At 38.7% G+C, this 54,903-nt stretch overlaps 2 protein-coding genes and 1 non-coding gene across 3 annotated transcripts; 1 reads left to right on the top strand and 2 right to left on the bottom strand.

Moving 5' to 3' along the window:
- The first annotated feature begins 7,259 nt into the window (after positions 1-7,259).
- LOC130959422 (small nucleolar RNA R71) lies at positions 7,260-7,367 on the top strand. Its single transcript, XR_009078502.1, has one exon. It is a non-coding gene; the product is annotated as a small nucleolar RNA R71 (small nucleolar RNA).
- A 27,942-nt stretch (positions 7,368-35,309) lies between these two features.
- Positions 35,310-36,069, bottom strand: LOC130954835 (uncharacterized). Its single transcript, XM_057881609.1, has one exon. The coding sequence runs from the start codon at positions 35,928-35,930 to the stop codon at positions 35,625-35,627; it is 306 nt and encodes a 101-aa protein (XP_057737592.1). The 5' UTR covers positions 35,931-36,069; the 3' UTR covers positions 35,310-35,624.
- Positions 36,070-48,492: 12,423 nt separating this feature from the next.
- LOC130955865 (unknown seed protein USP-like) lies at positions 48,493-51,246 on the bottom strand. Its single transcript, XM_057882850.1, has 3 exons — positions 51,150-51,246; positions 49,968-50,091; positions 48,493-49,282 (listed from the first exon to the last, which is right to left on the bottom strand). Exons 1-3 carry the CDS (start codon positions 51,183-51,185, stop codon positions 48,621-48,623), a joined length of 822 nt encoding a protein of 273 aa, XP_057738833.1. The 5' UTR covers positions 51,186-51,246; the 3' UTR covers positions 48,493-48,620.
- Between the last annotated feature and the right edge of the window lie 3,657 nt (positions 51,247-54,903).

The following is a 54,903-nucleotide window of genomic DNA, read 5'->3' as shown; positions in this document are numbered from 1 at the left end:
TGGTTTCGGTTTCCTATATCTAAAATATAATGTATTGTGAAAACTTAGGTTAGTGACTGATGCGAGAAATCTGTATCGCTACAAATTTCTTTCGGCAAGTATACCGAATTATCATCAAGTAAAAACTCACAGTAGAGTGAGATTGAATCCCATAGGAATTGATTGGTTGAGCAACTTTAATCAGAGAAATGTTCTAGTTGAACTAACCAGAATTGGATTGAGATTTGCAGAAATTTAAATGACGAAAAAGTAAATAGCTGAATGTAAATGGTAGAAAGTAAATTGTAGAAAAGTAAATGGGAATAGGGATAATGAACATCAAAGTAAATAGCAGAATATAGAGAATAGGAAGATAATAATGGGGAAGCTCATTAGGTTCAAGAGATGTTGTGTTCTCCGGATCAAATTCATTCACATCCTTTCCTCAATCCATGCAACTCATTGATCTCTTGGGAATCTTAGGTGATTGAATCCCAATTCCTTGGTAATTCAATCTCTCTAAACTTGAACAATTTCCCAATTCCTTGATCTAACTTCTCATAGGAAGAGATGAAGTACGATCACTGATTATACCACATGCCTTTCTAGAAAAAAAGTATCGAGAGGATTATATGTCACTATATCCACCCAACCCCCAATCTAGTCCAACATGAGAAAGCATTTCTAGCATGATTTCCTCATTCCTCTTCCAAGGTTCCGAGAAAATCCAAGTATGAACAATTTCTCTTCCGAGACAATTGTTCAATTAGATAAAGATCGAAAGCTTTCAAGCAAATCAAAGAGAATGGAAAGAAGAAGAATAAAGAGAACTATGATTGATCCATTGAATTACAACAAAGCTCCTGATGAGCGGATAATTTATACGCTTTTTGGCATTGTTTTTAGGTAGTTTTTAGTATGATCTAGTTACTTTTAGGGATGTTTTCATTAGTTTTTATGTTAAATTCACATTTCTGGACTTTACTAGGAGTTTGTGTGTTTTTCTGTGATTTCAGGTAATTTCTGGCTGAAATTGAGGGACTTGAGCAAAACTCTGAAAAGGGCTGACAAAAGGACTGCTGATGCTGTTGGAATCTGACCTCCCTGCACTCGAAATGGATTTTCTGGAGCTACAGAACTCCAAATGGCGCGCTCTCAACGGCGTTGGAAAGTAGACATCTAGAGCTTTCTAGCAATATATAATAGTCCATACTTTATTCGGAAATTGACGACGTAACTTGGCGTTGAACGCCAAGTACATGCTGCTGTCTAGAGTTAAACGCCAGAAACACGTCATGATCCGGAGTTGAACGCCCAAAACACGTTATAACTTGGAGTTCAACTCCAAGAAAAGCCTCAGCTCGTGGATAGACCAAGCTCAGCCCAAACATACACCAAGTGGGCCCCGGAAGTGGATTTATGCATCAATTACTTACTTCTGTAAACCCTAGTAGCTAGTTTATTATAAATAGAACTCTTTACTATCATATTATCATCTTGGGACGATTAGTTCTCAGATCATGGGAGCTGGCCATTCGGCCATGCCTGAACCTCTCTCACTTATGTATTTTCAACGGTGGAGTTTCTACATGGTGCGCGAAATTGTGAACACTACAACTTCGCACAACTAACCAGCAAGTGCACTGGGTCGTCCAAGTAATACCTTACGTGAGTAAGGGTCGATCCCACGGAGATTGTTGGTATGAAGCAAGCTATGGTCACCTTGTAAATCTCAGTCAGGCAAACTCAAATGGATATGGTGATGAACGCATAAAACATAAAGATAAAGATAGAGATACTTATGTAATTCATTGGTAGGAACTTCAGATAAGCGCATGAAGATGCCTTCCCTTCCGTCTCTCTGCTTTCCTACTGTCTTCATCCAATCCTTCTTACTCCTTTCCATGGCAAGCTTATGCAAGGGTTTCACCGTTGTCAGTGGCTACCTCCCATCCTCTCATTGGAAATGTTCAACGCACCCTGTCACGGCACGGCTATCCATCTGTCGGTTCTCAATCAGGCCGGAATAGAATCCAGTGATTCTTTTGCGTCTGTCACTAACGCCCCGCCTTCAGGAGTTTGAAGCACGTCACAGTCATTCAATCATTGAATCCTACTCAGAATACCACAGACAAGGTTAGACCTTCCGGATTCTCTTGAATGCCGCCATCAGTTCTCGCCTATACCACGAAGACTCTGATCTCACGGAATGGCTGGCTCGTTTGTCAGGCGAGCACTCGGTTGTCAGGCGATCAACTATGCATCGTGTTATCAGGAATCCAAGAGATATTCACTAGAGCTTTGATTGCTTGTAGAACAAGAGTGGTTGTCAGTCACCTTGTTCATGAGTGAGAATGATGATGAGTGTCACGGATCATCACATTCATCAAGTTGAAGAACAAGTGATATCTTGGACAAAGAACAAGCGGAATTGAATAGAAGAACAATAGTAATTGCATTAATACTCGAGGTACAGCAGAGCTCCACACCTTAATCTATGGTGTGTAGAAACTCCACCGTTGAAAATACATAAGAACAAGGTCTAGGCATGGCCGTGAGGCCAGCCTCCCAATGATCTAAGAACTAGATGTCCAAAGATGAAAATACAATAGTGAAAGGTCCTATTTATAAGAAACTAGTAGCCTAAGGTTTACAGAGATGAGTAAATGACATAAAAATCCACTTCCGGGCCCACTTGGTGTGTGCTTGGGCTGAGCAATGAAGCAATTTCGTGTAGAGACTCTTCTTGGAGTTAAACGCCAGCTTTTATGCCAGTTTGGGCGTTTAACTCCCATTTAGGTGCCAGTTCCGGCGTTTAACGCTGGAATTTCTGAGGGTGACTTTGAACGCCGGTTTGGGTCATCAAATCTTGGGCAAAGTATGGACTATCATATATTGCTGGAAAGCCCAGGATGTCTACTTTCCAACGCCGTTGAGAGCGCGCCAATTGGGCTTCTGTAGCTCCAGAAAATCCACTTCGAGTGCAGGGAGGTCAGAATCCAACAGCATCTGCAGTCCTTTTTAGTCTCTGAATCAGATTTTTGCTCAGGTCCCTCAATTTCAGCCAGAAAATACCTGAAATCACAGAAAAACACACAAACTCATAGTAAAGTCCAGAAAAGTGATTTTTAACTAAAAACTAATAAAAATATACTAAAAACTAACTAGATTATACCAAAAACATACTAAAAACAATGCCAAAAAGTGTATAAATTATCCGCTCATCACAACACCAAACTTAAATTGTTGCTTGTCCTCAAGCAACTGAAAATCAAATAAGATAAAAAGAAGAGAATATACTATAGACTCCAAATTATCAATGAAACTTAGCTCCAAATTAGATGAGCGGGACTAGTAGCTTTTTGCCTCCGAACAGTTTTGGCATCTCACTTTATCCTTTGAAATTCAGAATGATTGGCTTCTTTAGGAACTCAGAATCCAGATAGTGTTATTGATTCTCTTAGTTAAGTATGATGATTCTTGAACACAGCTACTTATTGAGTCTTGGCCGTGGCCCAAAGCACTCTGTCTTCCAGTATTACCACCGGATACATACATGCCACAGACACATAATTGGGTGAACCTTTTCAGATTGTGACTCAGCTTTGCTAAAGTCCCCAATTAGAGGTGTCCAGGGTTCTTAAGCACACTCTTTTTGCCTTGGATCACAACTTTATTTCTTTCTTTTTCTTTTCTTTTTCTTTCTCCCCTTTTTTTTTCGTTTTTCTTCTTTTTTTTTTTTTTGTATTCACTGCTTTTTCTTGCTTCAAGAATCATTTTTATGATTTTTCAGATCCTCAGTAACATGTCTCCTTTTTCATCATTCTTTCAAGAGCCAATAATTTTAACATTCATGAACCACAAATTCAAAAGACATATGCACTGTTTAAGCATACATTCAGAAACAAAAGTATTGCCACCACATCAAACTAATTAAGCTAGTTTTAAGGATGAATTCGAAATCCTGTACTTCTTGTTCTTTTGTGATTAAAAAATTTTTCATTTAAGAAAGGTGATGGATTCATAGGACATTCATAACTTTAAGGCATAGACACTAAGACACTAATGATCATAAGACACAAACATGGACAAACATAAGCATAAAAAATTCGAAAAACAGAAGAATAAAGAACAAGGAGATTAAAGAACGGGTCCACCTTAGTGATGGCGGCTTGTTCTTCCTCTTGAAGGTCTTATGGAGTGCTTGAGCTCCTCAATGTTTCTTCCTTGTCTTTGTTGCTCCTCTCTCATGATTCTTTGATCTTCTCTAATTTCATGGAGGAGAATGGAGTGTTCTTGGTGCTCCACCCTTAGTTGTCCCATGTTGGAACTCAATTCTCCTAGGGAGGTGTTAATTTGCTCCCAATAGTCTTGTGGAGGAAAGTGCATCCCTTGAGGCATCTCAGGGATCTCATGATGAGAGGGGTCTCTTGTTTACTCCATCTTTTTCTTAGTGATGGACTTGTGGTCATGCCTTCTCAGTTGAACCGGCTTCCCTCTTGAGTTTCTCTTCTATTGAGCGCCCTCTTCACAAATGTTTATGAGGACTTGGTCCAACCTTTGATCAAAGTTGACCCTTCTTCATGGCCACAACTTCATAGAAGTGGTCTTAATGCACCCTTGAGATGAATCTCTCCATCTCCCATGACTCGGAGGTGAAAGCTTTTGCCTTCCCTTTCCTCTTTCTAGAGGTTTCTCCGGCCTTGGATGCCATAAATGGTTATGGAAAAACAAAAAGCAATGCTTTTACCACACCAAACTTAAAAGGTTTGCTCGTCCTCGAGCAAAAGAAGAAAGAAGAGAGTAGAAGAAGAAGGAATGAGGAAGAAGGGAATGGCTTTGTGTTTCGGCCATTATGGGGGAGAAGTGGTGTTTAGGTTGTGTGAAAATGAAGGGGTGAAGAAGGGTATATATAGGAGAGGGGGAAGGGTAGAGTTCGGTCAAGTGAGGGTGGGTTTGGGTGGGAAAGTGGTTTGAATTTGAATGGTGAGGTAGGTGGGGTTTTATGAAGGATGGATGTGAGTGGTGAAGAGAAAGAATGGATTTGATAGGTGAAGGGTTTTTGGAGAAGAGGTATTGAGGTAATTGGTGAATGAGTGAAGAAGAGAGAGAGTGGTGGGGTTAGTGGGGATCCTGTGGGGTCCACAGATCCTGATGTGTCAAGGAAAAGTCATCCCTGCACCAAATGGCATGCAAAATCACGTTTTGTGCCATTTCTGGCGTTAAACGCCGGGCTGGTGCCCATTTCTGGCGTTTAACGCCAGCTTCTTGCCCCTTTCTGGCGTTTAACGCCAGTCTGGTGCCCCTTTCTGGCGTTAAACGCCCAAAATGGTGCCAGACTGGGCGTTAAACGCCCAACTGCTAGCCTCACTGGCGTTTAAACGCCAGTGGGTTCTTCCTCCAGGGTGTGCTGTTTTTCTTCCTGTTTTTCATTCTGTTTTTGCTTTTTCAATTGATTTTGTGTCTTCTTATGATCATCAACCTACAAAAAAACATAAAATAACAAAAGAAAATAGTCAAAATATAACATTGGGTTGCCTCCCAACAAGCGCTTCTTTAATGTCAGTAGCTTGACAGATGGCTCTCATGGAGCCTCACAAATGATCAGAGCAATGTGGGAACCTCCCAACACCAAACTTAGAGTTTGAATGTGGGGGTTCAACACCAAACTTAGAGTTTGGTTGTGGCCTCCCAACACCAAACTTAGAGTTTGACTGTGGGGGCTCTGTTTGGCTCTGTTTTGAGAGAAGCTCTTCATGCTTCCTCTCCATGATGACAGAGGGATATCCTTGAGCCTTAAACACAAAGGATTCTTCATTCACTTGAATGATCAGTTCGCCTCTATCAACATCAATCACAGCCTTTGCTGTGGCTAGGAAGGGTCTGCCAAGGATGATGGTTTCATCCATGCACTTCCCAGTCTCTAGGACTATGAAATCAGCAGGGATGTAATGGTCTTCAACTTTAACCAGAACGTCCTCTACAAGTCCATAGGCTTGTTTTCTTGAGTTGTCTGCCATCTCTAGTGAGATTTTTGCAGCTTGCACCTCAAAGATCCCTAGCTTCTCCATTACAGAGAGGGGCATGAGGTTTACACTTGACCCTAAGTCACACAAGGCCTTCTTGAAGGTCATGGTGCCTATAGTACAAGGTATTGAAAACTTCCCAGGATCCTGCCTCTTTTGAGGCAGTTTCTGCCTAGACAAGTCATCCAGTTCTTTGGTGAGCAAAGGAGGTTCATTCTCCCAAGTCTCATTTCCAAATAACTTGTCATTTAGCTTCATGATTGCTCCAAGGTATTTAGCAACTTGCTCTTCAGTGACATACTCATCCTCTTCAGAGGAAGAATACTCATCAGAGCTCATAAAAGGCAGAAGTAAGTCCAATGGAATCTCTATGGTCTCATTTTGAGCCTCAGATTCCCATGGTTCCTCATTGGGGAACTCAGTGGAGGCTAGTGCACGCCCATTGAGGTCTTCCTCAGTGGCGTTCACTTCCTCTCCTTCCTCTCCAAATTCGGCCATGTTGATGGCCTTGCACTCTCCTTTTGGATTTTCTTCTGTGTTGCTTGGAAGAGTACTTGGAGGGAGTTCAGTAATTTTCTTGCTCAGCTGTCCCACTTGTGCTTCCAAATTCCTAATGGAAGACCTTGTTTCAGTCATGAAACTTTGAGTGGTTTTGATTAGATTAGAGACCATGGTTGCTAAGTCAGAGGGGTTCTGCCTAGAATTCTCTGTCTGTTACTGAGAAGATGATGGAAAAGGCTTGCCATTGCTAAACCTGTTTCTTCCACCATTATTGTTGAAACCTTGTTGAGGTCTCTCTTGATTCTTCCATGAGAAATTTGGGTGATTTCTCCATGAAGAATTATAGGTGTTTCCATAGGGTTCTCCTAGGTAATTCACCTCTTCCATTGAAGGGTTCTCAGGATCATAAGCTTCTTCTTCAGATGAAGCATCCTTAGTACTGCTTGGTGCATTTTGCATTCCAGACAGACTTTGAGAAATCAAATTGACTTGTTGAGTCAATATTTTATTCTGAGCCAATATGGCATTCAGAGTATCAATCTCAAGAACTCCTTTCTTCTGATTGGTCCCATTGTTCACAGGATTCCTTTCAGAAGTGTACATGAATTGGTTATTTGCAACCATTTCAATTAGCTCTTGAGCTTCTGTAGGCGTCTTCTTCAAATGAAGAGATCCTCCAGCAGAGCTATCCAAAGACATCTTGGATAGTTCAGAGAGACCATCATAGAAAATGCCTATGATGCTCCATTCAGAAAGCATGTCAGAAGGACATTTTTTGATCAATTGTTTGTATCTTTCACAAGCTTCATAGAGGGATTCACCATCCTTCTGTCTGAAGGTTTGGACTTCCACTCTAAGCTTACTTAATTTTTGAGATGGAAAGAACTTTGCCAAGAAGGCATTGACTAGCTTTTCCCAAGAGTCCAGGCTTTCTTTAGGTTGAGAGTCCAACCATATTCTAGCTCTGTCTCTTACAGCAAAAGGGAATAGCATCAGTCTGTAGACCTCAGGGTCAACCCCATTAGTCTTGACTGTGTCACAGATTTGCAAGAATTCAGCTAAGAACTGATGAGGATCTTCCAATGGAAGTCCATGGAACTTGCAATTCTGTTGCATTAGAGAAACTAATTGAGGCTTAAGCTCAAAGTTGTTTGCTCCAATGGCAGGGATAGAGATGCTTCTCCCATAGAAGTCGGGAGTAGGTGCAGTAAAGTCACCCAGCACCTTCCTTGCATTGTTGGCATTGTTGTTATTTTCGACTGCCATGAGTTTTTCTTCTTTGAAGAATTCGGTCAGGTCCTCAACAGAGAGTTGTGCCTTAGCTTCTCTTAGCTTTCGCTTCAAGGTCCTTTCAGGTTCAGGGTCAGCTTCAACAAGAATGCCTTTGTCTTTGTTCCTGCTCATATGAAGAAGAAGAGAACAAGAAAATATGGAATCCTCTATGTCACAGTATAGAGATTCCTTGAGGTGTCAGAGGAAAAGAAAAATGGAAGACAGAGGTAGAAAATTCGAACTTATCAAAGAAGATGGAGTTCGAATTTTGCATTAAGGAATAGTGTTAGTCCATAAATAGAAGGATGTGAGAAGAGGGGAAGTAATTTTCGAAAATTAAGTAAAAGATTTTGAAAACATTTTGAAAAACACTAATTAATTTTCGAAAATAAGAGTGGGAAAGAAATCAAGTGATTTTTGAAAAAGATTTTGAAATTAGAAATCAAAAAGATTTGATTGAAAACTGTTTTGAAAAAGATGAGGTTAAGAAGATATGATTTGTTTTTTTAAAAAAATATGTGATTGAAAAGATATGATTTGAAAACAATTTTAAAAAGATTTGATTTTAAAAATTAATGACTTGCCTAACAAGAAAAGATATGATTCAAACATTAAACCTTTCTCAATAGAAAAGGCAACATACTTGAAATGTTCAATCAAATCATTAATTGTTAGCAAGTATCTTTGAAAAAGGAAAGAAATTGATTTTGAAAACATTTGATTGAAAAGATATGATTTGAAAAAGATTTGATTTTGAAAAACTTTGAAAACTTGAAAAAAAATTGATTTTGAAAACAAAATCCTCCCCCTTGTGCCATCCTGGCGTTAAACGCCCAGAATGGTGCACATTCTGGCGTTTAACGCCCAAACTACTACCCTTTTGGGCGTTAAACGCCCAGCCAGGCACCCTGGCTGGCGTTTAAACGCCAGTCTGTCTTCTTCACTGGGCATTTTTGAATGCCTAGCTTTTTCTGTGTGATTCCTCTGCAGTATGTTCTGAATCTTCAATTCTCTGTATTATTGACTTGAAAAGACACAAATTAAAAATATTTTTGGATTTTTAATAATAAGGAATAATCAAAATGCAACTAAAATCAAATAATAATGCATGCAAGACACCAAACTTAGCAGTTTGTATACCATTGACACTAACAAAATGAGAATGCATATAATAAAACACTCAAGTCAATAGAATTCAAAGATCAAAACAAGGAAATCATCAAGAACAACTTGAAGATCAATGAGGACACATGCATGAATGCAATAAAAACAGAAACATGCAATTGATACTAAACTTAAGATGAGACTCTAGACTCAAACAAGACATATTTTTGGATTTTATGATTTTGTAATTTTTTTTTTTGTGCTTTTTCGAAAATTAAGTGAAAAGGAAAATAAAGGTATCAAAATTCTTAATGAGAATTCCAGGAATCATGCAATGTTAGTCTAAAGCTTTAGTCTAAAGGAATTAGACATGGCCGGCCAAGCTTCAGCAGGACATTGCATTCAAGAGCTAAATTGATGAGAATCAATCAGCTTTGGTGATGATAAGAACATCACCCTGAAACACTAGAATTCATTCTTAAGAACTCTGAAGAAAAATACCTAATCTAAGCAACAAGATGAACCGTCAGTTGTCCATACTCGAACAATCCCCGGCAACGGCGCCAAAAACTTGGTGCGCGAAATTGTGAACACTACAACTTCGCACAACTAACCAGCAAGTGCACTGGGTCGTCCAAGTAATACCTTACGTGAGTAAGGGTCGATCCCACGGAGATTGTTGGTATGAAGCAAGCTATGGTCACCTTGTAAATCTCAGTCAGGCAAACTCAAATGGATATGGTGATGAACGCATAAAACATAAAGATAAAGATAGAGATACTTATGTAATTCATTGGTAGGAACTTCAGATAAGCGCATGAAGATGCCTTCCCTTCCGTCTCTCTACTTTCCTACTGTCTTCATCCAATCCTTCTTACTCCTTTCCATGGCAAGCTTATGCAAGGGTTTCACCGTTGTCAGTGGCTACCTCCCATCCTCTCATTGGAAATGTTCAACGCACCCTGTCACGGCACGGCTATCCATCTGTCGGTTCTCAATCAGGCCGGAATAGAATCCAGTGATTCTTTTGCGTCTGTCACTAACGCCCCGCCTTCAGGAGTTTGAAGCACGTCACAGTCATTCAATCATTAAATCCTACTCAGAATACCACAGACAAGGTTAGACCTTCCGGATTCTCTTGAATGCCGCCATCAGTTCTCGCCTATACCACGAAGACTCTGATATCACGGAATGGCTGGCTCGTTTGTCAGGCGAGCACTCGGTTGTCAGGCGATCAACCATGCATCGTGTTATCAGGAATCCAAGAGATATTCACTAGAGCTTTGATTGCTTGTAGAACAAGAGTGGTTGTCAGTCACCTTGTTCATGAGTGAGAATGATGATGAGTGTCACGGATCATCACATTCATCAAGTTGAAGAACAAGTGATATCTTGGACAAAGAACAAGCGGAATTGAATAGAAGAACAATAGTAATTGCATTAATACTCGAGGTACAGCAGAGCTCCACACCTTAATCTATGGTGTGTAGAAACTCCACCGTTGAAAATACATAAGAACAAGGTCTAGGCATGGCCGTGAGGCCAGCCTCCCAATGATCTAAGAACTAGATGTCTAAAGATGAAAATACAATAGTGAAAGGTCCTATTTATAAGAAACTAGTAGCCTAAGGTTTACAGAGATGAGTAAATGACATAAAAATCCACTTCCGGGCCCACTTGGTGTGTGCTTGGGCTGAGCAATGAAGCAATTTCGTGTAGAGACTCTTCTTGGAGTTAAACGCCAGCTTTTATGCCAGTTTGGGCGTTTAACTCCCATTTAGGTGCCAGTTCCGGCGTTTAACGCTGAAATTTCTGAGGGTGACTTTGAACGCCGGTTTGGGCCATCAAATCTTGGGCAAAGTATGGACTATCATATATTGCTGGAAAGCCCAGGATGTCTACTTTTCAACGCCGTTGAGAGCGCGCCAATTGGGCTTCTGTAGCTCCAGAAAATCCACTTCGAGTGCAGGGAGGTCAGAATCCAACAGCATCTGCAGTCCTTTTTAGTCTCTGAATCAGATTTTTGCTCAGGTCCCTCAATTTCAGCCAGAAAATACCTGAAATCACAGAAAAACACACAAACTCATAGTAAAGTCCAGAAAAGTGATTTTTAACTAAAAACTAATAAAAATATACTAAAAACTAACTAGATTATACCAAAAACATACTAAAAACAATGCCAAAAAGTGTATAAATTATCCGCTCATCACTACACACCATAGATTAAGGGTGTGGAGCTCTGCTGTACCTCAAGTTTCAATGCAATTACTATTATTTTCTATCCAAATCAATTTTATTCTTAATCCAAGATATACGTTGCACTTCAACTTGATGAATGTGATGATCCGTGACACTCATCATCATTCTCACCTATGAACGCGCGTGACTGACAACCACTTCCGTTCTACCTTAGGCCGGGCGCATATCTCTTAGATTCCCCAACAGAATCTTCGTGATATAAGCTAGATAGATGGCGGCATTCATGAGGATCCGGAAAGTCTAAACCTTGTCTATGGTATTCCGAGAAGGATTCTGGGATTGAATGATTGTGACGAGCTTCAAACTCCTGAAGGCTGGGCATGATGACAAACGCAAAAGAATCAAGGGATTCTATTCCAACCTGATTGAGAACCGACAGATGATTAGCCGTGCTGTGACAGAGCATTTGGACCTTTTTCACTGAGAGGATGGGATGTAGCCATTGACAACGGTGATGCCCTACAAATAGCTTGCCATGGAAAGGAGTAAGAAGAATTGGATGAAAGCAGCAGGAAAGCAGAGATTCAAGAGGAGCACAGCATCTTCATACGCCTATCTGAAATTCCCACCATTGAATTACATAAGTATTTCTATCCTACTTTATTTTCTTATTTATCCAATTTTATTACATTTGACCCTATGATTCCACTTAACTGAGATCTACAAGATGACCATAGCTTGCTTCATACCAACAATCTCCGTGGGATCGACCCTTACTTACGTAAGGTATTACTTGGACGACCCAGTGCACTTGCTGGTTAGTTGTAAAGTGGGGTTTAGTTGATCATGGCTCTAGGAATTGAAAATGGAAATGTAAGGTGCATTTCGAACAAACTAAATTATAGAGAAGAGTAAAATGGTGAGTGTTTATAATCTTGGATCCCCCAGGTCCCAATCCCTTTTCTAGTTCAAAACTACTCCTATATATAATACTTCTCTTATCTTCAGTTGAGTCTGCAAGTATCTGAATGTGGGCCCTTGGCCTTAGTTGAAGCAGTTAGCAAACTCATTGGGCTTTGCTCAGCTTGCTGGAGGAGTTTAAGCTAGGCAGTAGTCACGTTAGTTAGGCCGTTAGTGTGAGTAACGTGATGTGCAAATTCCTGGCTCGAAGACGTTAGTGACACCAACGTGGTCACTAACGTCCCATAGTCCCTTAGAATCACGTTAACCCAGCCATTAGTGGCACTGACGTGGCCACTAACGGCACCACTTTTGCCTTAAGCCCATGTTAATGCCCACGTTAGTGGCATTAACGTGGCCTTCCTTGTTCTTCGATCACATTACTGGTGTTAACTTCACCACTAACATCCCAAGCTGCCCCTTCTTCCACGTTAATGGCTCACGTTAGTGGCACTAACGTGGCCATTAATATGGCTCTTTCTTCCTTTCGCTCACATTAATGGTGTTAACTTCACCATTAACGTCCCAAGCTGCCCTCTTCTCCCACGTTAGTGGCATTAGCTCAGCTACTAACGTGGCTCATTCTCCTTTTGCCCATGTTAGTGGCACTAACGTGCGTCTTCTCTACTTCTTCTTACCAAAAATCAATCAAACAATTTGCATCAAATCCTTGCTCTAATCATAAGATAATGCATCATTCATTACATCATTCAATCCTTGCATTATTCTCATGAAAATATTTAGAATTCACAATGTTTGATTGAGTCAAGATATGAACACATACTCAACAAAATACTTGCTTATTGCCTAAGAAAATGCATAAAACTAACCTAAAATATACTCAAAATGGCTTGTAAAACTAGCCAAGATGCCCTGGCATCACAACACCAAACTTAAATCTTGCTTGTCCTAAAGCAAGTAATAGAACATAAGAAGAATGAATGAAAATACAGGATATGAGTCCTTATTAAGAGAATTTAAAACCTTGGTTTATGGAGTTTCATGCATGACAACTTAGGTTCATCTTCTTGCTGGTTTCTAGGCCATAATATGCTCTTAAATACTCACTCTATTTCCTTCTATGAGACTCTTATTCTTGATCCTTAACTTAGCTTTATTTTTGTTTTTGTTTTCTTTTTTTCTTTAGAAGCTTATTACTTTATTTAGCTAAGTGCTCTGTGTTGAGGCAACTCTTTATGATAAGCTTTCAGCCAACACTCTCGAACCAGTTGGTTCAAGGTGTTAAGTGTTGAAACACCCCTGAGGACTTACTTACTCAAGCCTCTCCTCAGTACATACACACCACAGGCACATGGTTTGTTATTCATTCCTGAGACATTGATGCCCAACACCTCTTTGGGTCACTAAATGTGTTGTGACAAGGTTGCTCTTGATAGTGGACTTTCAGTTAATAATCCTTGGTTAGTTAACCCAAGTTATCAAGTGATGAAGCACTCCTCAGAACCTAATCATACAAGCATATCCTTTCACAAAAACACCACATACACATGTCTTATGGCTCAAACTATTGGTGCCTAGCTTTATTGCTTGCTCCTTTCTTTCTTCTTCATTTTCTTTTTCTTTTCAGGATCATTTTATTCATCTAAGTCTCATAGAATGCACATTAAGCTCATATTGCAAGAGATACTTTAGCTTCCTACCTTGTTGATGAACCAACTTAGCTAGCAAATACCACTACGATCACTAGGACTTTATTCTGCAAACTTGGACTTCACTCTTCTTTTTCACAACATTTTCTTACAATTCCTTTTATTAAACTTAAGAACCAAGCATACAACTTAAGATATGATGCAGTGGCCTAAGCATCTAAGCTAGCAAGCTAAAGATAGACTTAAATGAAACTGAATGCAAACAACTGAATTGAAATTCATAAACTAAATATGGAGGCATGTTCTGTTACATACATGCATTTCCTTATTTAAAGCTAGAAAAAGAAACTCTACCACCTTGTTTATCATTTGCCTTGTTCATGTCACTCCACTTATTTGTCCTTTTTCTTTGTTGTTCCTTCTTTTTGACCGCTTGTACCTCCTTGCCCTTGTGCCATTCTTGCCTTCTTCCAATCCTCTAATGCTTTTCTCACTGATTCATGGCTCTGTTATGATCTTTCTTTCTCTAATCGTGCTAACTCATCGTGAACTTCTTCATATCTTCTGATTCCTGGATTCAGCACAAGTAGCTGCCCAACCAAGTAGCCGAGCCTAGCTTGAGTGTTTATATCATACCCAGCTCTACTTAGATAAATTCTTTCTTGAAATGCTCTGTACTCATTAATAAAGCTTTGTGTGACTTGGGATCCAGTATCAATCTGATGCCATTATCTATGATGAGAAAGCTATCTATAGAGGATGTAAAGCCCACAAGAATGTCATTGCAACTAGCTGACAAATCACTCATAATACCCAATAGAGTGGTAGAGAATCTCGTAATCAAGGTGGGCAAGTTCATCTTTTCAACAGATTTTATTATTCTAGACTTAGATGAGGAAAGAAGTGATTCAATCATACTGGGAATACCCTTTCTAGCCACAGCAAGAGCCATCATTGATGTAGAAAAAGGAGAGATGATCTTAAGGGCACACGATGAATAAATAACTCTCAATGTCTTCAAAAAGATACAACTTCCTACTGAAAAGAAAAACTGCATGAGGATTGAGGATGAGGACTTAAATTGGAAGGAGAAGCCAAAGGAACCATCTCTAGAACTCACAAATTCACCCTTGGAAAAGATTCTTGAAACTAAAGAAAAGCAAAATCATCATGAGGACAAAAGAGCTAAGGAAGAATTGCAAACAGAGGTCCCAGAAGTGATCACTAAGATGAAGGCCCCTGACATAAAGCTTGTTGCCAAGAACGGAGAGTCATCAAAGAAAGGGAAGAAAAGTAAGCAAAAGGTTCCTAAAGGGTGGAAGAACAAGAGAATTCCAACTGAAGGGTTCTCAAAGGGAGACAAAGTGAAGTTAATTTACCAACAATTGGAAACACCTCCACATTCTGCTAGATATTACACTATCAGCAAAATCCTTTCACTAGAGCATATGGAAATTATCAATCAAGACACAGGAAGGAAGCTTACAGTGAGAGGAGATAAGCTGAGACATTATGATCATTAGCCACCCTAACTGAGAACTAATGTCAAGCTAGTGACAATAAAAGAACGCTCTATGTGAGACAGCCCATGTTTAGCATTTTTCATTTACTGCTTTAGTGTCAATAATCAATGGTTTTCTAGCATGAATTCAGACTTTTATAAACAAATTTGACAGCTGCATTTGGCATTTTTCATGAAGCATATGATTAATTTCTAAGTTTGGTGTGCATAGAGGCACCCTAAGATGATTTCAAACATGATGATCATATAGACATCTTAGGATATGTACTCAAGCATTTTCTTGAAGTATATAGCCAAACATTAAGTTTGGTGTTCTACATATACTATGGGTATAAATAATAAGAGTCAAATATGTTTTAAGTCTTGGATTTCATGAGAGTTGAGCCATGCTCTGCATCCTTTTTGAATTTATGTTTGAAAGTAGAAAATAAAGTAGTCCTCATAGAGAGTTGAGCCATGTAGTTTGTTCTAATGTTTGTCTTGTTGTTGTGAATAGGAGGACAAGATTAATGGAGAGGGGACAAGGCAAGGAGAGGCTCAGCTATTCTAGAGGAAAAGCAAGTCACATGTTCTTGAAAGTTGCTCATTGGGAAGCACAACCTTACACACATTGGTTGGTTAGGTGTGTCATAAGAACACCTTGATGTCCGAACCTACCAACCTAATAAAGAAGCAATCCTTGTCTTTATTCAATCTTACATGCACACCCTCCATTTTCACTATCTCAAATGCATCTCCTCCATCCATTTCCTCACCATTTTCTTTATAAATAGCCCTCATTGGTTTCAGACCTCATGACTTAACACTACACTTGCTTGCATCCATAATTCCTTTCTTGTATTCCTTTAACCATAAGTCATAACTGTGTGCTCATCTTTGTTCAAACCACTCTTGTTTTCACTTGATCAATCACTTTACTTCATTCTCAAGCTGCACTCTCATTCTCCCTTATACAAGCTACACTAGCCATTCTTCCCCATCCTTTCTTTTCCTTCTATTTGGTCTATTCTAAGCAATCAATGGCAGCCTCATCAAGCTCTAGAAGGAGAAAGGGAAAGGAGCCCGTTGAAGAAACTCCTTTTGATAAATGGAGGTTCAAGTTGGTATTCCATGAGATACAACTTGAATGGATGAGACCTAAAGGAATATTACCAAAGATACCATTCCAACTTCCTGAGGATGAGTGCCAAGAAATCAAAAAGAAGATTGAAAGAAGAAGATGGGAGCTCCTCATCAATCCACTAACAAGAATAAATGCAAATCTTGTTAGAAAATTCTATGCCAACACGGTGAGGTAAGACACAAGCATTGACAACTCTTACAAGAGCTATGTAAGAGGTGTAGAAGTTGATTTTAGTTTAAAGGCCATCATGAAGGTTCTTGGCCTTAGAATAATACCTTTTGAAGAGGCTAGTTATCATGAAAGAGTAAGTGGCGACCCTGATTGTGAGCTAATTGCCAGTGATATTTGTGTAGTTGGGGCTAACTGGGTGAGGGATTCCAATGGAATGCCAAGGTTTCTTAGAAGAGGAGACCTCATCCTAAAAGTCAAGGGATAGTATGAGATTATAAGGAGATCCATCTTACCTAATGTAAACACTTCAGAGGTCAATATCAAGATAGCCACCATGGTGCACTGTAATATGACAGGAGGAGAGATTATAGTCCATGAACTCATAGCCAAGAACATTCAAGAGATATCTAAGAAGAGTGATCCTAACTCTTGGCTCTACTATCCAAGCACCATCCTTCGCCTATGCAAGAAAGCTAAGGTGGTGTATGAGGATGTAGACCCTGATTGATTACACTCGGGCAAGCCAATCACTCCCCAAAGAATGTCATATGTAATTGTTGCCCAAAACCAAAGAAGGCCGCAAAGGAGGAGAAGAAGGGATGAACAACAAGAAGAGGAACACCAAAAAAGGGAGCAGCAAGAGGAACAACAAGCTCCAGTACCAGCCACTATGGACATGAGCCAAATTCAAGAGGCCATTGATGGGCTATCTAGACAATACTTGGATAGTCAAGAGCAACAGAGGAGTCTTCAAATGCAGATGATAGATCAACAGAGTGGGTTTCAATCCCAAATGATAGATGACTAAAGGGAGTTACATATACAACTGATGAAGCAGCAAGAGCAACACAACCAGCTTGGTGAATCTATCAACATGGTAGGAAAAAAGCAAACTCAACAGGAAGAAGCCATCCATAAATTGCTCCATAATCAAGAGCATCAAGATGAACGAATTCAAGAACTGGCTAGGCGATAAAAAGCATGCCTCCGAGCATTCGATGAGATGAGGGTATTTTATGAAGGAAGCCACTTCAACAAAGTAGGGTATCACATAAATACCTAAAGTAAGCTTAACTATTTGGTTGGATATCTACCTTTGCTGAACTCAGAAATCAAAAGATATGAAGAAGTTCATGATGAGATAGCATCCTTAGAAACAGAAAGAGCAAGGCAAAGCGATGAGATTTTGAAGCAAACAATGGAAGAATGGAGGAGGTCAAGGAGAGAAAGTTCAAAGAGAGGAGAATCCAGAAATCCACAGGAGGGAGACCAAGGGGAAGAGAAAAAGAAGAAGAAGAAGAAGAAGAAAGAAAAACAACCTAAGGAATAAGAGGTGGTGTCGCTCCTTGCTCATCAAATTAAATAAGGAAGAACATGCTTCCAATTTCTTCTAGTTTATGAGTTTAACTTTTGTTTAAGTCATTTACATTCTGTTTGCTTTATTTCATGTCATTTTAGCTTGCTAGGCTAAGTGTTGATGCCATTCTATCTTGCTTAAATGTATGCTTTGTTCCCTTTTACTTGAATAAAAGAAAATGTTGTGAAATAAAGAAAGAGTAAAAGTCCATTATAGTAGAAGATAGAATAAGGTTAAGTGGTGGTGCATACTTGAAAACTTAGCAAGTTCACTAATAAAGATGAAGGGTAGAATGTCCTTTAAAGTATGAATTTAGTTGCTTTATATGAAACTTTTGTAAATAAAGATCCTTGGAAGAAAGAAAGAAAAAGAAAGAATGAAAGAAAAGCCAACGTTGGAGGCAAAGTTAGGCCACCAACGGACAGCACCAACGTTGGCAATAAAAAGAAAGAAACAAGGAATAAGTTAGGCACTAATAGCTTGACCCTTAGGATAAATGCATGTAGTGATTTTATACTAGGATCTGCTTGGACGATTAGGTTCTAAGAAGTGTTTTAACACTTGGTAACTTGGGTTAATTAACCTGATATTATCAACCAAAAGTCCACTATCAAGAGCAACCTAACTATAAAGCATTTAATGACCCAAAGAGGTGCTGGGCATCAATGTCTCTAGGTTGAAAGACAAGCCAAGTTCCTGTGGTGTGTATATGTTGAGGGGAGGCTTGAGTTAGTAAGTCTGAGGGGTGCTTCATCACCCAATACCTTGAGCCAACTGGGTTGGGAGTGTTGACTGAAAGCTTACCATAAAGAGCTGCCTCAATACAGAACACTAAGCTTCAAATTAAAGAATAAGTTTCTAGCAAAATAAAAGCAAAAAAGGAAAAAAAGCAAGGATCAAGGAATAAAAAGGTTTTCATAAACGCACCTTAGTCAGTACTTAAAGGGATGTCTCAACCTGGAAACCAATAAGAGTTGAGCTTCAAAGACATCATGCATGAAACCCCATGAACCAAGATTGATTATCCTCCAATAAGGACCTAAACTCTTCTCTGTTTTCATTCATTCTTTCTTATGTTTTACTGCTTGCTTGGGGACAAGCAAGATTTAAGTTTGGTGTTGTGATGCCTAGGCATCTTAGGCTAGATTCACAAGCCTTTTTCATTAGTTTTCATTTGGTTTTATGCACTTTCTTAGGCGATAAGTAAGCATTTGGATGAGAAATGTATGCATGTCTTGATTCAATCAAACATTGTTAATTAGGTGCATTTTCATGAGATTTATGCAAGATCTACTTGATGCAATGAATGATGCATTATCTTATGATTATCATAATACTTTGATGCATTTTTTTTATGATAGGTAAGAAGAAGCAAGAGAAGGGCAAAGAAGAAGCAGAGGACGCAACGTTGGTGGCGAAAGTTGGCTCACCAACGTTGCCACAAACGTTGACAAAGAAAATGGGAGCAACGTTGGTAGCCAAAGTTGGCTCACCAACGTTCCAAGCATGAAAGGCAACGTTGGTGGCCCAAAGTGGCTCACCAACATCGCTAACAACGTTGCTGCACGGGAGGTGCAACGTTGGTGGCCAAAGTTGACTCACCAACGTTGCTCACCAACATTCCAAAGCTCAACAAGCAACGTTGGTGGCCCAAGCTTGGCTCACCAATGTTGCTGGCAACGTTGCAAGCAAAGAAAGTGCCAATGTTGGTGTGCCAACGTTGCCACAAACGTTGCACACCAACGTCTTCGATAAAATCTCAAGTTAGAGTTGGAAAATTTTAATGTGGCGCGTAAGCGTGGATGACACGTACGCGTGAAAGTGGAAAAATAGCAAGTCTCGCACACGCATGGGCAACGCACACGTGTGATATGACAAAAAACAGCTTTGACGCGTACGCATGGGCTACGCGCACACGTGACCAAACGAACGTTGGTGCACCAACGTTGGGTACCAATGTCAGTGGCAACGCCCAAGGTGGCTTATGCACCCAACGTTTGTGCTACCGTTAGTGCACACGTTGGTCACCAACGCCAGCACCAACTTTCATTCAAAAAGGCACCCATGCAAGTATGAACGTTAGTGAGCTAACGTCTATGTCAACGTCACAAAGAGTCACTCCAAACTTGCGTCAACTAAAGGCCAAAGCCCACATCCAAAGACTTGAAGATTAATTTAGGAAGTGTATAAATAGGATAGATTTGGAAGTTAGAAAAGATGCTGGGAAGCAGAGACCCTAATTGGGAAACCCTGAATCATTTTTATTTGTACTTGTCTTTACTTTCATGTACTTTTCATTTCCTTTTTGTTTTGCTGAGCTGTGATAAACTAAATCCCATTTCATTAGGGGGAGGAGCTCTATTGTTATTCACATGATTGAATAAAATTCTTCTTTTTCTCAATCCGCTTGCTGTAGCTAAGGGATATCTTCTATGTTTATTGTGATTTAGTCACTCTGGAAGGGGGTTTGAATCAATTGAATCTCTATGTGAGCCTCGGAAGGGGAATCATAGAGATTAGAATATAAGCTCTATCCCTCACAATTCTCTTGACCAACACTATTCGAGAGAAATTAAGGTCTTGAGAATTTGTGTGACTTATGGATAAGAGAATGTGCTTAACCTTTTCTCATGACAACTAGATCAAGGAATTGGCAAGATTGATTGTGTTTAGAGAGATTGGGTTGCCAAGGAATTGGGACTCAATCAATTACAATCCGCCATAGATCTACTTCATATGATTGAGAATGATGTTGAGACCCATTTGATTCATGATGGATTATGATATCTCCAATCCCTAATGAATCTTTCTCTTTGATATTCTTCATTTTGGTTACCTTGAACTTACTTTAATTGCTTTGATTTACTGCTTTCTTGATTCCCAGCACCTGAGACCTTTTTACTTTTCATGAAATTTACTTTCTAGCACCATTTACATTTGTGCCTTTACTTTCTTGCAATTTAAGATTAGCCCATTTATATTTCTTGTCATTTAAGTTTCTGTCATTTACTTTTCAGCATTTAATTCCCTAGTCCTTTTATTTTCTAGCATTTAAATTTCTAGTACTTTATATTTTGTTGTCTTACTTTCTTGCAATTTATATTCCGTCCATTAAATTTCACCAAACTCCTTTCGATATTAGCTTGACTAGACTCATCACCCAACTAAAGTTGCTTGATCCATCAATCCCTGTGGGATCGACCTCACTCTTGTGAGTTTTACTACTTGATGCGACCCAGTATACTTGCCAGTAGTTTGTGCGAATACATTTTCCATCCATCAAGTATATCCAGGCTTTCGACCTGTTCAATAAAAACGTAGGAAGCTCAGATCAGATCAGACACAGATCGTAGAAGAGCAAGTACAAGCCTTACTAGAGGCAAGGTTTATAAGGGAGGTAAAGTATCCACTGCAGTTAGCTAACGTAGTGTTAGTGAAAAACAAAAATAAAAAGTGAAGAATGTGTGTCGATTATATTAACCTTAACAAAGCATGTCCTAAGGACCCTTATCCACTTCCTAGTATCGTTGCTCTAGTCGACTCAACATCAGGCTACATATACTTGTCCTTTATGGATGCCTACTCAGGGTTTAATCAAATCCTGATGTATAAGTCGGACCAAGAAAAGACCTCATTCATAACTCTAAAAGCTAACTATTGCTACGTAGTAATGCCTTTTGGATTAAAGAACGCAGGGGCTACATACCAGCGATTGATGAATAAGGTGTTTTCCACTCGCATAGGAAAACTCATGGAGGTATATGTGGACGATATGCTTGTCAAGACTCAAGAAGATGTAACACTTCTGTCCGACCTCTTTGAGGTATTCTCCTCTATAAGGAAGCATGAGATGAGGTTAAATCTTTCTAAATGCACCTTTGCGGTAGAAAGTGGGAAGTTCCTGGGGTTTATGTTAACTCAAAGTGGAATAGAAGCCAACCCAGAGAAATGCAGGCTATACTAAACATGAAGAGCCCGACTTGTGTCAAAGAGGTCCAACAATTAAATGGAAGGTTGGCCGCTCTATCCAAATTTTTAGCAGGGCCATCTCTGAAATCACTTCCTCTTTATTCAATCTTAAGGAAAAGGAAGCAGTTCAAATGGACCCCAGAATGCGAACAAGCCTTTCAAGACTTTAAGGCATTCTTGGAGCAACCACCCATACTTACCCAACCTAAAAAAGGGGGAAGAGCTCGTGCTATATTTGTCAATTGAAAGTCGTGCTATAGCTTTAGTCTTGGTCCGAGAGACGAAAAGAGGTAGCAACCTATCTACTTCATCAGCAAAGCCTTTCAAGTGGCCGAGTTAAACTATCAAAAGATAGAGAAGTTTGCTTATTCCCTTATCCTCACATCTTGAAGGCTCTGGCCTTACTTCCAGGCTCATACCATCAAAGTCTGCACTAACCAACCAATGAAACACATCCTACAAAAGACGGACTTAGCAGGTCAGATGCTATAATGGACAGTAGAGTTATCCGAGTTCGAATTAAGGTACGAAGCTCAGATAGCCATCAAGTCCCAATACCTTGCTTACTTCATCGCCAGATACGCCGAAAGCCCAGAAAACCCAGTTATATGGAGTTTGTATGTAGACAAATCATCAAATATGGCTGGAAGCAGAGCTGGTGTTTTACTAGAAAATGACCAAGAAACTCGGATAAAGTTGTCCTAAGATTTGAGTTTCCTACTTCTAACAATTAAGCAGAATATGAAGCCCTACTTGCTGGCTTGAAACTGGCTAAAGAAATGGGGCAGAAAAAATGATAGTGTTCAGTGATTCGCAAGTAATAACTTCGTAAATCAATGGCACCTATCAAGCTACAGACCCCACTATGTAGAAGTACTTGGATAAAACTCGAGAATAATTGACACACTTTTTAGAAAGTGAGGTCTGACATATAACTCGGGAATCCAATGCCCGAGTTGATGCCTTCTCAAAATTAGCCAGCACCAAGCCAGGAGACAACAATAGAAGTCTTATTCAAAAGACTTTGCAATCACCATCTATATCCAAGGAAGAGGAAGTACGGACCATATCCAACCAACATCTAGGATGGATGACCCCTATAGTCAACTACCTCAAGTTTGACGTACTCCCCGAAGATGAAAAGGATGCCAAAAGGCTCATAAAAGAAGCACAAAACTATACACTGGTCCACAATATCCTATACAAAAGGGGGATTTCAACACTCCTCTTAAAATGCATCCCGACCTCCATCACAAAGGAAGTATTAGAAGACGTACACAGTAGCATATGTGAAAACCACCTAGGAGCCCAGTCATTGGCCAAAAGAGTGATCCGAGCTGGCTTCTTCTGGCCGACCTTACAGAAGGAGGCGGCCGAGTTTGTTAAAGCATGTTCGCCTTGTCAGAAAAATGCTAACTTCCATGTAGCACCTCCTAAAAAACTCATCAGTGTTACTTCACCATGGCCATTTGCGAAATGGGACCTCGACCTACTCGGGCCCTTTCCACAAGCACCACGACAAGTCAAATGCCTCATAGTAGGAATCGACTATTTCACTAAATGGATTGAGGCAGATTCCTTAGCAATAATTACCGCTCAAAGAAGTAAAAAATTCTTGTACAAGAACATTGTCACAAGGTTTGGAGTCCCCCGCTCCATCACCATGGACAAAGGATTAGAAAGAAAGCTCTGAAGCAAAGGATGACTCTAAGATATAATCAAAGGGTGATCAAGAGAAACTTTACTACTAACGACCTCGTTCTGATCTGAAATGACATCGGAGCACAGAAGTCAGGAGAAGAAAAGCTAGCTACAAATTGGGAAGGGTCGTACAAGATAGTAGAGGTCCTAGGTAAAGGTTCCTACACGGTGTCTGACCTCCAATAGTAGGTGCTCCCGAGGTCCTAGCACGCCTGTAACCTAAAAAGATACTATATCTAAAAGCCTTGTACCTAGGTGCACTCTTTTTCCCAATAGTAAGGATTTTTTAATGAGGCACCAGTACAAGGGCTAAGGGCACTCAAGCCTTTAGTAAATAACTCTGTAAAGAAATTTCTTAAACATTAATAAAAGTTCCTGATCTATTTCTTTTTTCAGAAGTTTCCTATCCCAAACGTATTAATTTAAGTTCAATAGACCGCAAAAATCATTGCTCGACCTAAAGTTGTCAGTAAGATGAAGCGATGAGGTACAAATTAATATAAGAAGTTATACAAATAACTCGTACAAAGAGACCTCAAACAAGTCGGATAAAAAACAAAGTTGTAAAAAATAACTTAGTAAAGGCTGATTACTCAAAGTTGGGCCTAGATAAGGAAATTAATAAAATACCAAAGTAGTTAAGATTCAAGAGTCAAAACAAATTGTACCTTACTACAAATATTCAACAAAAAGGTGTTTTGCAACTGGGATAAAGTTTTTGAACATTGCTTAATAGAAGTTGTAGAAAACAACCAAACAAAAAGGTAAAGTGTTCAGAAAACTACAAACAATTACACAAATAAAATTTTATAAGCCCACAGGTTGGGTTATTCAGAAAAATAAAAAATAACAAAAGGATCAAGAAAAGCTCAAGATTTCTCACCCATAAGAGGATTGAGAGCCTCACCAGTTATGTCGTCTTTAGGAGGGGAAGGAGGATGTACGGAGACTGGCTCGGCTACCACGATAACAGAATCTGGAGGAGAGGTCTCCATAATGGGCTCCCCAAGCTTAGGTCCCGAGGTGGAGGTCTGTCCGACCTGAGGTGCCGAAGTCTTTGAATCCGCAGGGTCTCCTCCTTACTATCCGACTTAGGTGCAGGGACTATCTTCCCGTCCACCACAATGTTATCAACACTAAAGAGCAAAAGGTCAAGGTCGAGAGCCAAAACCTTGACCTGAGCCTCTAAATTGTCAAACATTTCGTCCATACCCAGGGTGGCCAACTCCTAGAACTCGGAAAACTACACCTTCAGCTTCTCCAACTCCTCCTTCAATGTCATTCTCTCCCCAAACACACGAGTGTAGCTCTCCTGGAACTTCTTGGCTTTCTCCTCGGCCAAAGCAGCGGTAGCTTTCAACTTGGTAGCTCTCTCCCGAGCTCTTTCAAGGTCGAACCTCAAAGTCTCCCACTCTTACTCCAGGTCCTTCTTCAGCTCGTCCATCCTCTCTACATCAGCCCGGGCAGCCACCAAAGCACTAGTCGTGGCCTGTATAGGAGAGCCCCTCACCTCTTTAGCCAGGGTTGCACACACCCCAACTGTTCAAAGCCCTCCACGGGCCAAATTCTGTAGGTGATTCTAGAGAGCAACATCGCCCGTGCCTTGGTGATGGTAAGGAAGCACGTTCTTCTCACCCCAAGTTAGGGCATCAAAGCGGTTTGAATAGATGCTCTCCTCACCTTTTGTTTTTTAAAATGGGGTTCAGTGGAGGACGGAGAAGAGGGCTATAAAGGGATAAGTCGGGAGAGGGGAGTCGGGATAATAACCTGCGGGCCAGAGGGACCCAACCCCGATTTCTTTTTCGAGGAAGATCAGACGGAGGATCCTACCCCGACCTCTTTCTGTGACCCTGTCTCGGCTTTCTTTTGTTGCTGGAGACTCTTGGCAACAACCATCTTCTTGGTATTCCGAAGGTATTTCATAGCTGACATTGGAGCCATACTTTCTGCAAAACAAAACAGGACATAGTCAGCAACAACAATTGTAAAATACACAGAATTCAATAAGCGAAGGGAGGAGAACTATTGAGGTCCGACTTCAGAAGGTTAGGATCTCCTAGATATCTTTTCGTGTCCAAATGGGAAGCTTCACCCCATATATCCAAAACAAAATCTACAATACCCCTCTTTAAGTCATCTAAATCAGCCAGGTCACGCCTAATGATATTGAGGGTATCTTGCCAGTATAGGGAAAGGGAGGTTCCTGGTTCTCGGGCAAAAAGAAAGGTCGGACACCCACAGCACCTCGGACCTTAAAAATAGTGATTTTAAAATTATGGAAAGAATCGTCAGAAATAAAGAAAGTCTTCCAACCTTGAACAGCTCGAAAAGATATCCAACCCGACTTCTTGGTAGAACTGTAAGGTTTGGTTGTAACAAAAAGATAGAAAAAGACGTTTAAGGTAGGTCGGACATCCAACTCCCAATATAAGAGCTGGAACATTTTTATAAAAGCCAAGAGCTTGGGTGTAACTGAGAAGGCACAAGGTTAAAAGACAGCAACACCTCCATCTCAAAATTTGTAAAAGAAAATCGGACACCTAGCCTAGTGAAAAAGCAATAATATGCATAAAAAGAAAGGCTGTTCGGACTCCACTAAAGGGGGGAAGCGCACTCTCTCCTCAAGGTCGGGCGGTTCTAACACATAGCTTCTCTCATCCTCCATATTTTTACATATACTATGGTGCCTACGGAACTCATCACAGTACTCTTTATCGGTCACTGGAACACAACTCAGAATAGTACTATCTACCCAAATCCGAAGAGCAGGGGGGAACCTTAGTCGACATGTTCAAAATAATGTGGCGAGCCACAAACGTTATACCTACAAACGTAAAAATAAAAAAGGCCGTTACTACAAGAAGTCGGAACAGGTCGGGTGAGTCAACAGAAAACAGAAGAAAACTACTCTTTTCAAATTTTTTCTACACAGAAATCAAATGGTACCACTTTCCATTCAACATTACATCAAAGCGACACCATTAGGAACAACACAGATATACAGTCAACAGTCAGCAAGCTCACAATCGTGCAAAAACACAAAAAAATCTTTTCCATACACCACTAAAGCATCCTCAAAGCATCAAGCCCGCAAGAGAGTCAAAGCAAAATTTTTTCAAAGAAGGAGACACAACAAGCACAACGGGGATAAAAGCTCAACAAAAATAACAAGCAATCCCAGGAAAATAGGAAGTGAGGATTCAGATAAAGGGAAAATGGAACCAACATCGAAGAAGACTACGAAAAAGGAAGAACACGCCTATAACAGCACAAACACGAATGATCCTCACGCCAAAAGCAGCAAATTCTTCAAGAACTAAGAAAAGAAATCTTGGAGGAAACAAGAGTGATCGAAAGAACACAAGGAACCTTTTGTGAGGAAAAACTAAGGCAATTCTTCAAAGAAACAATGGAAAAAGAAAAGGAGATGAAAAGACCCTTTATAAAGAACAATAGGTCAAAAACGGCTCCTTTACTCCTCTTTAAACGTGCGCAGATTCCAAGGAGCAACTGCCGTGCCACATTAAAACACCATTAACGTTCAAATTTTCGAACACATCGGGTAACCCGATAAGCTTAAGACCGATGTCCACAAAGAAAGCCATAGAATGCTTGAGCCCGACCCATAAAAGGATCCGGACTCAAGCAGGGACACTGTTCATACCCTGACCCAATAGATAAAAGCCAGGCCCAATAACACAAAAGGCCCACCAGTAAAGGTGGAACTCACTATAAACCCGACCTCTTTAAGGAGTTCGGATACCAAATCAGAGGTCCAACCCTCCTTAACTTAACAAGTAACTGCCTCCTCAAATCTCTCCTGCTATATCTACCTCATCTAGAAGGTAGATCCCAACAAACTCCTAAGATAAAGGGAATGCTTATCCATCAGAAAATATGGAACTACTCCAAAGGTGGTCATTAAACTCTACTATAAATACACTGGCACCCCCAGGTATAACTCACGCTCTAATCTACTAAGACCCTGCTTAAAACCCTTGCTAACTTAAGCATCAGAGTCTCTTGTAGGTACCCCCAACCTCCTCACGAAGAACTCGGACAGGCGGTACCTTGGCATCAAAGAGGTCGGACATTGCCATACTAAGGGATCTAAACCTCACGTTCAGGCCCAAATCAACATTTCAGGTAACCTTCGGAATAAAAGCCAATGAATGAAAAAAGACAGAGAGTTAAACTTGGAGAAAAAGTCATAGTTATCTCAGAAATTCTTTGAATGTATTTCTGTTTTGTTGTCATGATCCTGAAGGGATTCCCTTATAAGTTGGGTTAGCACTTTGCTATTAAAAGTTAGGGTGAGTCCTAGTCAAGTTCAATTTGGGTTAGAAACTGGACTTGTCCCGGATAGGATTGGGTAGATCCTAGGGAAAATTGGTGATTGTAATATGTTAAAAGATAGGGAAATTTCATCATTGTTGTGATAGAGACTAAATATAAGCTACATTGTACTGAGTAGTTGAACCAGGATACATCGGTGTTTTAGTCCTCTTTCTCTTCTCTGCTCTGGTTCTGCACTTTAGGAGACAAAACAAAAGTATCTCCTGTTTCTACTACTTTGCTACACTTCATTATACTACACTTTAATTTGCATGTAACTCAGTTTTAGCTCCTACCGCATTAAGAGACAACCAGATTTTCTCCAGTATTCTTCTCTAAGTGTATCAACAAAATTCAAGTTTGGAAGCCGAAAAAAAAAGAGGCCAAGATTCAATTTTCCTTCTCTTAGTCACTGATAACAATCAATACTTTTTGAGATATTGCAGGAGGTGTAGAGAACTATTTTAGAGAAGATGATTATTGTTAAGAAGGAATAGAAGTAAAAATTGTAGAAGGTTTGTTTTTGAGGTAGAGATTTTTTAGAATTGGATGGTCATGGTGGATGATAGAAGGGAAAGCATAAAAACAATCTCAAAAATTGAGTCTAACAAAACAAAATACCTTATAAATAGATTTTAAAGCAATTGCATACCTCAAAAGCAATGTCCTTGTTTCATATGTAAAAACCCTTAAAGTTGCAAAATGTTTACTTTAGATTAATTCTAATATAAATTTCAATTTCAGATTAGTTTCTTTTTGTAAGTATTAAGAGCAAGATTCTGAGAACTGGACCGGTCATCAAACCGTTCTAGTCACTGGTAGTGACGGATCTACGGGGGGACCTAAGGTGGCCATGGTCCCCCCCAAAATTTAAAAAAAAATAGTAAATAGTAATAATTAATAATATTAAATTTATTTTTATATATAATATTGAAAAAAATATAAGTTACAAAATTTTATAAATTAAAATAATTAAAAACTGCACTATGTATTAGATATTTGAATTATTGTTGCTCTTGTTAACAAATAGCACATTCTAATAATTAATAAAAATGGTTCTATTATACTAGCCCAAGCCCATACTATTAATTAAAGTAACACTAGTACATTTTTCAAATATTTATTTCAAACCATCAGAGGCATCAGCGCCACTTTTCTCTCTCTTTTAGTGGTTTCCAAACTTTTGGTCTTCTACTCTTCTCATTCTAATTTTCTTTCCATACCAAAACAAGACATATGAAGAAAAACCATTGAAGAGAAGTGAACAGCAAAATATTAACCATTGAATGCACAACAAAGATTCAAAGAGGTATATTTCAATTTTTTTTAAGTTAATAACAATGTCAAGTATTATTTATATTATTTATTTAAAAAAATTAATTTATTTTTTTTATAATGGACAGTGTTCAAATATTGAAGTGAGGGCAAAACTCAATAGAATTATTTTTGGGTGAGACTTGGAACAAAAAAATAATCAGGTAAATCAATAACTTTATTTTTGGTTATTATATATTTGTGTTTCTAAAATTATTTGTTATTGCTCAATAGGTTTAATATTTTTTTTAAAGAAAATAATATATATGCAATTATTTTTGTTTTTTTTTTTTGTTAGATAGTTCAAGTTAAGTTAAAAATGTCAAAGATGAAAACAATTCACTCATTTTTCAAGAGAAAAGAGAGAATATATGATGAACAAAATTCAGCTTCAGATTCTTTGAGTAATGTTCAAAATATTATTGAACAACCTGTGACACAACTTGTTGAGCAAGATATTCAACCCCCTGCTTCCAAAATAACAAGGACTGAAATAGATCAAGTTAATATTGATACATTAATGCGTGATTCCGGAAAGCGTCCGCAAATTTGGAATTACCCTATCAATCAACAAGATGAAATCCGTAGAGCATACATAAAGTTTGGACCATATCAATTTATTATGGATGAGTACCCTCTTTCTGGTCTAGAAAGTCATCCTCGTCGTTTCAAAGCTCATTGGTTTAAGAGTTTTTCTTGGCTAGAATATTCGCCAGAAGTGGATGCTGCATTTTGTCTTCCATGCTATTTATTTTCTAGAAAATCAAGTCCATTCACATCATGAGGATTTCGCAATTGGAAAAAAGTGAATAATGGAAAGGATTGTGCATTTTTATCTCATGTGGGTAAATCTCTTAATTCTCCTCATAATATTGCTGTTAAGTCTTGTAAAGATTTGCTTAATCAATTATGTCACATTGACAAAGTATTGGCTAAGCAAAGCTCACAACAAGTTTTAAGCAATAGATTGCGTCTTAAAGCCTTTATTGATACTGTCAGATGGTTAACGTTTCAAGCTTGTGCTTTTAGGGGACATGACGAGAGTCATGAGTCTCAGAATCGAGGAAATTTTCTTGAAATGTTAAAATTATTAGCTTCTTACAATAAAGAAGTGGATGCAGTTGTTTTGGATAATGCTCCTCAAAATGCAATATACACATCACCTTCTATTCAAAAGGAAATTCTACATGTTTTTGCTAGAAAGGTGCAAAATGAAATTCGCAATGAGATTGGTAATGGAAAATTTTGTTTGATTGTTGATGAAGCTAGAGATGAATCTAGAAGAGAACAAATGGCACTTGTTGTTAGATTTGTTGATAAGCATGGATTTGTCAAAGAAAGGCTAATAGATGTTGTTCATGTCAAAGATACTACTTCTGCTACTCTAAAACAAGAGATTTGTTCTGCATTATCTCATCACAATCTCAACATTCAAAATGTTTGAGGTCAAGGGTATGACGGAGCTAGTAATATGAGTGGAGAGTGGAAAGGGTTACAAGCTTTAATTATTCAAGAATGTCCTTATGCATATTATGTTCATTGCTTTGCTCATCAATTACAGCTAGCTCTTGTTGCCGCGGCTAAAAAAGTTGTTGATGTTCATGCTTTTTTCCAAAGTTTGAGTAATATTATCAATGTTGTGTGCTCTTCTTGCAAACGCAATGATGAATTACGATCTGCTTATGCAACTGAAATTTCCCATTTAGTTGCAACTAATCAAATTGAAACAGGAAGGGGAGCAAATCAAATTGGCACATTAAAAAGATCAGGAGATACTAGGTGGAGCTCTCACTTCAACTCAATTTGTAGCCTTTTACGTATGTTTGGAGCAACAACTTCAGTTCTGGAAGATTTGGCTACTAATGGATCTACATATTCTCAATGTGGTGATGCTACTTATGCTCTTAAATCTTTATTATCATTTGATTTTGTTTTCATTTTGCATATAATGAAAGAAATCATGGGAATCACTGATAAACTTTGTCAAGCATTGCAACAAAAATCTCAAGACATTTTGAATGCTATGCATCTGGTTTCTAGTACAAAGTCATTGATACAACAGTTAAGAGATAGTAGTTGGGGAGCACTTTTGGAGAAAGTTAGTTCTTTCTGCAATGATCATGCTATTCAGATACCTGATATGGGTGCTTCTTTTAGTGACATAATTCGGTCTCATCGTAAAAAGGATGTTGTCACTGTTGAACACCACTATCGTGTTGACATTTTTACTAGCATGATAGATTTTCAATTGAAAGAGCTAAATAGTAGATTTAGTGAGCAAGCAACCGAGCTCCTCATATTGAGTACATCTTTAGATCCTAAAGATGCTTTCAAGTTATTCAGTGTTTGCAACATATGCAATCTTGCAAAGAATTTCTATTCTTTAGATTTTTCTGAGCAAGAAAAGATTCAATTGGATTATGAGTTACAACATTATGAACTTGATGTGGTTAAAGCTCCAGATTTTCAGAATTTGTCTACTCTTGTTGAATTGTGTCAAAAATTGACAGAGACAGGAAAATCAAATATATATCCTTTAATAGATAGATTAATTCGTCTTGTTTTAACTCTTCCTGTGACAATAGCAACAACTGAACGGGCCTTTTCAGCTATGAAGATTATTAAAACAAGGCTTCGAAACAAGATGGAAGATGAATTTTTAGCAGATTGTATGATTGTATATATTAAAAAGGAAATTGCTTCAAAATTCACTTCAGAGATGATAATTGATGATTTTAGTTCCATGAAGCATCGTCGAGCAAGTTTAAAAATATCAAAATCTTAAAGTATGTAGTTGAACATTGACTTTTTTATAATATAATTATTTTTTTTGATATATATGCTACAAATCATATTTTGTTAATTTTTTGTTATATTTTATATTTAATTGGCCCTCTCTTATGAAATTTCTGGTTCCGCCACTGGTCACTGGTTCACTAGTTTACTGGACCAACCGTGGTTCAACCGAAAAAACTATTTTAGAATAAAATAATAAATAAATTATAAATAAACATTTTAAAATATAATTATAGAATAATATAAATCTTAAAATATCTTACAAACTTAAAATACTACAACAAAAATTTCAAATTTATCAGCATTTCAGGATTTCAGGATTTATATACAAGACAAGAAGACTAAAATCCCATAAGCATTCTCATACACAGGTGGATAGCAATTAAAATAACAATAGCTGATAAACTCAGCTTATATGACACATCAACTAGGTTGAAACAGCAACATGATTTAGTATGTGAATGTCATTGAGAAAATGAATAAGTTATACATAACCAATTAATCTCAATTGGAAAATGCTCCAAATCCTTTAGTGAAGCTATGCATAACCAATTAATCTCAATTGGAAAATGCTCCAAATCCTATAAATAAATAAGCAACTCTACCACAGTCAACAAGAGGTAAAAAAGAAGAGCAATTAACATATATCACACATTCATTTGTACAACAATTAAAAAAGTAGAGGCAAGTACTACAGAAATAAATTGGAAGCTTGCTAATAAACATAAATGAAATATAAATCAACAAATTCATTGAATTTAGATGATAAACATAACAACTACCTAAGTGAAAAATTAATTTAGATTCATACCATGAAATAGGAATAAATTGTTATTAAAAAAACAAACACTTAAAAAATGAGGCCAATAAAGACCATTCCTAAAACATGAAGCTGTGAAAAAAACAAGTATGCAGCAACATAAAACCTCAACACAAACAACACGGTATAAGTTATCAACAGGCACAAAACCATATCTAAACAGCAGCAACATTCAACAACAAAGAACAAACATTTAAAAGGTGACACTAAATTAATCATCAACAATACCATATCTAAACTCAACAATCACCATTCAGCAATTATAAAACACTTAAAACAGCAGTACATTATAAAACACTAAAACAGCAACACCAGTACATTATCGAACAGCAACATCATTCAGTAACGCAATGATGACACTAAATTAAATATTAAACACCGAATAAAATTTTAGAAATTAAACAGAGCATTAGCAAGGTAGAAATTAAATAGAGCATTAGCAAGGTAGAAATTCAAAAGTTCAAAACAACACTAAATTAAACATAGCATTAGCAAGGTAGAAGAAGAAGAACATTAGCAACAATATTTGAGCAAAAATTTCAGAAATTAAAAGGAAGAAGAAGAACCAAGCATTCAGTAACCAGATCCATCAGTAACCAGAGCAAAATTAAAAGGAAGAAGCAAAACACGGCCACTCACCTTCGACGGAGACACGTACGGCAACCGACGAGAGACGGGACGACGGCGACAGGTGAGACGACAGCAAACGGCGAGCTGCTCCAACCTCCAAGCCACGAAGAGAGAAGCCAGTGGACGACGGGCCGAGCTACCTGGGTTCCGGAGCTGAGGAAGAGGAAGAAGCAGAGGCGACGAGAATGGAGAACCTGGGGCGGTGGCAGTAAGGAACCTGAGGAAGAAGCGGCTAGGGTTTTGCTCCAAAGGGGGGGTTTCACGAATGATGGGGAAAGGGCGATGCACGAATGGAATGCTGGGGAGGGGGTTCACATTTAGGTTTTTTTTTTTTAATTTTACACAAAATGGCCGCGTTTTCATAGAACTGGCCGGTTAACGGTCCGGTCCAACCGACCAGTTCCTGACCGGTTCAGCAGTTTTCAAACAGTTTTCTGATCAGCGGTTATTGACAGTAGATTGGACTGTTTTCATTGTCGGTTTTCGATAGAACCGGTTCGACCGGCCTGTCCAGTCCGATTTTCAGACTCAAAAAATATTTCATTGAAATTTTTTTAAGTATTTTTTTCATTTTTAATTTTGTTGCAAATTAAGTGTAGCTTTTTAATTTCAAAAAATTATTAATTAATTTTTACCTATTATATTCTCTATTATTAGATAAACACAATAATTGTCTTAATACTTGTCCATAATTAGAAAAAGACACTTAATATAAAATGGAGGAAGTAAAATGAAATGGAGGAAGTAAAAGAAAAGGAGAGAAAAAAAAAGAATGTAATATGATGATGATGTATTATTATCATTGTAAATGCATGTATTAACGTACATAGAGAAAATAATTTATTAATTTTATGTACATGTATTATATTGCACAATATACATGCTATAATAAAATAAAATAAAAAAAGTTGAAAACAGACTTGAGACAGATAGATATAAAAGATGCCATATTTCCTTAAAGAGGTAGCCACTTTGAGAAGACACTTTATTATGAAGACCCCAGGAGTTGGTCCAAATTGACTTGGTTAATTCTGAGTGAGAAGAAAGGCAAATTCTCTTCTCCTCAGAGTCAACGGGTCAAGCTCGGCGATTATAGACTTAAGAGTCACATTTTTGCGTCTAAGAATTTCGCCACATAACTTCTATCTTCCTGTTACTCTATCAACAAACACACATTGCTTTGTTGTTCAATCGCAGAAACACATACATGAAGTTTAAATAATTCAAGGAGTTTAATTTTGATTAATTGGTAGTGTAATGTGAAATATTTTACACAATTATACAATTATATTTTTTTTAATAACTATTTATGTTATTAGTGTAATGTATAATTATTTATACTGATGTAACATTGCATAATTAAATACACGTATAAAATATTTTTTTATGGATAGTGTATATCGAAATTAAATTCTAATTAAAAAGGGAGAACATATTTATTCTAAGCTGTATGTGATTCTTTTATATATAGTTAATGGGTATAATATAGGTATAAATTACTTTGATACTCATCAAATTATATAAATGCAAGTGACGATGATTTTCAGTTATTTGCATGTAGAATTGTTGTGCATTGCTTCAAATTATAACATGTCCCCGAGCTAAAAAAAGGTTCACCATGAATCACAATATATCACTATCAATTTACCATAATTTATAATTACATATTTGCATGGATAAACTCTATTTGAAATTGCAGTTCTCAATCGAGATCATTTACTAATCTCATTACTTCTAGGTTAAAATTAATTAAGACACTAATTTTCATCAAATATTGAATTTATTTTTAATTTTACGAGCTTGATAAGTGTTAGTAGTAGTCTTAGTTATGATACTCATAACCCGCGAAGTAAAATAACACTTCTCAAAATAACCGAAGCAAAATAGTATATCTAAAGGAAAGAAAAAACACACAACTAATTTAAGCAAACAGTAAATACAGTTAGCATTCAATTAACAAAGAACACGAAAAGTAACCAAATATATAGGAGTCAAAATTCTATGCTTCTACAAGAGTCTCAATTGGACCGATAATGATTACACAATCTAACTCATATTTTTCCAGCTCCTCCTCCTCCATTCTCCATTACAACCCCAGAAATGAAAATTCAAAATAGAAAAAATCACTATCGCGGTTGGACCGAGAGTCTGTTGGTTCGAATCCTGTACGTCTCATTTGAGTTGTATTTTTGCATTTCATACTGCCTATTTTTCAAGATGGCAACTGCCATCTCTCTAAGAAGAGCGGTTCGGCTGCCGAATCGCAATTTTCGCGGTTAAGGGTCGACCGGTTCCGGATCCACCGCAACTACTACATGCCATGCGGCCCGAACCGGCGCAGGTTCGGCACCCGGCGTCGCTGTCAGACCACCGTGTACAGATGCAGGTGACCCGACCCATTCCATTGCAAGTCTGGCAGCGAGGGTTTGAACCCGGGCCGACCATGGGCTTCTGGTCCATGTCCATCACCGATCTCACGATAACCGCTCCTGCCAGCACGCTCAGACCGGTTGCCAGCTGGCTCAGCACGATCGGACCCATGTGCTTGACACAGAGAATCAGAAGAGAAAAATTGGGATTGAAAGAACGGAAACGAGAGAAAACGAAGAAATTGGAGAATTTTCTTTCCCGTGATGCTTAAGTATTGAATTTGCAAGTGTTGAATAAGCAAAGAATGGGAATAAATAAATAAATAACAAATATAGGGAAAGTGGTTGTGGAATTGTACACGTTGACGTCTAACGACACTTTGGTGGCTGACAGGAGGGTTCCGTTTAGGTTTTGGAACCATGTGATTAGTGCAAGGTTTGGCAAACTAAACCAGTTATTGGTTGATGGGTTTAAATATTTAGAAAAGAGCAGTGATAGGGTGTCAATGAACTAAGTGTATAATGTGCATAATAAGCTAAATTTTTGGTCCATGAATAAAATGAACATCACTTATACTATTCAAAATAACCATCCGGATACCAGGATAAATAAACATCTCATGTCATAAAACCACTCATCCCAAAAACTTAAGCTGATTTTGAGATTCACCAAAGATCAAACGTTGACCTTTTGGATCTAGAATTCTAATATCATATTATGAAACTACTCATCTCAAAAACGTAACCTAATAGGACAATGTAACACTAATGATTATATCTCTAATACTTCCTAAACTTTCATTGTACGCATTGTATGCTTAAACCATTAGTTCTATATACTTTTTCTTATAAATAACCAACCGTACATACAATTAAGTGGAGCCAACTTTTTAAAAAGGCCAAGTCTCTGGCCAACTTTTTAAAAAGGCCAAGTCTCTGATGGCCATGCTTATGGTGACTAATAGTAATTATGAAATGCACCTTTAATAAAAAGATGACAAGTGTGCTCTATCTTGTCTTCATTAACTTATAGTTTAGATACTAAACATGGTAAAATTTTTTTAGTTTTTTTTTAACAAATATATTATAAAATTTAAAAATTTAAACTCAGTCCCAATTGTGTTGTTCAATTCATCGTCTGCCTCGGTGTTCCATCTCCCTATTCATTTACCCGAATAGTCACACAAACCTACTGAACAAAACTATATCACCAAGAACCAATTAGCTTGGATTCTTCAGTTTATGCGTGGATTGATGGTTTCACTCATTTTACTATTTATTTTTTGAAATAATTTATTAAAAATAAGAAGTATGATCATCCACTGTTAGCTCTTTCTCATCTTCCTGCAATTTTCACGGCAGTTTTTCATTAGTTTCCACTTTTTTTTCTTTTCGCAGCGGGTCACAAACATCGCAACGTGAATACCTGCTATACTGCGCAGTCTTTCACCTCATCAGCCATAGATGATGCACTAACATCTATTTTCTCTTTATTTTTCTAATAAAAAAAATTTATTTTTTTCAGATCACCTTTAAAATATTTACCCTAATCATTAGCTTTTTTACTATGTTTAATATAAAATAATTCAAAGTCAAAATTCCTTTAAAAATATTAGGTGTCTACAATTAATTGATAAACTCCTTGTAGGCACTATAACCACAGTAAAACAATAGCTATCACAGAACACACCTTTTAAAAATAATATTTTTAAATTTTAAAAAATTAAGTTTGCCCTCGAAAAACATGCGTCTTTTCTCCCCCTCCAACCTACCCCGTCGCGGTGCCATGGTGCCTCCCCTCTCCAACTTTTTTTTTAGCGATGTTGCATTCTCTCCTCCAACCTTTCGCATTGTTGAACCACCTCCTCTTTCTCCATCTCTTTTCGGTTCGTGGAAGTCCTTATATCATGACATCGCAACATTATTTTCAAAATTCTCTTGGCGTGACACACGATTTTTTTTAAGATTTCGGCTATATTTTTATTTATCTTGAATTTTTTTTTTTAGTTTCGGATGTATCTTTTTTATATGTTTTTTATGTTTTTATATGTGTATTCTTTTTTAGCTTTTAGATGATATTTTGAATATTATTTTTTCAATAATTTTTGATGTCTCATTTTAATATATTTTGATTTTTTTTTTTTGAAATGGTTTCGGATATCTCTTTTTTATTAGGTTTTAGATATTTTTTTTTGTTAGTTTAAGATGTTTATTTTTGTTAGGTTTTGTATTTTTTTACAATAAATTTAGATGTTTATTTTCGTTTGGTCTTAGATATTTTTTTTTAGATTTTGAATGTTTCTTTTCATTTGGTTTTAAATGTTTCTCATAATAATTTAAATTTACATTTTCTCTAAAATAAATTAAAAAAAAGTGTGAGGATTTAGGTTTGTTTTTTTTTTCTTGTTGAATTTTTTTTACAGTCTATATAATAGTTGGTTGCAATTCTAATTGATTATTTAGTAAAGTTAAAATATTTAATTGGTTTAATTATATTTCAATTGAAATAAACAAATTTTAATAAAATAATATATAAAAATATAAATAAATACACAAAAATATAAATTTTAAAAATACATAAATTAAAGGTGTCAAACCAACTAAAGTTTAAAATTCTATATAAATATAATACAAGGGTTAACAGAAAAAAAAGTCAAATATTAATTAAGATTTATATATGTATAAAATTCATAATATTATATGTTTTATGTTGTAAAATATTAAATAATAATTAAACAAAAAATTATTAGTTTAATTAATTGTATCTTAATTAGTAAATTTTTTTTTTGTTTGAAAACAAGTGTATTCTATATAATTTAATTTTTAATATATATTTATTTTAAATTATATGTACTATTATAACGGCCTGGCCCAAGCCACTCGCGGGTCGACCCGAATGGTCGGACACGTACCTCTTGCTACATGACCCGGACACGCGTCCTTGACAACTCTCCGCTACAGCTGTGAGGAAGCTTTGAGGAAAGTGGGCCTGTCCTTGAAGGGCCCACCTCTGACACGGTATAAATGGGGAAGGACCTGCCCTTCCCCCAAGGTACGTCACACTCTACCTTACCCCCCTTTTTTGCCTGCACACTCAACTGACTTGAGCGTCGGAGTATCATTGCAGGTGACACCTCCCCTCTCTTTGTCGAAAGCTCGGAACGTCGGTTCCTCGTCTCACCCTCGCAACCTATTCCAGGCCACGCCCTATCTACTCACACAAGGATCATTCCGAACCGTCCGGTACACGACCTATCGAACATTGGTGCCATCTGTGGGGAGTAACCACCGAAGCTGAATGGAGATCGTGCTGGGTCTAGGAGACCACGGCCGCGCAGCGGCCCCCGAGGGGGCGGCCTCCGTTGCCTCACCCCGCGAGCGATTAAGATCCCCTCCACGACGAACCGGGTTGCAGTCGAGAGCTCAAGAGAGGCACCCCTTCGGGAGAACTGGTAGTGACAGCGCCAGGATAATGCAGGAGCTGCGCCACAAGGTGCAGAACCTGGAGCACCAACTAGCAGATCAGGAGCATCGTCAGCAGACATCCGACCCTAACTACTCTCAGTCTCCCGAGAGTCGGGGAAGAACCTCCCACCGAAGCAGTCGCTCCTAGCGCACCTCCATACCGAGATCAGAATCAGAAAGTAGCCGGGAGGATCGGGAATGCCTTAGGAGGCGAAACGATACAATCATCTACGCTCGGGGCAAACGGGCGTGTGTCATGCGACGAGACCGTGAAAACGGAGAAGAGAGGTCTGAGAGGACACGGCAATCCGTCATCATGGGTACCACCCCGTTCCACCGTTCCATCCTCGAGGTCCGGTTGCCAAAGTACTTCGACAAACCAATGGACATGAGGTATGACGGGACACAAGACCCGCAGGAGCACCTAACGGCCTTCGAGGCCCGAATGAACCTCGAAGGAGTGGGAGACGAGGTAAGGTGTCACACTTTCCCGGTCACCTTGGCAGGCCCGGCGATACGGTGGTTCAATATCCTCCCGCAGGGTTCTGTGGCCAGTTTCTCGGACATTAGCCGCGCCTTCTTGGCGTAATTCACCACCAGAATCGCAAAGGCAAAGCACCCAATCAATCTCTTCGGCGTGACTCAACGCACCGGGGAGACGACCAGAAAGTATCTAGATCGGTTCAACGACGAATGCCTGGAAATCAAGGGACTAACCGACTCTGTGGCCAGCCTTTGTCTGACGAACGGCCTTCTTAATGAGGATTTCCGAAAATATCTCACCACCAAATCGGTCTGGACGATGCATGAGATCCAGATCGTAGCCAAGGAATACATAAATGATGAGGAAGTCAGCCGAGTTGTGGCTGCCAATAAACGACAGCCCTCCTACAATCAACCCAGGCAACACGGTAACGGAGAAAGGCAGAAGGAGCAAGTCAGAGACGGGGGCCCAAGCAGAGCACCCAGACCGCCTCCCCGGGTCGGAAAATTTGCCAACTACACCCCACTCACCCTCTCCATCATGGAAGTTTACCAACAAATAACCGAAAAGGGGATATTGTCGAAACCCCGACCTCTGAAAGATCGTACAGGGGAAACAAGAGTCTCTACTGTGATTACCATAAAGGCTACGAACACCAAACACAAGACTGCTTTGACCTGAAGGACGCATTGGAGCAAGCGATCAGGGACGGAAAACTGACTGAATTCTCCCACCTCATAAGGGAACCGAGGAGACGACATAGGGACCACGGTGATGAGGGCAAGACCCGATCGACGAAACGGCGACAAGAGCCAAAGGACAATGATCACGGCCTCACCGTAATAAACGTGGTGACCGCCAAAAACACAGCGCCAAAGTCGAGATCTGCGCACAAGAAAGACGCCAAAGTCCTGGCAATCTCCTCCTCGTCAGCACGAAGCTCCAAGAGGTCCCCAACCATTTCTTTCGGGCCAGAAGATCATTGATACGACGAGGCCCCTGAGAACCCACCCATGGTCATTACGGCTAGGGTTGGAACCGGCCTCGTCAAACGAATCCTTGTGGACATGGGGGCAGACTCGAACATTATGTTCCGCAACGTGTTCGATACCTGGGATTACGGGACGCCGACCTCACGACTCACCAGCACGGTGTCATAGGGTTAGGCAACCACTTCATCAAGCCAGACGGGATAATATCTCTGCCGACTTCTGTGGGACAAGGACAAGGACGGAGGTCAATAATGGTCGAGTTCGTGGTTCTACGGGACTCCACTACCTACAACATCATCCTAGGGAGGAAAACGATTAACGATGTTGAGGCGGTAATCAACACGAAGCTGCTGGTTATGAAGTTCATTGCTGATGACGGATCTGTAGGATCCATAAGAGGAGATCTGGAAACGGCAGTCGCTTGCGACAACGCCAGGCTCTCCTTGAGGAAGAAGTCTAAAGAAGCGTCTGGAGTGTTTCTTGCTGACTTAGACGCCAGAGTTGACGATAAGCCAAGACCAGAACCAGAGGGGGACTTGGAAAAGTTCAGGGTCGGTGACACGGAGGAAAAGTTCACGTTTGTTAATAGAAACCTCCCACATGAGTTGAAAGAGCCTCTAGTAGAAATGATCAGGGCCAATGGAGATCTATTCGCTTGGACACCAGCCGATATGCCGGGCATAGACCAGTCATATCACATCACTTGGCCGTCAAGCCGGACACCCGTCCAGTGGCCCAAAGGAGGAGGAAGATGTCCCAGGAGAGAGCAAAGGAGGTGGCCAGGCAGACGGTCAGCCTCCTAAAAGCAGGTTTTATACGAGAACTAGACTACTCGACCTGGCTGTCAAATGTAGTTCTGGTAAAGAAGCACAGTGACAAATGGAGAATGTGCGTGGACTATTCCGACCTCAACAAAGCATGCCCCAAGGACTGTTTCCCCCTTCCCAACATAGATGCGCTCGTCGACGCGGCGGCGGGGTACCGGTATCTGAGCTTCATGGACGCCTATTCCGGCTACAATCAAATACCGATGCACCGACCCGACGAGGACAAAACAGCATTCATAACACCCGGGGGAACCTATTGCTACAAGGTGATGCCATTCGGCCTGAAAAATGCAGGGGCAACATATCAAAGGCTGATGAACAAAATATTTGGCAGCCTTATAGGCAAGACAGTAGAAGTCTACGTGGACGACAACCTCGCAAAGACTACACAGCCTGACGACCTCCTGAGCGACCTGGAAAGCGTATTTGCATCTCTCCGACAACACGACATGAGGCTCAACCCCCTCAAATGCACTTTTGCCATGGAAGCCGGAAAGTTCCTAGGATTCATGATAACCCAAAGGGGAGTGGAAGCCAATCCCGAGAAATGCCAAGCAATACTCCAAATGAAGAGCCCGGGCTGTGTCAAGGATGTTCAGAGACTAGCAGGTCGCCTCACCTCATTATCCCGCTTCCTCGGAGCATCGGCAGCAAAGGCCCTACCCTTCTTCAATCTGATGAGAAAAGGAATAGCATTTGAATGGACTCCTGCATGCGAGGAAGCATTCAGACACTTCAAAGAAATCCTAGCAACACCCCCGGTGCTCGGAAAGCCCAAAGCTGGATAGCCACTATACCTATACCTAGCCATAACGGGGGAAGCCCTGGCAACGGTTTTGGTACGAGAGGAGGAGAAGGCTCAACAACCAGTCTATTTCGTGAGCAGGGCCCTACAAGGGACGAAACTGAGATACAGCAAACTGGAGAAGCTAGCTCTGGCGCTCCTGACCTCTTCTCGAAGATTAAAACAATACTTTCAAGGCCACCAGATTGTCGTTAGAACGGACCAAGGAATCCGACAAGTGCTCCAAAAATCCGATTTAGCGGGAAGGATGATGACTTGGTCTATTGAGCCCTCCCAATATGACATACGGTACAAACCTCGGCATGCGATCAAGGCGCAAGCAATGGCAAACTTTCTGATAGAAGTAATGGGGGATCCAACCGAAGAGACGGACATACGGTGGAGGCTCCATGTTGACGGGGCCTCCAACCAAACATCCGGGGGTGCTGGGATCATTCTCGAGAGCCCGACTGGGGTCGTATACGAGCAGTCGATCAAATTCGAGTTCCCTGTTTCGAACAATCAAGCAGAATACGAAGCTCTCTTAGGAGGCTTAGCCCTGGCAAAGGAAGTCGGAGCGACAAGGCTGGAGATATGCAGCGATCCACAGGCCGTTACCTCGCAAGTAAACGGGAGCTACCAAGCCAGAGACTCGCTATTACAAAAATATTTGGAAAAAGTCAAGGAATTGAGCAAAGCATTCGAGGAGGTCATGATCTAACACGTTCCAAGAGAAAGGAATACACGGGCAGACCTCCTATCCAAGTTGGCCAGCACGAAACCGGGAGAAGGCAACCGGTCTCTCATTCAGGGCATGATGAAGGAGCCAGCAGTTACCCTACACCTGTCAAGACTAAGCCCCTCCTGGTTAGACCCCATCACTAGCTTCCTGGAAAGCGGCAAGCTCCCCAACGACGAAAAAAATGCTAAAACGTTGAGAAGAGAGGCGGCCAAGTACGCTATCATTCAGGGACAGTTATTCAAAAAAGGACTCAGCCAGCCCCTGCTGAAGTGCCTACATCCCGACCAGACGGACTACGTGCTCAAAGAAGTCCACGAAGGATGTTGCAGCCACCATATAGGGGGCAAAGCGCTAGCTAGGAAGCTAATCCGAGCAGAATACTACTGGCCGTCGATGATGGCAGATTCTAAAGAATTCGTGAGGAAATGCGTTAAGTGTCAAGAGAACGCCAACTTCCACAAAGTACCAGCTTCGGAACTAAGGCTGTTAACGTCCTCCCGACCTTTCTCGCAATGGGGAATCGATCTTTTGGGACCTTTCCCGGTCGGTTCAGGGCAGGTCAATTACCTCATAGTCGCCATCGACTACTACACCAAATGGATAGAGGCCGAGCCACTGGCCAGCATATCCTCATCCAACTGTAGGAAGTTCATGTGGAGACAAGTAATAACCCAGTTCGGCATTCCGGAAACCGTCATCTCGGACAACGGGACGCAGTTCACCGACAAGAAGTTCACAAAATTCCTCGCCGGCCTAGGCGTAAAACAAAAATTCTCCTCGGTAGAGCACCCTCGGACAAATGGCCAGGTCGAGTTTGCAAACAAGATCATCCTACTAGGACTGAAGAAGTGGCTTGATAATAAAAAAGGTGTTTGGGCCGATGAACTCGCCTCGGTCCTCTGCTCCTACCGGACAACCGAGCAGTCATCCATGGGAGAAATCCCTTTCCGACTAACGTATGGGCTAGACGTAGTAATACCTGTGGAAATCGGTGAGCCGAGCCCACGACTACTCCTGAAGGGAGTAGAGGAAGCTGTAGAAAAGGATTTAGTGGATGAGACAAGGGAGATGGCCCACTTGTCAAAAACGGCACTCAAGCAAAGAATGGTCGTGCGATACAACGCCAAAATACTCAAAAGAGAATTCGAACAAAACGACCTCGTCCTAAGACGCAACGACATCGGTTTACCGACCCCTGGAGAAGGCAAACTGGCGGCAAAATGGGAAGGTCCCTACAAAGTTAAAGAGGTGATCGGCAAGGGCGCCTACAAGTTGGAAAAGCTCAATGGCAAGGAGATCCCGAGAACATGGAATGCAGACAACCTGAGGAGGTTTTATTCCTAGCTCATGCATGGTGACCAAACAAGCTAAGTCGTTTACTTTGTAACAATACCTTTGCTATGGTTATAGACTTGCTTGATTACCGGCTAAATTATACTTGCCCATATTTTTGTTCTCTTTTGTTTACTTTCCTTGGCCAACTTATCGCGCAAACGAGTCCCACGCCATACGTGCTGAACGACACAACGATATACGGCCCCGGGACTGATCACCCCGGGAGCCCCCTAGGCTAAGGCCATAACAAACGGCCATAACAAAGAGAGAACTCGACTTCGAATAATTACCAACATAACGGTAAAACAAATAAGCTAGCAAACGGGCAAACAAAAACAACATAATAAGCAAAGAAATGTATCCACAAACCAACCAAACTGCTAACAAAGTCGCAAAAGTTTTAGTAACAAAAAGTTCTACAACCCATAAAAACACAAGTTACAGGAAATCACTTCTTCAGCATATCGACAACCTTGTCGTCCTTGATAGTCTTGAAAACACCAATTGCCGATATGTCGAAATCGGGAGCAATAATCTTCACTTGAGCCTTGAGGGCCTCTTCGGTCATGAAAATCGCATTTTTGCCTTGTTCTCTAACTCCCTTGTGCTTCCTCTTGAATGCATTGGCCTCGTCCTGAGCAGTCTTAGCGGCTGCAACGGCTGTGTCCCCTTCTTTCTCCAAAACGACCACTCGACCTTGCGCAGCACTTAACTGGCTCTTCAAAGTCATCTCCTGCTCCGTCAGACGAGACACGGAAGCGTCAACAGTCTTCAACTTTTCTTCGGCCGACGCGGCCTTCTTCTCGGCAGCCTCAAGCTTATTCCCTGCCTTGGCCAGCTGCTCCTGAAGTGTTTCAACTTGAGCCTTGAGCTTATTATTGGTTGTGGCGGTGGTCTCAAATTTCTGACGAAGCGACGCCATACCTGACAGCTCGAACTCAGCCTTTCGAGCTAGGGCCGTGCCGCGAAGGAGGGTGCGATACATCCATCGTGCTTGCCCTGAAAGGTCGGTACCATGGAAATGTTCCTCCGTGCCAGGAAGCAATTGGGTATCTATGAACGACCTGGTATCGAAGTTGCTTTCCATAACGGTAAGGACCCCCTCAAGGCTAGACTGTGACCTTTGTCTTTTGGGAGTGGGAATGACCCTCAACTCCTCATCCTCCTCCCGACAAATGGAAGACGAGTGCCCAGTACCTGTAACTTCCTGGAGAACGGGGGAACCATGTGTTGGATTGACAATTTTATCCGCCATGACTACGTCGGGAGGCGTGGGTGCCGTTTGTGTCCCCTCGTCCTCGGGAGGTGCCACTGACTGCCCTCCGGCCTCCTCACCATCCTCTTCCTCCAAGAAAGTCTTGTACAAGTTCTCAAGACCGGTCACTTCCGCAGACATCCCCACTGTAAACAAGAGATGAACAAATTAGTAACCAGCATACTAAGACAAAACAAGCAACCATACAAAATACAAACACGACATAGGCGACTCACGAATATAATTCCAGGCAACCTCCCGATTACCCATGAGGAGGTGGGGATTCACATGATTTCTCCCGAAAACAGCCCATAACACATCGGCTATCTTCCGATCCACAGCTGACATCCCCTTGTAGGTGACCTTGATAAAAGTATTGGACCCCGCCCCGAAACTCCAATACGTCGGGATGAGGCACTCTCCCTCTAAAGACAGCCAAAAGGGGTGACGACCCTTAACCGGCCGAACCTTGAAGTATTTATCTTTGAACCCATGGTAGGAATTCTCGAACAAACCAAATATTCTCCGCCCTTGGGCAAATCGAAAAGACATAAACCCTTTTCTCGACTTCTCCTCTTTGGAAGGGTTTGTAAGGTTAAAGAAAAAGAGGAAGACATCAACAGACACCGGCAGCTCCAGATACTCGCACACCATCTCGAAACAACGAATCGACGCCCAGCTGTTCGGATGCAGCTGCGACGGCGCCACAGAAATCCGGCTTAAAAGCCCCATCTGAAAGGCGGAGAAAGGAATGCGAACTCCCACCTGGGTAAACATGGCTTTATAGAACCAAATCCATTCGGCCACCCGAGGAGCATGGAAGTTGAGCTCGTATAACTGCTCATGAGGAGCAGGGACGTATACGTCGTAATTGGCCTCCTCGTCGGTACCCCCACATAGGTACTCGGCCTGACGGAACTCGGTGAGTTCCTCCTCACCCATTTGGTTCGAGGAATCTCTGAGGTCGGAGACCACCCAAGCATACGGGTCGTAACCCGCGTCGGAAGTGGAAGCCCGAGCGACAATACGAGGCATACCTACAATGGGGGCACCACTCGATTAGTCTATGAGGTCGGAAACCCGAAAAAACCCAGAAACTACACTTCATCTACCCTACAACTCAGACTAAGCATGCTTGAAGTCAAAATCAAACAAAACCTATTCCAGAATGGAAACCCCCCTAGCACACCTATTCGACATCGTAAAGATAGCCATTTTATAGAAATCAAACAACAAAGCAGCAAGCACGCACAATAAACATGCAAGAAGGCATTAAAGAAAAGGAAAAGGATCGATGATTACCTGGACTGATTGCAAGAACTTGGAGGAGAAAGAAGCGCACGAGAATTCTGGAATGAGCCTTTGATGATAGGGAATGCAGAAGAAATATGTGGGAAGAGCGAAAGTGAAAAGGGGAAACCCATGCAAAACCGTTTAAAACTGCTGCAGTGGGAGCGCGAAAGGCCTAGGGGCAAAATGGTCTTTGCACACAGGGTTTCCCAACCCATTATGAGCATTTAAAGCTCTGCGCGAAGAACGAGGCGACGGATGATCGTCCCAAACAACGAACGGACACGCACGCAAGGCGCGCGTTCCCCCCACGAGCGACCGACCCGACGACAACGAGCAAAAAGATAATACGCCACCAACAGCCCGTGCAGCTAATTGCCGGCGCGTTGGGGGCACTGTAACGGCCTGGCCCAAGCCACTCACGGGTCGACCCGACCCCATGATGACCCGACCCGAACGGTCGGGCACGTACCTCTTGCTACACGACCCGGACACGGGTCCTTGACAACTCTCCGCTACAGCTGTGAGGAAGCTTCGAGAAAAGTGGGTCTGTCCTTGAAGGGCCCACCTCTGACACGGTATAAATAGGGAAGGACAGGTACGTCATACTCTACCTTACCCCCCTTTTTCGCCTGCACACTCAACTGACTTGAGCGTCGGAGTGTCATTGCAGGTGACACCTCCCCTCTCTTTGTCGAAAGTTCGGAACGTCGGTTCCTTGTCTCACCCTCGCGACCTATTCCAGGCCACGCCCCATCTACTCACACAAGGATCATCCCGAACCGTCCAGTACACGACCTACCGAACAACTATATTATTATCTTAAAGATAATTATAATTCAAAGATAATTATAATTTATTATATTAACAACAAATATTTACAAAAAATAGTCTATTAAACTTTCTTTTAATCGGCAAATTCCCCATTTGGCATAATATAAGGTGATGCGAGGAGATGGCATTCACGTTAGGGAAGCGGCTACATAAGAATAGTACGTGGAGGGTATTTCGTTAGGCTTGTATGACGCAATATTATAATCCTATTCTTTTAAGGTGTTTGCTATGGTGCCTAAAAAGTATTGCCTAACTACTAAAACAGGTAAAATAATTAATTTTAAATTTAAAAGTATAAAAGTTAAAAACCTTTAAATATTTTAAAGTTACTATAAAAAGTAATTTAGGCAAAAATTAAGCACCAAACAAAAAGGCACCATAGAATTGGCCTTTTTTTAAAATCTTAATTTTTAAAAAATTGTTCAAATTGACTTACAATAGAGTTGATTCTTATACTTTCTCTTTTACAATTACCAACAAGACTTGAGCCATCAGATCTGGTGAAAGAATCCAACCATAGAATATTTTTTTTTTCTTGTTGATCAAACTATTAAACCAGGTTTTTATCCATTATGAACATTTAATAAAAGTTAAAAATCAATAAAAAAAGTTGTTTCTGGATGTCGACTAATTAACATGTAGATATGATATTGAAAGTTCATATCAAACAACAAGTTATAGACATTAAAATTGAGCAGCATATAATCATATATACTGCACAATTCCATTACATCCTAATTATGGGCGCACATGTATTTTAGAGCTTCAACAGTACAAGTAGAGAGTTCAACATTACTTGGGTTTATTATTTAATTATAGTAAAACCCAAAAGGCTTCAACAAAGGCATAGTTAATTAACTTGCCATATTGGCATTATTGTAGACACTATTGACAGCCATGTTGGGAACCCACATAACTGCCTTGTTTCCAAGGAAGTGGCAAGCAGTCTCTGTTCCAGGCTTGATTTTCAGCATTTCATAAAGAACCTCCGCATTCATGCCGGAAGTGTCGTGGTGGCAAACCGCTAACGCCTGAGTTCTTCTGCCGTCGGCTGCCACCATTGGAACCATGTATGCGGTGGTTCCATGGATTTCGTGACAATAAAAGACAGTGCTTTGAAAATTGAGCCTGTGACACATAACAGCCTTGTCTCCAAGATTGTGCACTCCCTCTATGGTGTAGTCAGTCTGCTTGTCCAAGAAAGAACTTGAAAACGGTTGAATGTTCTTTCCCAACTTGGAAACGGCGAAACCGATCAAAGTTGATAAGGATTTTGCGCAGTACTTGTCCTCGTCCTTGCCGGCTTCTCTTACGCAAGCATCCTCAAAGGTGAAGGACTCTTTTTCGAGGTCTTTAATTACTTTGCCCCATGTATATACTCCGTATGGTTGAGCAAACGGGATTTTGCTGAACTTCATGTTCATCTTTTTCCCAGGAAATAGCTCATGTTCGAAGAAGAACGTTTTTGGGTACTGTGTGTCATCCACTTTCATCGGAACATCATTTATTTCAGAATCTGCACGCATTATCATACAAAAAACTCTTATTTTAGGATAATTCTACCCTATTAATCATTCATAAAAGAATTGCAGTTATTGCTCTGCAAATGTGTATAGTGTATTGACAGGGGTGTGCATGTGGAGCAGATTAGGTGGAAATTCGTTAGGGAAAAGTTTAGGAACCAACAACTTTTGTATTTTTTGGTCAGTACTTAACCATCAAAGTACTTAACCATCAAAATAAAAGTGAGTGATCTCCTACACCATTAAAAATACTATTGATGGCCAATTGATGGTTATAAAACACTAAAATTACTGTCTCCTAGCATTCCTCATTTGTTAGATCTATACCAAGTTCTAAAAACCAGACCTGTGGTATCACCGAATCCATATAATTAAAGGTTTAAGATTTAATTAAAATTTACCTATATTTAAATTAAATATAATAAAATAATAAATTTATGTATAAAATATATAATTTAAAAAAATTAAATTTATTATAATTTATTATTTTTAGTTGGTTAACAATTAAAAAATCATACCTGTTTCATCAATTAGTTTATTCTTTTATTTTGAATCCGACTAATTTGACAAACAATTTTTAATTAATCAAATTGGATCAGTCGACTAAGATTGGTTCTCATAACCATAATCCATAACCAACTCTAATATGTGACTGTATAATTGAGGAGTTATATGGACCTTGGGCTCCAGGCTTTAAAAGCTCCTTGAGAGTGTTAGGAATTGGAGTGTTTGGCCAAACTGCTTGCCAGTAATCTTCGTCAGGTATCAATTCTCGCCCACGGCTTCCTATTGCAAAAGCAAGCTGCACCGTACCATTCTTCCAAACATAAGATATCATAATTATATTATAGGAAGCATTTCAAATACATCGGGAGTACCGGTGTACCAGTTGTTTTAACCGTTGATCTGAATTATAAAAAATATATATAATATATATTAATTAAAATCAACGGTTAAAACAACTGGTGTACCGATACTCCCTGCTGCACTTGAAATGTTTCCTATATTATATAAACATTTCATATAATTATTTTACTTTAAATCAACGAAACTCAAACCATATATATGTGTGCCAGTGGTTTCTTCGGACTACGGTGGCTATAATTATAATGGCTATGATGGTTAAACAACTTAAGTAATATTTAAAAAATTTTTTTAAAATTAAAGTTATAATTTTTTACATTTTGATAACTTTCTTATTTTTATCTTTTAAATTAAAAATATTATTTATTTTAATAACACTTTAAATATTGTTAAAATTATATAGCCTACTATGTTGGGACAACTGTGGAAGTTTTTGACTGAAAAAAAAATCAAACAAAAAAATATAAAATGAAAAGACACTACATCAAACTTAAAATCTTAAAGTAGTAAATTAATGAATTTTTTATCTTATAAACTTCTCATTCTTTTTTGCTTTTTTGATGTGAGACAAATTTCAACACTTTTCTTGCAACATTAACATACTATGATCACCATCATTATTACATGCAAGATAGCATGTGCATATAAACAACGTAACACTCTTAAACTGTATTTTTGGAAAAGCCAATTACTTATATATACGCATACATATATGCTCCTTGTTTAAGGAATCAACCTGCTACAGTTCTTGTTAACTCATCACTGCCTTAATTTTTTACTTGATTTTATTTAATCTTGACTATAATATTGTTAACAGTGAAAGCCAAATTAAATAAATGTTTTGGATGAAGAAAGTTGGTCTGGTAAGAGATATAGAAAGTGAAATATAGATATTTTTCCGTAGTGAGGGTAAAATATGAGTGAATGAAGGACTATTGTACTCTTTTTGGCGAATATATAAGCCAAATTAAAAAGCAAAAGAATACGAAAACTTACACAGAAAAGCATAGCAACAGCACATCGGAACTCCATTTTTATATATAATATAATAAGCAAGAGAATAGATGTGGGAATGATCGATGATTGTAATGAACTCACTTATTTATAGTGATACCAGTTCATTATTAGAGGTGTACGGTACATATTTGGACACGGTTATGTATAGTCTTGGAATAGTCTTGTTAACTCATCACAGTTATGTACGGTTTTGTATAGTCTTGGAATACATAAAGAAAATGATGATATTTATAATTAACATTTAATGTAAGATAGCAAGTATAATTTTTTTTACTTATTACTGTTTTTATTATTTGAAAAGGGTTTAAATTTTTAACAGTTGACAATTAATTTTACTATACCTCTTTAAATACTTAACAAAATAAAAATGTATACAGTTTTGTGTTTATAATTTAAAAATAAATCTTTTTCTTTCTTTTATAATTTTTAATATATACACTTCTCTTGATGGCATATGTATTTTGGTCTAATAAAAAGTTAAATATGCCTCATAATAATTATCTGCAAACATTTAAATCGTAGGTTAAAGAATTTAATAGATCAAGTTCAAGACAAAATCCAAAAGTCACCATTAAATGATTTTCATTCCTTATATTAGACTCCATTCTCTCTCTTAAAAATCATTCAAACTCGATGTTTCTCAATTTTAATCTGTAGCTTGTGATCTCCAACGTTTTGCAATTTGTGCCATCTTTCTTGGTTTTCTTTTTTCACAGTTCTAATGATTTCACTCTATTTTTCCTTTGGACCTGATTGTTTGTTCTTGATTTTGTTAAGATTTGCTGCTGCTATTTATTTAATCATTGTAAAACAATCTCTCTTTTTTATATAACAGATAAAATATTAGATTTTTTCTACAGTGTTGATAAGGATATTTAAAGGATCAAACAGCTGAATGGCGATGTATGCAGGTACAAGTGGTTTTAACAGGTAAATTACTCAGTATAAAGTCCCTTCGATTTGACAACATTATCTAGATTTCATCACAATCGGTAATGGTACACACGTTTTTTTTTTTCTAAGTTCTATTTTAGCATCATGCTGAATAGACATATATTTTACTATAGTAACTGAAATGTCTATGTGTCCTACAGTAGATATCTTCGATCCCCTTGCTATGAGAAAATCATGACAAATTCAGATCTCGGCACGACTCGATTGGTAAAATAACTTTAATGAAGTCAGTTCTTTCTTTAACAAACTTATGAAATATTGATTTTGTATTTATTATTGCTTACCTAAAAAATGCCTGCTGAATTGCTAAATATTATATATTCGTTGCAGTACTTGTCCACTAAGTTTGCTGCATATCTGAAACCATTTGGGCATGGTTCTGTGTGGAAGATAACTGGTCCACCTTCAAGTGTAGGAAAATTTTTTTTTTTTCATCTCTTGAGAAGTAGAGGAAGAAATTCAGAATGAAAATTTAAAGTTGAGTGGAAGGAGTGTTGTAGATTGTACAAGTTAAAGAGGAGGGACAAACTTATCTTGAGGTTAATCTCCATACGGGACCAGCACATACAGTTGGAGATTAAGAAATCTTAATTTATACTTAAAAATGGCTATTTATCTATTAATATGTAGAAACAGATATTTTTGTTTATTTTTCGATTATATTGAATATGTTCTTATTTTCTTTTTTATTTTTACGGATATTTGGCAATCTATGTTTTAAATTTACTAAATAATAGGTTTTCTTTTAATTCGGATTCCTTTTAAAACTAACTCAAATAATACTAATTCAAAAGGAAGGGGCAAAATTTGGGTTAGTCATTAATGGAATGCTTGCAACCTTGTCAAATATATTTTCATATATATCCATTTTTGATCTATGAAAATGACTGTGTTGTTATGTATCATGAGATTATCTACTAAATTATATGTTTATTATGTTAATTTTTTTATTTTGTTGTTCACTTGATATTTGAAACCAAGTTCAAGAAATTCAAACAACAAAGTATTAAATTTTTGATAAAAAAAATTTGATGTTGGTTTTAATGAATATTTTTCAAATTTTTTTTATTCACTTTCTTAATATTAGATTTTTTTACCTAAATAATTTATTTAAGTCTTTTTTTTCAAGAACTAGAGAAAGCATGTCCAATGTAAGAAAAAAAATATACATGGTTAAAAATTTCTCTATACAGCTGAAAAATCCTTCTTTCTTTCTTGTTCTAAAGTCTTTGTATATTCATGACAACACTAATCTACTGGTAATTGAAAACAAACAAAAAGTCAATAATTAATTTCATTCTATATTTTCTAAAGGTTATTTTCCATTACTAAAAATATGATTTTTGTTTTATTTTTTATGCTTTATATTTTTTATTTGTTGTAGTTCCAAATTTTGAATTAATATTGTTATATTTTTAATTGTTATACATAGTATAGAAACTGCTGAATATTTCACTAAGTAATCTTAGTGTTCATTGTTAACTAATTTAAGAATTTTTAAATCATTATGTAAATAATTAAAATGATAAATATTGTAATTATTATCGTATTATATATTTATACACAATATATTATATATTTTTAATTATATAATTATTTTTTAATAAAATAATTAAACATATAATATACTATACTTATGTATAGTTACGTGATAAAAATTTTACAAAATACTAAATATGTTTTTTATATGTAATAATTAAGTAGTAAGTGAATTGTATTTGCAACACACGACACGGCATATACTTTGTTCATTTTTTAGACAATACTTAGATGAATTAAAAGTGAGGGATAAATTTTGGGTTAGCCACGATGAAGACACGAATTGGCCCATTAAATACAATTTTTCTAATATTCAAAAACGAATTACAATAATTTGTAGTTGGAGCAAATTTTACAAGAAAAATAAGTTACAGATTGGTAATGTTTTGTAGTTTCATATTTTTTTTCATAATTTATATGGTCATCAAATTTATATTGTTTAAAATTTCTATTAATTAATCACTAATTTTATAGATAATAAACATAACACATGAAAATGAAAAACCAAATTCCCATTTTCAATTGTGGGTGGAACTATTTTTCAGCTATTAAGTTGACTTTGGGATTGCTAATGGAAAGTGGACACTCCACTAGCTCATGGACCATATTTCTCTTACACTCTTTATTTATTTATTTATTTATATCTTTTCTTTAATTAAAAAATAAGTAAATACTATATAATATTCTGTTAAATTTTTTATGCTGTGTTAATAACTACTTTTGAATTATGTGATTCATAATGTATTATCGTGTTACGTAGTACAATTCATTTAATTTATTTAAACATGAGAGATATTTAAATATTAAATTACTTTTTTAAAAAAGAAAAAACTTACCCAAATAAATATTATACCCTAAAGAGAGAATGAAACACTTATTTAACTTCAAAAAAAAAATTCAGACACTTTTATAAGACTAAACTCTTATTTAACCCAATTTTATTTCAGTTTTCCTTTTCCCTTTTGGGTCTTGAAACTTGAGTGTTTTTTTTTTGGTTCAGGGACACTTGAGTTCTTGATCCAAAAACTTGAGTGCTTGATCCAATTCCAATACGAGGTGGTTTAGTTAATCTTTAAGTGTGTGTTTAGATTTCAGTTTGTAAATGGGAGTTTACATAAAATTGATTTTGCAAACTTGATTTTGATGAAAAGTGAGTTTGTGTTAAAGTGATTTATGTTTGGTAATCTTTTATCAAAATGAATTATAGTAAAGTAAATATTGTTTGGATTACACTACTCAA

This window comes from Arachis stenosperma, chromosome 10 (genome assembly GCF_014773155.1).
Source record: "Arachis stenosperma cultivar V10309 chromosome 10, arast.V10309.gnm1.PFL2, whole genome shotgun sequence".
Lineage (NCBI taxonomy): Eukaryota > Viridiplantae > Streptophyta > Magnoliopsida > Fabales > Fabaceae > Arachis > Arachis stenosperma.
This window is presented reverse-complemented; position numbering and strand designations above follow the sequence as displayed.

Coding starts and splice junctions, on each gene's coding strand:
- LOC130954835 (XM_057881609.1), bottom strand. CDS start 35,930: ATGGGTCCGATCGTGCTGAGCCAGCTGGCAACCGGTCTGAGCGTGCTG.
- LOC130955865 (XM_057882850.1), bottom strand. CDS start 51,185: ATGGAGTTCCGATGTGCTGTTGCTATGCTTTTCTGT. Junction 50,092..51,149: donor CTGTTGCTATGCTTTTCTGT/GTAAGTTTTCGT, acceptor GGTACGGTGCAG/CTTGCTTTTGCAATAGGAAG. Junction 49,283..49,967: donor TTTAAAGCCTGGAGCCCAAG/GTCCATATAACT, acceptor TAATGCGTGCAG/ATTCTGAAATAAATGATGTT.